Below are 72089 nucleotides of genomic sequence, written 5' to 3'. Positions count from 1 at the left end.
ACTTCGAAAAATGCTCATTTTTCAGTATCATTAGGCTATTTCTGAGTGCAAATAAGAGAAGGGCTTCGGTTTAGGTCACACGAATGAAACCAAACTTGTTTAGAAATAAGATATTCATAAATCTGGGCAATTCTCTGGGATAATCTGGGAAAACCCTAATGGAAAACTGGTTTGAATACCTGTTTGGGGTGTAGAAACTGAAAGGGTTTTAGGTTTAATCCTAGGTAGCTTAGGGGTTACAATTCCTTAGGAAGTTTTTCATTAAAATGCTTTCAAAAGGAAATCAATGGGTCTGACGGCTCTGACACAATGATCCCAAAGTATCTGGGGATTTTAAGAAATCAAGGCATGTGGCCTAGGATACCACTTGGGACCACGCGTTGAAGCTAGGGAAAAATTTAGCTCGTATGAGCTTTCAAATTTTGAAAGTAGTCCAATTAGGCCTTTTCGTTTCCCGTACCTCCATGATCATAGCTATAGACCATCTTAGGTCGCCTACTAATTAGGCCGCTTTGTCATCAGGAGATCTGAATCATGGCTCCTTTCAAGAAGAATGTCCCGAGCTCATCTACCCAAAACAAAGGCAAAGGCAAATAGGTCGCCTCTAATTCTCCCATCCCACACTTTGGCCCTGTGGTGGAGAGAGGTTGTCGTCGACCCCAACGCATTCTTCAAGGCTGAGCATATGGTTATGAGGATAACAACTCAAGGGAAGGTGAACAAGATCCTGTTGAGTCACAATATCGAGATGGGAGCTGATGGTCTCATCGCTTGACCTGCACTTGAGGGGGAACGGGGTTTCCCCATTTCTAAGACGACTACGGTGCTTGGAGTGATGAACACTTGATGGTCAATGCCTTCCTCCCATTGGACCAATATTTCGTAGATTTTCTTAACTGTGTTAAATTGGCTCCCTTTTAGCTCCCCCCAAATTCCTACAGGCTTTTGGTGGGATTAAAATATATGTTTCTGAGGCACGAGTGGACTTCAACCATCCTCGTAAGTCTTCTATCTTTGTGAATTTAGCACGTGAACTTTTATCACCAACATGAAATTTTATTTTTATATATGTTTTGATTAAGTTTGCTCCTTGTGCAGCTATATTTGCGAGGACGGGATGATCTGAGACCCTCGAGGGTTAGTACGAGACTTTGTCTAGCCTTCCTCCCTAGGAAAAAGACTATCACCATATCGTGAACGAAGCCACCATGGTGGCATGCAAATTAGTCAGCAAGGGTCAGACATTAGCTCTAAGGACCCGAGCTCCCCTTCCCGTCATCCCCAAGCTCCCCTCTTCTCAAGGGGCCTTGCCAGCCACCGAGGACACCGAGGAGGAAGATGGCACCGTTGGTGTGAAAAAGGCAAACTCTTGAATATAATTAGGGGCCCGATCCTAAACGAGCTGTGTCTAGGGTAGCACCCGGCCCTTCCAGCCAAGGTAACCCATACATTTTCAAAGAATTAGATCGAGCTGCTGCCAGCTATAGGCTGATCCATTTTAACCCTAACCAGCTCATTAACCGTCACCCTACCGATCCAAAACGTAACCCTTCTCTAATGTGTGGATCATTTGGTAGTACGCTATGATCATAGCTATCCCAAAGGCACCGTCGTAGTAGACAAAACATTAAACTTTAGATCCACCATCTTTGAAGAGTATGGGACCAATCGTAGGACCTGACCTTCCCTGCTTCAGGGGGCATTTGCTCTGGGTTTTAGGCAGTACATAGATGAGTCCAGCCCTGAGGAAGGACCTGAACCCCCTAGGATCTAGGAGACCATAGCTATAGACTCCCCATCCCCTCCGTTATTCCCAGAATTGGAGGTTGTACCTAGCCAAATACACCCAAGTTGATCGTAATAAATTCCTCCCCTACTCCGGAGGGTAGGATTTTTGTTCTCTTTTTTTTTTGTACTTATAATATTTTTGAATCATTAATCTTGTAAACTGAATCTTTTGTTTGCTCTTTTTCTAGGTGAAGAAATGGATTTGTTGGGAGCTCCAGATCTAAGGAGTGCCTTTAGGGCTGGAGGGTCCGGAGCTAGTCCCGTAATCAAAAGGCCCATGGTGGCAAAGAGGACCACCCCTAAGACGGGGGTACCACAAAATCCCCTCCTAAGGGTAAAGGTGCAAGCAGTGCCCGGGAGCAGCCACCAAGAGAAATCCCCCCAGCTCCAGTAACATATCTCACTGTCCAGCAAGCTCCTCCTCCCCCTCCTCGACATATGCCTCCCTCACATCCTCAAGTGATTCAAACCGAGGCCCCCGTCCGAGGTGAGATTCCTCTCGTTCAGATACCGGTCGAGCCACACGATCTGGACAAGATCCCTGAGGCTTTTCCAGGTATCGTGTACGAGGCAACGAGTCACATGGTGGGCCATGCAGACAAAGCTAGTGCCAGGGATCTGAGGGCCATAGAAGAATGCAGCCCAGAAGATGTCCTCGAATCTGCTATGGGGATGAACCTCACCATGAGTCATTTTCCCACTTCTAACATTTCCTCTTCTTTTTCTTTATTATGTGCTTTTTCTTTTTTTGACTTGCTTCATTATTCTACAGTCTCTCTTGGCTCAATACCAAAGTATAGCTCATGTTAAATCCAGGAATGAGGAACTACGAGCTACTTTAACAGCTATTCAAGAGAATGAGCAAGCAGCTCGGGCTGCCCTGAGTGTTGCCCAAGAGAGTGAGCATGCTGCCAAAACTTCTCTCATTTCTTCTCAAGAGGGCGAGCACTCTACGAAAGCCGCACTGTCCACCTCTCAGGCTCAGGTCATGGAGGCGAGTCGTCGTGCTGATCAAATTCAGGCTGAGAATGATGAACTCAAAGCGAAGCTGATCAAGGCCGAGGCTCAGGCCAAAGAGGAAGCTGCAATGTCCTCATCGACAATGGAGGATATGCTTTACCATTGTTGGGATTTCAACTAGGACATGAACTTCTCCTTCATGCAGCCTGAGCTGTGTAACCCGTACCTTGCTAGATTCAAGATTCAGTTTTTGCAGGAACCCTTGGAGATTGGCGAGGCTTCTAGAGCGGTAGAGGGAGGCAGTGAAGAGGTCACCTTAGTGAAGCGTGCTGGCGAAGATTAATGACATTTTTTCAAGATTTCTATTGTAACTATTATTATTTTTTAAAAAAAGTTTTTGTAACAATCCCTTGGGATTAAAACGATTGCCTTCGAGCTTAGCTCGAGGTTTTTTCTTCTCGATGTGACAATATTTTTTTTATTTCAATATACATCTAACTTTAGATCTATTTGTCTTTCCTTTATTATGTTCTCATGTTTATGAATCCTTATACTCTTGTACATTTAGAATCTTAGGGATCGACTTTTAGATCGAGATAGATTTTATCAATCTTGGTTGTATCCAAGATTTCGCTCGCTTATTTGTGTCATACCTATTAAGAATTAGGTCTCGGACCTGGTTATATCTAGGGTTTTTAATAACTTAATAGCATTATACCTGTTAGGACTTAGGCCTCGAACCTGGTTATATCCAAGGTTTTCATTAAAAAAAATTGGCTTAGTTCGCGCTACGTTTATTGAAAACCCGAGCTTTAAAAATCTGTTGAATAATCAATTTCTCCAAGCTTCTAAGCTTCGTACCTAGTTATATTCAGGGTTTTATATTATTTTTCAAACTTAGTTCGTCTAGGTTTATTGAAAACTTGAGCTTTAAAAAGTCGTTGAATAATCAATTTTTCCAAGCTTCTAAGTTTTTAATCTTATCCAAGTAAGATCAATTTTCTAAAAAACTCAGCTTAGTTATGTGCCCCTAAGTAACTAGAACATATAAACTTTCCTGGTTGCTTTTACAATGTGAGAGCACGAGCTTGCAATAATAAAACTAAGTGGTTATTCAATAATATATGTCATTTATTTGAAATGTATTTTATAAATAAGCCTTACATTGATAATAATTCTATTTGTACGCCCTGGTTTTCCCACGGGCTGGTTAGCAAGCCGAGCTGCTGAATAATCGTAGTTATCTCATGAACTCCCCTAAGACCGGAGCTTCTGTCGTTAGCTCGAGGAAGCCCAAAGGGCTCCCCTCCATAGTCCAAGACTGGAGCAGGCCCCCTGAAGGCCGAAGGTCGAGTCCAGTATGAAGCTCGCGGTACGAGCTGGATATGGGGCTGTGACCCCTTGAGAAGTAAACACACGCAAGGTAAACGTGCATATATCAGGCATCACGTGTCTGATATCCCTCTGACTTCTCGGACACGCAGCAGGAACATGCGTGTTCAGACACCCACGGTGGGGTTGGGCCGTGCGGCCCATTACTTCCTTACCTATTGATTCGACCATACTTATGTGTCAGGTTTAGGAATTAATCATGAATGTCACAGAATTGATACGAAAAGTAAGAAGTTCACGGGATGACCTCCCTACCAACTTCCAGGTGCCTTCTCCTATAAATATGGAGACCCTGGGAATTGATAGGGGTTGGAAAAATAATCTCTTGTAAGAAATACTTTGTAACCAAATACTCAGTACAGATCAATAATATTGACTAGTGGAGTAGAAGGATTTTAACCTTCGAACCACTTAAAAACCGTGTCTTGAGTCACCCCTTTCGTCCTTTAAGATCATATATCTATTTCGGTTCACATTTAGCACTAATCCTTTTCTCTCATTCTCTTAATTACCTGTTGGCGAAGAACCGCATCAACATTTTGGTGCTTTCATTGAGATCTTTTTCGATTAGTGCTGCTGCAAACATCCAACTATGGTGACTACTCGGTCCAGGCATGGTAACGAGACAGAACAACATGATGGGCAGGAGGCTCATCATATCACCATCCCTGATGAACAAGTTCCTGAAGTCCAGCAGCGGCCAGGAAAACAGCCGGCGGGCCAAGATGATACTGGTAGTTCGGCGCCTCGGCCGCCTAATCCGAACCCGTGTTATTATACTGCGGTGGAGATGGAGAACGCTCAACTGAGGAGCCAGTTAGCAACGACCAGCCAGCAAATCAAGGATATCCTGGCCCGATTACCCCCTCTCACAACCGGCGTTAACATCGGAGAGAGGCAAGGCGAGGCTCCTAAGTCTCGCCGGGATAACTGGTCCAGGCGTAGCCGTTCGGATAGGTTTCCGGCAGCCAACTCCACCCCTTCATCACACCATCGAGAGGCAAACTTTGAGGAAGTGCCTAGGACCGGACGACCGCAGTACAGCCGTTCGGTCAGGACGTCGACTCCTAGCTCTCAGCCATCCTCGAGAACGCCCAGGGGAACTCGAGGAAGTTCTCGAAGGAGATCCGGGGGGGGCTCGCGGCGTCAGCCCGTCCCCGACAACCGTCCTGCGCCTCGTCCAGATCGCTCAGCACAGGACCAGCAGGTTGGCAAGGCCGAAAGGCCCCCACCAAACTTGATCCGTCCAAACGAAACTAGGATCGCCTCTCCAGTCAGGCATCCTCCATCTCCGATCAGATATCCGTCTCCTCCTCGGCTCGTCCGGGACGTCCCAGCCTATGGGAGTAGTAGGAGAAACCCACCGTCTACTGGACCTTCCCAGCGTAGCAGGGCGCCAGGGGAAAACTTAGGTCGTCACCACCAAAGGCGGACTCCAAGCCTATCCAGCAGGAGCCACTGGACCGGCAGTCGCCGGAGTGATCTCTCTGGGGGAGACCTGCGTTAGCGGTTAAGTTCGGCGCAAAGTCACCAGAGCACCCAGGGAGGTGACCTGCGAGATCGCCTCAACTCTCACAGAGAAGACCGAGCTGGAAGTGGAGGCCAGGCTCGTTCAGGGGGGGTCCTGTCCGAAATACGCAACGGGGGGAATGTCCCAAATAACCTATCTCAAGATAGGAGGGGCAATAACCCACCAAATGTGTATAATGGATCCGGAGCTTTTGAACAGCCCCGGAATAACCAAGGACATCAGGACCAAACCCTCGATCGCCTGACCCAAATGGAGGAGCTGATGAGGAAACTTCTATCAGAAAAAGAAAAAGACAAATATGATTCAGGGGACGAGATAGAACTCTTCGCCCCCAACATAGCAGCGACGGCATACCCGTCTGGTTTCCGTATGCCTCACCTGTCAAAGTTCAACGGGGACGGAGACCCCTTGGACCATTTAGGGATGTTCAACACCCTAATGATGGCCCATAACATTGGCCCGGAGCTAAGATGCTTGATCTTCCCCTCCACGCTTACTGGACCCGCCAGACAGTGGTTCAAGCAAAGTAAAAGACAGTCAATCAGCTCCTGGAAAGCCTTCTCAGCCGACTTCAAAAGGGCATTCCGAGCCTCTCAGGCCGCCCGTGTTCAGGCCGACTCCCTGGCCAACGTGAGACAGCAGCCCGGTGAGACTCTGAAGGCCTACCTGAGTAGATTCGCAAACGTCGCTGCTCGAGCTAGAGATGCGGATGATAGCTCTAAGCTGAAATCCTTGTCGGAGGAGACCTATGGAAGGATATACAGAGGAAGGGAGTCAGCTCGGTCAACGAATTCCTTAACAGGGCCCAAGAGTGGATAAACTTGGAAGAAGCCGAGGCCTCAGCTGTGGGAACCAGCCAGGTTCCCGATCAGCCTGCGGGAATAGGGGCGGAGGTTGTGGCGACAACCCCGAACGTCGCGCAGAGCAACCAGCCCGGTGGAAGCAAAAGAAAGGGCAATGGCGAAAACAGTCAGCACGGCCAAAAGAAAAATAAGTCCGTAGATAAGTTTAAGCCCGTTTTCACGACATATACCGAGCTCACCCAGTCCAGAGAGAGTATCTTCTTGGCCAACTTTACTCGGGTCCCCTGGAAGAGGCCGGAGCCATTGAAGCACCACAAAGGAAAGAGAGACACTTCCAAGTTTTGTCGTTTTCATAATGATGTGGGCCACAATACCGACGATTGCATGCACCTAAAAGATGAGATCGAGACTCTCATCCGAGCCGGTCCCTTGGCTCAATACTCGCGGAACAAGGTCCCAGCGAGTCGACCTACTCCAGAGGTCCCAGCCAGTCAGCCCAGGTCCCGGGTAGATCAGGACGTCCCTCCTCCCGTGGTCGGAGGAGAGATATCCACCATCTCGGGAGGTCCACACATGGCTGGCACAAGCAGAGGCGCCCAGAAGAGATACGTGAATGAACTAAAGGCTCATAACGGAGTGGAGTTCGTCCCGGAGCAGCGTCAGTCAAAACAGCAGCGATTGGAGAAGCAACCAATCACCTTTACGGAGGAAGATGCAGGCCATGTCCAGTTCCCTCATAACGATCCTCTGGTTGTAGCAGTCCAGCTCGCCAACCGGAGGGTGAGAAGGGTACTAATAGACAACGGGAGTTCGGTAAACCTTCTATTCCGATCCACCTTAGAGAAGATGGGTCTGATTGTCGCCGATCTAAAGGCAACCTCCATGATGTTGTATGGTTTTTCGGGAGAAGGATCAGCAGCGATAGGGACGATCGAGCTGGTGATCACCCTAGGAGAAGAATCTCGAACGGTATCCAAACTACTCGAGTTCGTGGTCATAGACTGCTCCGCTGCTTACAACGCCATTTTGGGCCGACCTACGCTCATAGCTTTCGAGGCTGTCACCTCCATCCGACACCTCGCCATGAAGTTCCCCACCTCGACGGGAATCTGCACGATCCAGGGCGATCAGCTCGCTGCTAGGGAATGCTACAGCATTTCCATGAAGGGAAAATCTAAACCCGGGCAGCTGGCCATGGCCATTCTGAGTGAAGAGGAATCCTAGGGACCCTTGGCAGCTCTTGAGATTGAAAAACCTCAAAACGCCAAAGGGGAAAATGTCGCCTTGAGTGAGGACATTGACCCCCGAGTATGCGAAGACAGATCCGAGCTCCAGGCTATTAAGGAGCTCGAGGAGGTGAACCTTGATCCACAAAATCCATCACGGATGGTCAAGCTCGGGCAAAACCTCTCTAGCAAGAGGAAGACGGAGCTGATTACGTTTCTGCAGGCTAACTAAGATGGATTTGCCTGGTCCCACGAGGACATGGTGGGAATTAGCCCGAGTGTCATCATGCACACGCTCCATCTGGACAAAAGCGTTCCTGCCAAGTCTCAGAAGCAAAGACGTTTAGGAACAACCCGAGCTGAAGCCCTAGAAGAAGAAGTAGCCCGGCTCAAAAAATGTGGCTTTATCCGTGAAGCCAAATTTCCAATTTGGGTCGCCAACCCCATGCTAGTTCCAAAGCCCAACGGAAAGTGGCGAACCTGCATTGACTTCTCCGACCTGAATAAAGCCTGCCCCAAGGATTGTTTTCCATTACCAAGGATCGATCAGCTGGTGGATGCCACGACGGGGCACGAGCTCATGTCCTTTATGGACGCGTACTCGGGCTACAATCAGATCGCGATGAATTCGGCGGACCAGGAACACACCAGCTTCATGACCCCGACTAATGTCTATTGCTACATGGTCATGCCTTTCGGTCTGAAGAACGCCGGAGCTACCTACCAAAGATTGGTAAACAGAATGTTCGCAGACCAGATCGGAAGAAACATGGAAGTGTACGTTGATGACATGCTAGTCAAGTCAAAGACTGCCGACAACCATGTTTCCGACCTGGAAGAATGTTTTAAAATATTACGAGAATACGGCATGAGGCTCAATCCCTAGAAATGCACTTTTGGAGTCGCTTCAGGAAAATTCCTGGGGTTCATAGTCAATACCCGAGGAATCGAGGCAAACCCCGAAAAGATCAGGTCACTACTCAAGCTTCCTTCGCCCAGGTCGCGGAAAGATGTCCAAGGCCTAACAGGGAGAGTGGCCGCACTGAACCGGTTTATTTCCAAGTCAACCGATAAGTGTTTGCCCTTCTACAACCTGCTCCGAGGAAACAAGAAGTTTGAATGGACAGTAGAGTGCGAAAGCGCATTCCTCGACCTGAAGGCGCATCTGGCTGAACCACCCGTATTATCCAAGCCCAAGGCAGGCAAGCCTCTTTTTCTCTACCTAGCTGTCACTGAGGATGCGGCTAGTGCCGTACTGGTACGAGAAGAGGACCAAGTTCAGAAGCCAGTCTATTACATCAGCAAGAGACTTCTCGGGGCAGAGTCACGATACCCACTGATGGAAAAATTGGCGTTATGCCTAATCACGGCCTCGCGAAAGCTCAGGCCATACTTCCAATCCCACTCAGTACATGTCATGACCGATCAGCCTCTAAGGCAGGTTTTGCAAAAACCTGAAGCATCGGGACGTTTGTTAAAATGGGCGGTCGAACTCAGCCAGTTCGAGATTTTCTACACTCCACAAACTGCTATAAAAAGTCAAGCCCTCGCCGATTTTGTGGCAAAATGTACGGGATTCCAGGAGAATCCAGCAGAGGGCTCATCTCAGCTCACCTCGCCCCAATCATTGTGCAAGATCTTTGTAGACGGTTCATCCAACGAGAACGGCTCCAGGGCCGGAATCATTCTGATATCCCCCGAGGGACATAGATTCCACTCGGCGCTAAGGTTCGGGTTCAAGGCTTCCAACAACGAGGCGGAGTACGAAGCTTTGCTGGCCGGCCTGAGGATAGCCAGGGATTTAAAGGTAAGCTCCGTCCAGTGCTTCAGTGACTCCCAGCTCGTGGTAAACCAGGTCCTGGGCGAATATCAGGCACGGGAACCCAAGATGGCCGCCTATCTGGCGAAGGTAAAAGTTGAGCTGTCCGCATTTGAGCGAGGATCGATCGAACAGATACCTCGGGAGCAGAACACTAATGCAGATGCTCTTGCCAAGCTCTCCACCTCGGGAGAGATGGAGACCTTGGGGTTGGTGCCGATAGAATTCTCGGAACAACCAAGTATAGAAGAAGGACGAGCCGAGGTCAAAATGATTGACGCTAGGCCGACCTGGATGACCCCCATTCTTGAGAATCTCGTCGAGGGCAAGCTGCCTGAAGGACGTAACGACGCACGAAGAATCTTGTATCAAGCTCCGAGATATACGCTGGTCGATGGGGTGTTGTACCGACGTGGGCATTCCCTACCTCTCCTCCGGTGCGTTCATCCAAGTGAGGCAAAGGCCATCCTGCAGAAAGTTCACGAAGGATTCTGCAGAGACCACACTGGGGGGCAGAGCCTGGCCTTAAAGGTTCTCAGGCAAGGATATTACTGGCCGACTCTGTCCAAAGACTCGATATCATACGTGAAGAAGTGCGACAAGTGCCAGCGATTCTCTACAGTTGCCCGAGCTCCTCCAGTCAAGCTGAAAATGATCTCGGCCCCTTGGCCGTTTGCCATTTGGGGAATAGACTTAGTAGGCGCCCTGCCCACTGGAAAGGGCGGGGTCCGTTACGCCGTTGTAGCCATCGACTACTTTACCAAGTGGGCTGAGGCAGAGCCGTTGGCAACAATCCCGTCTAAAAAGGTGCTTGACTTCGTGGTTAAAAGCATCATCTGTCGCTTCGGCCTGCCCAAGAAGATCGTCTCCGATAACGGCACTCAGTTCGACAGCGACCTGTTCACCGAGTTCTGTGACAGACATGGGATTGTGAAAAGTTTCTCCTCCGTGGCCTATCCTCAGGCTAATGGCCAGGTCGAAGCTGTCAACAAGACTTTAAAGACGAGCCTCAAGAAAAGATTAGATGAAGCGAAGGGGGTCTGGCCAGAACAGCTCCCCCAGGTCCTATGGGCATACCGGACCTCGCATCGGACTCCTACAGGTCATACTCCCTTTTCTTTAACTTTTGGGAGTGAGGCAGTCCTCCCCGTGGAGATAAAGGTTCTTTCGCATAGAGTCTAATTTTACGACCAAGATCGAAACCACGAGCTCCTGTGCCATTCCCTCGATCTAGTTGAGGAAAGGCGAGAGGATTCGTAACTCCAGCTCGCCCATTATCAGCAGAGAATCGCCCGCTACTTCAACACCAAGGTTAAAAAATGCACCTTTAGCGTAGGCGACTTGGTTCTGAGAAGAGTTTTCCTCGCCGGAAAAGATCCCAAAGACGGAGTTTTGGGACTGAACTGGGAAGGACCATACCAAGTCATCGAAGTCATCAAGGAGGGAACTTATAAGCTAGCTCGACTTGATGGAGGGGCTGTCCCGCGAACTTGGAACGCCGTCCACTTAAAGAGATATTACCAATGATTTACTTGTAAGGCCTGGAAAGCCACTTCTTATGTATTAATTAAAATCAACTTTTTATGCATATTTGCAAGTGTAATCTTAAAGTAACCACGAAAGACCCTTTCCCAGTTACTTGGGGGGCATATGGTACCTGGATATAACCAGGTCTCCTTAACGACTTAGATGTTGATTCTTATCGATTGACCGTTGTTTTCTTAAAAACGCGAGATATTGATAAGGGTTAACACTAACTAAGTCCTATCATGGTTTTAACCGGGTCGTAAAACTTAGAAGTTAATTTAAATCTGTTGATCGTTGTTCTTCTTAAAGAGCTCGAGATATGGATAAGAGTTAACACGAACTAAGTTTTCAAATTAAGTTCCTGGTTTTAACCAGGTCATTAAACTTAGAAGTTGATTTAAATCTATTGATCGTTGTTCTTCGTAAAGAGCTCGAGATATGGATAAGAGTTAACACGAACTAAGTTTTCAAATTAAGTTCCTGGTTTTAACCAGGTCATAAAACTTCGAAGTTGATTTAAATCTATTGATCGTTGTTCTTCTTAAAGAGCTCGAGATATGGATAAGAGTTAACACGAACTAAGTTTTCAAATTAAGTTCCTGGTTTTAACCAGGTCATAAAACTTAGAAGTTGATTTAAATCTATTGATCGTTGTTCTTCTTAAAGAGCTCGAGATATGGATAAGAGTTAACACGAACTAAGTTTTCAAATTAAGTTCCTGGTTTTAACCAGGTCATAAAACTTAGAAGTTGATTTAAATCTATTGATCGTTGTTCTACTTCAAGAGCTCGAAATATGGGTTAAAGTTAACGTGAACTAGGTTTTTCAATAAATTATAGCTAAAATGCTTAAAAGCATGAAAGAGCGTAAATTAAAGACGTTAAAGCAAATTGTCTCGAGGTGAAAACACCTCATGCAAAGGTTACAAAAAAAAATATACTTAAAAATGTTCAAAGGCAACAGGGAAAGAACGCCCTAAGCTCCGTCAGATGGCCCCTTGGAGGTCGCTGTCTCACCCTGCTCTGTCGCGCCCGAGGCTTCTCCAGTCTCCGAAGGCGGTGCCTCTTTCTCAAGGCGAGCTTGGAACTTCACCAGCAAGCGCGCCCAAAGGCTCGGTGACATGAAGGAGAAGTCAGCCTCCAGATTGTAAGCCCAACAGTGATAGAACAAATCCTGCATGGACTGCTCCGAAGTGGCCCGTTCGGCCTCTAGGGCGACCTGGGCGGCTTGGATCTCAGTCTTCGCAGCCTCGAGGTCCGTCCGCGAGGTGGCAAGGGAGGCTTCGAGCTCCTGGACCTTCGAGAGGGCTTTCTCCAACTCGGCCTTCGCGGTCGCCAAGGCATCTTCAGTCGCCTTAGCCTCCAGAAGGGAAGCCTGATGCTCGGCTCTCATATCCTCGAGCTGAGACTTGGCCCTGATGATGCTCCGGTGGAGAGCGACGACGCCCTGCGAGAAATGAAAGATAAAATTGCCTTAGAAGAAAAACAGGGCAAAATGTAAGGGTAAGAGCTTTACAGAGAAAACAGGGCAGCTTACCGTTAGGGTCATGCTCATTGAAGACTCCATCACCCCAACCGGGCTCAGTGTCTCAATGGCCCGAAGTTCTTTCTCGGTGAACTTATAGATATGGTTGACGGCGTAGTTCGCCGACTCGTACACTGTCCCCCGGAAGGCCTCTGGGATCTTCTCCAAGTCTTGAGGGTTGACTGGGATGCACACATCGGAGACCACCACGGCCGGAGTCCCGAGCTCCGTTCCTCCGTCCTGAGTGGTGGCTGGAGCTCGCGGAGGTGGTGGAGGCATTTGGCCTGCTCCTGTTGCAGGAAGAATTGCTCCCGTGTCCTGGGCAGCCGGGGTTTTCTCCTTCTCCTTTGCCGCAGACTTGGGGGAGGTCCCAGCGGCGCTCTTGGACCCCCGGAGCCTTTTTAGTCTTGGTCCGGCCAAGGGGTTTCCCCCGAAGACTGCGCCTCGCAAGCTATCCTCGGGCTGAGACATCTCTTCTATCGAAACAAAAACATTGTTAGTACAAGTTAGCAACCATACAGACAAGGACAAAGGGTTAAATATAAAAAGTGTGCGAATACTAAGGGAGCCCTACCCCCCGAGCTGGAAGAACCTAAGACGATTATTTCTGGAACTGGCGCAAGTCCTGGGTCCGGTTCTGACTCAGGGCTAGATTCTTCTACATACTGCCTAAGCCCCGGAGCATAGATACCCCTCTGGAGTGATGGCCATGTGCGTAAGTTGGTCCCATACTCCTCGAATAGGATCGACCTAAAGGCTAGGGTGTTATCTACTACTACGGTACCCCTAGGCCGGCTCTCTTGGTGATCCAGCACGAGCCGGTCGACACAATGGAGCAGGAGTGTGTTCAGGTCCGGATCACTTCGGTGACGATGGACGAGCTGCCTAGGATTGAACCTAGCCAGCCGGGGATCTGCGGTGGCCCTATCTAGACTCCTAAGCAAGTAAGGGTTACTTTGGCCAGAAGGACCCGCGGCTGCTCCAGATTGGATCCTCTCCTCGCCCATCCTCTGGGCGACCTCCAAGGTCCTCTTCCTGCTCCTCACGAGCGGAACTTCGTCGCCCTCGTCCTCCTCGTCTTCATCTCCCGCGACCTCCTCCACGATGATGGGTCTGGTGTCCCGAGCTGGGGGCGGCCCCCGGGGCCTCTTTAGGTTCAGGGTCTGATTTGGAAAAATCAGCTTGCAGAACACCATCGTCTCGTCCGTCACGAGCACGCGATAATCCTTCTCACTGGGGGGAAAGCCCGCCAGCGTTTCATATTGGCCCCCGAGGGTCACAGACTTCTCTGTCCTCGTGAAGATGGCTGCAAGGTTAGTTTGAGTCAGAATGGGGTACGGGAGGAGCTAAAATAACACTTAAAAGGCAAGCTAAGGACGAGAGAAACTTACGAGGACGATTGAAATAGTGATGCTCGCAGTTCCGGAAACCAGTTGACATGAAGAACTGGTCCTTAAAGTCATTGGGGTGGCTGGGCAGCTCGATGACCGCCGCCGTATTGGGAAACCGGGTTAAATAGTAAAACCCGTCACCTCGCCCCCGCTGGTCCGGGCTGGCTTTGAGGCAGAAGAAATATAAAATGTCTGCAGGAGTGGGGACCTCCCACTGGTGCTTCTGGAACAAATACCTCAACCCTGCCAGCAGACGGTAGGAATTAGGGGGGAGCTGAAATGGGGCCAACCCCACATAGTTAAGGAAATCAGGAAAGTACTGATCCAGTGGAAGGAAGGCCCCTGCCTTAAAATGTTCACCACTCCAGGCCGCAAACGACTCGTCGAGCGGCGCACAGCTCCGCTCGCCCTCTAAAGCAGGTCGAGCCACTACGGACGCTTTCCCCAAGGCGATGTTGTGGGAAAGGAAGATTTTGTTAATCTTTGCCTGGTCGGTTATCTTCGAGACGATCCTTTCTGCCTCAAAGAAGGCATCAGGAGCCACCTCGACCTCCTTCTCCACTGTCGGCCCGAAGCGGGGGATCGGGGAGCTAGGCATCGCCGCCTTCCCTTTGTCCTGCTGGGAGGCCGAGCTGCTGACGTTCTTCTATGGGAGATTTCTCTTTGGAGCCATTTGGTCGCCTAACGAACAAAAGAAAAAATTTCAGAAAAGGCGACCCAAGCATGAGGAAAAAGCAATTATTATTTACACGGGCTGAGGTAAGCCCAGCCCGTGGAGAGTGGGACCACGCGGTTCGATGAACACGAGCCTATGCTCCCAACCGATCCCCGATTACTCGGGATTCATGTGTCAGGAGGGTCAGGATAGAATTTTCCTTGGGGGGAAAGGTTCAGTAGGCAGGAAATTGCAAAACCGCTTGTGAGGCGTGTTCCCTAAGCTACCCGGTTTTGCACCCAAAACTCCTACCCAGAAATTTTCCCCAGAAAAAACATCCTGAAACCCATACTCTAAAGCGATTTCCTACAACAAATATGCCCTAACCTAAAAGGGCTGTCACCCTCCATATCCACAAAACCCAGCAAACCCTTGCATGCGGCTACAGTAAAAAAAAATTACCTAAGCTACAGTAGCATATTTTCAAAACACACAGGGTCAGGAAACTTACAGTGTGTGGCTAGGAGGTAGACGAAGGTGTTGCTTTGGTAAGAGCTTCGTCGGTGTAATGGCTTCCAAAGCTTCGGAGAAGTCCGTGCACCTAAGCTTCTTGAACGCTGAAAGTAGCAGTAGCGGGATCGAGGGTTTTGTTCTTCTGGAGATATAGAGAAAAGAAGAAGAGGAGCTTGAAGCTTGAAAATTTTCGAATGAAAGGGTGGCCCATGCGTAGGGTGGCCACCTCTTTTTATATGCGTAAAGGATCATGTATAGAGGGTCGTTGGATGGCCTTGATGGGGGATCCGAGGCCCTCCACTCGAAATACGAAATGACGGCTGGGCATGGGCTAGGCCATTAAATGCAGTTCTCGTAAGACGTACCGTCACCACCCACGATGTTCTACGTATCAGACGCCTGCATAAAAGGTGGAATGCGAAGAGTTCATGGGGAAGTCCAAAAGCCCCTACTGTGGTCTTATATACGACGTGGTATACCATGAGCAGGAGCTTGGGGGGCAGATGTACGCCCTGGTTTTCCCACGGGCTGGTTAGCAAGCCGAGCTGCTGAATAATCGTAGTTATCTCATGAATTCCCCTAAGACCGGAGCTTCTGTTGTTAGCTCGAGGAAGCCCAAAGGGCTCCCCTCCATAGTCCAAGACTGGAGTAGGCCCCCTGAAGGCCGAAGGTCGAGTCCAGTATGAAGCTCGCGGTACGAGCTGGATATGGGGCTGTGACCCCTTGAGAAGTAAACACACGCAAGGTAAACGTGCATATATCAGGCATCACGTGTCTGATATCCCTCTGACTTCTCGGACACGCAGCAGGAACATGCGTGTTCAGACACCCACGGTGGGGTTGGGCCGTGCGGCCCATTACTTCCTTACCTATTGATTTGACCACACTTATGTGTCAGGTTTAGGAATTAATCATGAATGTCACAGAATTGATACGACAAGTAAGAAGTTCACGGGATGACCTCCCTACCAACTTCCAGGTGCCTTCTCCTATAAATATGGAGACCTTGGGAGTTGATAGGGGTTGGAAAAATAATCTCTTGTAAGAAATACTTTGTAACCAAATACTCAGTACAGATCAATAATATTGACTAGTGGAGTAGAAGGATTTTAACCTTCGAACCACTTAAAAACCGTGTCTTGAGTCACCCCTTTCGTCCTCTAAGATCATATATCTATTTCGGTTCACATTTAGCACTAATCCTTTTCTCTCATTCTCTTAATTACCTGTTAACGAAGAACCGCGTCAACACTATTGATAATACTTTTTTAAATGAATAGCATTCTAGGTTCATTGGACTATTTCTCCATTTCATCGGGCTAGATTAAAAGTTCCTTCGCGTAAGACCTCTACGATCTGGTATGGTCCTTCCCAGTTCGAGCCCAACATTCCATCTTTGGGGTCTTTGTTCGCCAAAAAGACCCTTCGAAGAACCAGATCACCTAATCCGAGTCTGCATCCCTTGACTTTTGAATTGAAATAACTAGTGATCTTTTGTTGGTAATGTGCGAGATGTAATTGCGATTCCTCTCATTTTTCTTCGATCAGATCGAGCGATGCGCTACGTAGCTCATTATTCTGTTCTTGATCAAATGTCCTCTGCCTTTGAGTAGCCACCGTTGCTTCAATCAGAAGCATGGCCTCACTTCCAAAGGTTAGGGAAAAAGGAGTACGCCCCGTGGAGGTGATGTGAGATGTTCGGTAGGCCCAAAGTACTTGCGAGAGTTATTCGGGCCATAATCCTTTGGCCTTGTCCAACCTTTTCTTCAGGCTTGCGTTGATGGTCTTATTTATGACCTCAACCTGCCCATTGGCTTGTGGGTATGCTACTGATGAGAAACTCTTCGTTATGTCGTATCTTTCACAAAAGTCTGTGAAAAGATCACTATCGAACTGTGTCCCGTTGCTGATACAATCTTTCTAGGGAGTCCAAATCGACAGATGATATTCTTTACCAAAAAATCCAGGACTCTCTTTGAGGTGATGGTTGCCAGAGGTTCGGCTTCTACCCACTTCGTGAAGTAATCAATTGCCACCACCGCATATCAAACTCCTTATTTCCCCATAGGTAGGGAACCTATCAGGTCAATCCCCCATGTTGCAAATGGCCATGGGGATGAAATAATTGTTAGCTCGACTGGAGCAGCTCGGGCAACTATGGCGAGACGCTGGCATTTTTCACATTTATGAACATACGAGATCGAATCTTTCATTATAGTGGGTTAGAAATAGTCCTGTCTCAGTACCTTCAGTGCTATGTTTTGCCCCCAGCGTGATCTCTACAAAAACCTTCGTGTATTTCTTGCAAAATGATTCTGGCTTCCTTGGGCAGAACACACCGTAGGAGGTGCAATGAATGACCTCACCAATATAGGATTCCATCAACTATTACATACCGTGGAGCTTGATAAAGTAGTTTTTTCGTGTCTTTCTGTCATCAGGTAACTTTCCAGTCGTGAGATATTCCTCATCCAGGTCGGTCTTATGTCAATCATTTCGACCTCCACCATTTCTCCCATTACACTTGGGCTTTCAAAGAACTCCATTGGTACTACATTAAATGTTTCAGCCTCTTTGGTGGAAGTAAGTCGTGCCAAAGCGTCAGCGTTAGAGTTCCGCTCGCGGGGTATCTATTCAACAGAGCTAAACTCAAAGTCAGACAGTTCCCCCTTTAATTTAGCAGGTAGGCCTCCATCTATATGCCTCGTGCTTGATATTCTCCCAATATCTAATTTACCATGAGTTGCGAATCACTATAGCATTGGATGGCTTTCGCCTTCAGCTCCCTTGCGACCCTCATCCCTGCTAATAAAGCCTCATATTTTGCTTCATTATTGGATGCTTCAAATCTGAATCTAAGAGTTGTATGGAACCGATGTCCTTCAGGTGAGATTAAGATTATCCCAGCTCCCAATTCATTTTCGTTTGATGATCCATCAACGAAGATTTTCCATAATTCCTGCACTGGCTCCTTTATGAGCTCGTCCTGAAAACCAGTGCACTCAACCATGAAATCAGCAAGGGTTTGACTCTTGATTGCAATTCGTGGAATATATAATATCTTGAACTAGCTAAGTTTGATGACCCATTTTAAAAGACGTCCCAACATTTCAGGTTTTTGCAATACCTGCCTTAAAGGTTGGTCAGTTAAGACGCTGATAGACTGGGACTGTAAATATGGTCGTTGCTTTCTGGAAGCCAAAATTAGGCAGAATGCCAGCTTCTCTATCAGTGGGTATCGTGATTTAGCCCTGAGAAGCCTCTTGCTTACATAATACACTAGTTTCTGAATACGATCTTTTTCTCGAACTAACACGGCACTAACTGCACTCTCTGTCACAACCAGATAAAGAAACAAAGACTCTCAAGATGTCGGTTTGGATAATACAGGGGGTTCAGCTAGATGCATTTTTAGATTGTGGAATGCCTGTTCACATTCTTCAGTCCACTCAAATTTCATGTTTCCTCTGAGCAAGTTGTAGAATGGCAGACACTTGTCAGTGGATTTCAAAATGAAGCGATTTAAAGCTGCCACCCTTCAAATTAGGCTTTGAACTTCCTTACGCGACCTGTGTGAAGGCATGTCTAACAATGATCTGATATTTTTAGGGTTTCCCTCTATTCCCCTTGTGTTGACTATGAACCCTAGAAATTTTCTAGATGCCACCCCGAAAGTGCATTTCTGGGGATTCAGCTTCATGTCATATCTCCTTAAGATTCCAAAACATTCTTCCAAGTCACATACATGGTTATTGCCAGTCTTTGACTTGACAAGCACGTCATCGACATATACCTCCTTGTTTCTCTTGATCTGGTTAGCAAACATTTTGTTGACCAACCGTTGGTATGTAGCACCGGCATTTTTCAATCCGAACGACATAACTTTATAACAATATATGTTATGCTCGGTCATGGAACTGGTATGCTCTTGGTCCGCAGGGTTCATCGCGAACTGTTTATATCCAAAGTAGCATCCATGAAGGACATTAGCTCGTGACCTGCCATGCCGTCTACCAACTGATCAATCCTTTGTCAGTGGGAAACAGTCCTTGGGACAAGCCTTGTTTAAGTCGGAGAAGTCGATACAGGTTCTCCACTTCTCGTTCGACTTCGGGACCAGCACAGGATTGGCCACCCAGATCGAGTATTTTCCTCTCAAATAAACCCACATTTTAGTAACTGAGCTACTTCTTCCTCTAATTCTTTAGCTCAGACTGTTCCCAAAAGCCTTCGTTTTTGGGATTTTGTAGGCACATTTTTTTCCAAATTTAATGTATGCATTATTGTATTTGGACTGATTCCCACCATATCCTCATGCTACCAGGCGAAAACATCCAAGTTCTTCCGTAAGAAATCGAACAGTTTCTTCTTTCTTTTGTCTTCAAGATTCTTTACAACTTTTATGACTCTTGAAGCTTCTTTGGGGTCGATGTTCACTTCCTCGAGCTCTTCTATGGCTTTGAGATCTGACCTGTCTTCGTCTATCCACGGATCAATGTCGTCACGTTGGACGACCTCACTATCCTCTTCTTGTTGAGGTTCTTCTGTCCCATTGCCATGAGCTTGGAGCTTTCATCAGCGTCCCTAGCTCGTGCAGCAACATTGGAAAATCTGCTTAGATACACTTTCAGTGTCTCGCCTGGTTGTTGCTTTACGTTGGCCAATAAATCATCCTTAACCCAAGCTACCTGTGAAGCTCGAAATGCTTTTTTGAAATCGAAGGAAAATTTCTTCCACGAGCTTATGGAATGCCTCTTGTATTGTTTAAAGCACTGCTTGGCAGGCCCGACTAGAGTTGCGGGGAACAAGATAAATCTTAGGTTGAGTTCGAAATTGTGGGCCATCATCATGGTGTTAAACATTCTGAGGTGATCAGACGGATCTCCATCTCTATCGAACTTCAATATGTGTAGCATACTAAAACCTACAGGATATGTTGCCGCTGCAATGTTTGGAGCAAAAGGTTTGAGTTCCTCATTTGAGTTGCAATTGTCATTTTCCTTCCCAGACAAGAGTCTTTTCATTTGCTCTTCAATTAGAGCCAGTATCTCAAGGGTTTGGTCCCTAGTCCCTAAGTTAGTTGGGGCTGTTCAACATCTCCAAATCCCATTATACGAGTTTGACGGGTTATTGTCCCTCCAAGATTAAGCTTGGTTATGTGGGACATTCCCGTTGTCACGTACTATGGATGGACCTTCCTCGTGTCGAGTATAGCTAATATCCCCATCCCGAGCTGGATACCTTTATGAGTTCAGATGATCGCGCAGGTCAGGTTGCGGATCATATCAAGGACTTTGTGTTGAACTCAAATGATTTCTCATGTCGCTCTCGGACTTGTCTCCATGACGGCTCTCTGTCCAATAACTTCCATTTGTGAAACTTATAGCTTGCGGTTGAGATCGAGGACCTTGATTCTCAACACGCGTTCGTGGGACGGAAGTATTAGCGGATGGAGGAGGATTTCTCCTAATGTCCCCATGAGCTAGAATATCTTGTTGGGGAGGAGGTGGTGTTGGATGTCTTACAGGTGACGGAGGATGCCTTATTGGCAAGGCTATCCCCGTTCCATTAGGACGGACTAAATTAGCTTGCCTTGGTTCTACTCCAACATCCCTAGTTCTCTGTGTCTGGTGCTCTGATCGTGGTACAGAGGGATTTGCTGGAGCGTTATGCCTTTGTGAGCTGGTCCTAGCCCCTCCTCGCGGATTGTTATGGGCATTCCTGGGAATCTGTGAAGAAGGCACCGAGCTTGGGGTCACAATCCTAACTGACCGACTGACATGATGATGACCCCTGTGATGATCAACGGGTTGAGCATTCTGGTGATTTTTCCCTGAAGGCACAGAACTCGGAGTGGTCGTTCTGACAGATCAACTCGATTTAGGCCGATTATTCATGTGGGACTTATGAGACCCACTTTGTCTCTTTTCGACATTAACGCCAGTTGCAAGAGGGGGTAACCGAGCCAAGACCTCCTCAATCTGTTTGTTTGCCCTACCGAGATGGCTCCTCAATCGGTTATTTTCCATCTCGACGGCAGTCAATTACCCTGGGTTAGGATTTGGCAGTAGCGACACTGAACTCCCAGTATCGTCTTGACCAGCCGGTTGTTTTCCCGGACGTTGTTGAACATCCATGCCCCTTTCATTGGGAATAGCGGTATGATGGGCCTCCTACCCACCAGGCTGTTCTGTCTCATTATCGTGCATTTTGAGCGAGTGACCATCATAATGAAAGTTGACTGGAACTTGTGAAGCACCAAACTATTGACGTGGTTTTTCGCCAATGGTTTATTAAGAAATAAAATAGGTAGATTAGTGCTAGATTATAAACCGCAATGAAATGATAAGCATTCACTCAAAAGCACGAAATTTTTACGTGGTTCAGTGGTTAAAATCCACCTAGTCCACGAGTCAACAATTTGATATGATTTGATAACAGAATAAATACGCTCCTGCTATCTCAGATAATAAATGACAAATATATGATATCGCCTGGCTATTAATGAGGGCACAAATAATTCCTGAATCTCCTGGGATCCTTCAGTATGTGTTATATCTAGGTCCTCATGAGCTGAATATCTCACCTAAACTCGTACTTGACAACTCTCTGACTCCGAGATCAGAGTAGGTTCAGAACGCCTAAAGTTGGGTCTGACCATTATGAGTCTCGAGCACGATTATTACCTTAAGTGTTGGTCCGATAATGACTTGTATACCGTGTACGAACTGGATTGAATCTCAAGCTGCTCACATGGTTAATAACCAGATATTCTACTTGGTTATTTTTTCACGTATTTACCTGTCATCTGTACCCGAGCTGAGTAATTGAACTCATGCTAAATTCATGGTACAACAATTACAAACATATTACTAACATCAAATTTTAAATAAAATTAAAATCAAACTTTATCATAAAATATAAAACTTATAAATTGAATATAAAACTTTCAATATCAATAATTCAAGCAGAATATTATTTTTATTATTACTAAGTTAAAGATTTTTTTTATACAAATATTAACTTAAAAACAATTATATATATACATATAATTACCTCTCAGTTCAATTGTATAGGCAGCGGTCCAAACTCTGGCACTGCTCCAGCGTCGTCGTCGTGGTGGCACAAAAATTAAATGTGTTAGGATAATAATATTAAAAATATATATCTTAAAAAAATTGAAAGAAAGGTCGAGATATACCTGCGACGATGGGTGGTGGAGGTTTGTTTCCTTGCCGATGGTGAGGTCGGATGCGGTGGTGGTGGAGGTTTTGGGAATTTTAAGAAAATGGGCTTTTCGGAATTTTTGAGAGAAAGGCTAAGAGAAAGGGGCCATGGAGGGGTCGGATGGGGTCGGCTAGGGTCGGGTTAGGGTCGGAGGATGGGTCAGATGAGGGGTTGCAGAGAACCCAAGAAGAAAGAGAAAAAGAGGCACAACAATGAGGAAGAAGAAGGCTGGGGCTGATATATCGTGGCTATTATTTGCGGCGAAAATTTTCGCCACAAATACTCTATATTTTTTACACAAATAGAGGTTGTTGATAATAAATTAGAAAAACGACGTCGTCCCACTTAAACCCTAAAACCATAAGCATTATTTGCGGCAAAATGTTTTGCAACAAATAATACCTTTTTCGCCGCAAATATGAAGTGAAAAAATACATGCGAAAAAATTCCCACCAAACTTTTCACTCACGTTTTTATGACTGTTCAACTGTTTTGCGACGAAAATAATCGCCGCAAATAAGTTTTTATTTACTCGAGTCAAATAGTGCACGCCCTATGTTTTTCGCGCATTTTAATACCATTATTTACGGCGAAAAATTTACTACAAATAATTTTTTTCGCAGTTAAAATCCCACAATTCCCTAGCAATCTTTTAGACAATTATTTGCGGCGAATATCAATTCGCCGCAAAAAATACTTTCTCTTGTTGTGCTATTTCATGTAGAAGCAGGTGCCATCTATTGATAACGAGTTCAATAATCTTTGGGAGAAAATTTTGCTAAGACTTTCTTTAGGAGGAAGAAAGCATTCATCAACCTTGTAAAGGAAGTTCAAGAGTGTTGGTGTCTCATCAAGAAATTTGATTTGTTGAAGGGTGTACAAAAGCTTGCAGCATAAATATAGAATGATTCTATCTATGTATAAGTTCATTGTAATGTTGTACTTTGGGATTCCTTTGTAATTAGTTTCATCTCTGGATGTAGACCCGTGTACTAGGTTTTCCGAACCACATAAAAAAATCTTTGGTGTTCATTTTTTATACTCGTTTTTCATTTCTATAATAATCTGTTGAGACAACTTGCTTAGTTGTTAGATTAGATTCTGATTCTGTCAAAACAACTTAATCACGTTGTTTAATTTAATAATTTGGTAATCATTAAAATCGGAATTTCATCATCTTTCTAATATATTGTAGTAGTTCTTATTAAAAAAATATAAAATATTATTAATTATTTTCTAATTAATTATGTAATTGCAACGCCGCCAAAGCTATAATTATTTTAATTTATGCACACTTTACTAATAGAGTAATGATATGTGCACCCAAAATATACACATAAACATTACACACAGTGATATGACAGTTTAGCCTAACCAATCACATTTATTAAAATTGGAGTCCACTGTTTTAAAAAACAGTGACACGTCACTGTGTGTAATGTTTGAGTGTATATTTTAGGTGCACAAATCATTACTCTTACTAATATTTAATTATGTGTGAATGAATCACTTCAGGATTATTGCATCAATATTTATAATGTTGCATGAGAAAAAGAAGCGAAAATTGATCGGGCACACATCTCTAGACTATTATTTTACAATACAACACTAGTTAAAAAAACACACACACAAAAAAAAAAAAAGAGATACTGGCCTACAAACTAAAGACATAAATATATTATGGTCGTAGTGGATCTCCTTTCCAAGACAATTGACTGATAATTTTTCACAAATAGCAGATAACACTACTTTTGGTATGTTGAGAATAATGTTGCAATAATAATGGGTTATCTACTCATCCTCACTAGACTAGTCATACATTTACTTTACTTGAAAAAGAAAAATATTATTATTTTTTGAAATGAACAAATTTTTTTTTGGAGATTCTTCCTCACCCACTTACATCATATATATGCAACCAAAGTGTATTAATATATATGTGTGTGCATTTGTAACGAACACCCTATACGAACTGGGTGAGTGGGCAACAAAATTAGAGTCATGTTGGTGAATCGCGAAGAATCAGAGCAAGAGAGAATGGAAAGCCAAAACCAGCTCCCACAGATATTGGAACCAGCCAAAGGCACTACCATTCTTAGAACTTGTTTCAATGGAATTAATGCCTTATCAGGTGGGGTTTATCTATCTCATACATTTACGGCTGATTAGTAAATTTTTAATTACTATAGTACAGTAGGTAGTTTTGAACCTAAATATGTAGTACAAATATTGTCTCAAATTGATGTAGTTTCATACACACACACACGTATATATATGACATGATTCAGTTAACATGCATGAAATTTGCGAAGCTTACATTAAATATGGTTGATAAACAACATATTATATGGCGTTAATTTCCTCATCACAAGTTCACCACTCTCATGTAAAAATTTTATCTTATTTAAGCTTTGTAATATAGATGTGTAGTCAAACTAATAGACCATTTTTTGTTGTTTTGTTTTTAGGTGTTGGAATACTGTCAATTCCATATGCACTTTCCCAAGGGGGATGGCTAAGTCTAGTACTACTTTTCTCAGTGGCCATCCTCTGCTGGTACACAGGCCTACTTCTCCAGCGATGCATGGATGCGAACCCACTCATCAAAACCTATCCAGATATTGGTGAGGTAGCTTTTGGGTCAAAAGGAAGGGCCCTTATATCCCTCTTCATGTACCTTGAGTTGTACTTAGTGGCGGTTGAGTTTCTAATCTTAGGAGGTGACAGTTTGGACAAGTTGTTTCCCAACACATGTTTCAGAATTGGAAGCCTCAAACTTAGAGGCCAGGGAGGTTTTGTGCTGCTGACTGGGCTTGCAATACTTCCCACTACATGGCTTAAAAGCTTGGGAATCCTGGCCTATGTGTCGGCCGGAGGTGTTTTGGCGTCGGCACTCTTGGTAACTTGTGTGTTTTGGGGTGGTGCGGTTGATGGAGTTGGATTCCATGAAGAGGGTGAGCTTTTTAAAGTTGGAGGACTACCCACTACAATAAGCTTGTTTGTGTTTTGTTATTGTGGCCATGCTGTTTTTCCCACTTTGTGCAATTCCATGAAAGATAGAAGCCAATTTTCCAAGGTACGTAATTAGCCAGATAACCACAAACACACACACACACATATATATATATATTATATGTATATATGTGTGTATGCATGCAAATTTCACCACACAACATGTCAACTACTTTTTGGATATATATATTTATATATATATATGGAAAGTTATTGGGTATTCACTATAGATATTATTTTTAGTATTTTTATATCAGTTGTAATTCTATTTTTTTTAAATGACGGTGTATAATGTAGTTGTACGAGACCTTTCATAAATTTTTAGGAAATAAGATTATTTAAAATGTCAAAATCATGATTTAAATAACCTATACATGTGCGTATAAATATTGTGCGTATAAATATTGAAACAAACATTCATGCAATAAGCTGTTTGAATCTTAATTTCAACATCTTAAATTATTTACAATTTCTTGAAAATTTGTGGTATGTCCTCTGTAACTATATTATACACCGTTATATAAAAAAATTAAAGTCGTAGATTATTTATGTACAAAAATACTAAAAATACCAATAAGCACTTATTTTTTTTTAATCACTACGATACTTCTATAGTGGTATTATATATATAGTTGTGACACACATTATTAATATATCACTTTGTAATATTTTAAAGTTGTCAAGACTATTCTCTAGTCTATCGTTTGTACTAGGTTTTTAAACATAATAACAACAGTATAATTAAAAGTCTTGTACTATATTGTAAAAGTTTCATATTGCAAAGTGGCTAATCAGTACATGATTTTGCTAGCTTTTCAAGGAGCTAACAACCGAAAAAAGCAGATTCTTTTATTTAAAAAATTGCAAATAATGAATATGTTGTTTTATATGACTATAATGACAATAATTAGAGTCACTAATTCATTACATATATTTTAATGCTATAATAATTATGGCAGGTACTGCTTGTATGCTTTATCACAAGCACAATCAACTATGGAACAATGGCCATCCTAGGCTACTTGATGTTTGGAAACTACTTGAAGTCTCAAGTAACACTAAACCTTCCCATAAGAAAAATTAGTTCACAAATAGCAATTTACACCGCACTAATTAACCCACTGACCAAGTATGCAGTCATAGTTACACCTATTGCCACTGCTATTGAGGAGAAGTACTCTCTTCAAAGAAACCGACCGATTAGCATCCTTATTAGAACTCTCATTGTGCTTACCACTATGCTTGTGGCTCTACTTGTTCCGTTTTTTGGCTATGTTATGGCATTCATCGGTGCGTTTCTGAGTGTCACTGTGTCTATGATGTTGCCGTGTCTGTTCTACCTAAAGATTAACAAAGTTGCTAGGAGGTTTGGGTTCGAATTGGTGATGATTGGAGGAATTGTGGTAACGGGTTCCTTTGTTGGTGTAATGGGTACTTATATGTCTTTGAAACAAATTGTAACCCATGTTTAAAATTAAATTAATGCTAGCTTTAAGGCAATATACGGTGACTAACACCACTTGTTGAGAAATTGGTGTTAGGCGCCATATGGTGCATGCTCACAAAATTATGATAACGATGAATTAAGAAATAGTATCTTGTAAGTATATATATATAACTATAGTAATAAAACTTTGCAAGAAAGTATATTTTACTTTTTGTTTTCCATCCTCGTAACTTATTTCATTTTTTTTTAAAAGAAAGTAATGTAAAAAGAAAAAGAAAGGAACAATTCAATATTCAAAGTCCTTTATATATGCTTAAAAACTGAGGAAAAAAAATATTCTCTTTAAAGCAAGGAAGGAGCCAAAAATTGTTTGAGTAGGAGCATTAACTAGTTGACGATTTTTTTTATTTGTTATATTTAATGTGTTTATCCAACAGGGTTTAGCTTTTGTTTTCTACTTAGGAAAAAGCGATTTGAACTTGGAATATCTTCTTTTTGTGATGAAAGGTGTATTTATTATTAGGTTAGGTAATATGCTTTTTACGGTAAGTGCAAAAATATAACAAAGTAAAACTAGTGTAGATTAGCATTAGTCAAATGTAAAATTGAGAAAACAAAATATAATTTTCATAATTTACAAATGTACATCTCTCGTTGAATTAGTAAATTGATACAACTTCTCCGCCATCTAATATTGAATCAAATCAGCTGCCTTATATTTGGTAGAGGAGAAAAAAAAAGGAGAAAAGATATAAGAATGAAAATGGGGAGAAAAGAAAAAAAATATCTGTTTGATTGGAAAGAAAAGGAAGTCAAGAGAAAATAGTTAGAAAAAAAATTAGTAAACTCACTAATTTGTATTATTTTTAAATTGGAGAGAATTTTTTCACTTATTTATTCTTATTTTTAATTCAAAACAATTCTTAAAAATTATTAAATTATAATTTTTCTAGAAATATATTTTATTCTCTATTACTCTTTTTTTTTATCCCTTTAACTCTTTTTCTTATCATCTACCAAATATAAGGTTATACTCACTTAATAATTCTCTCTCTACCAAATATATATATATCACTACAACAAAAAGTACATTTAGGAGCTAGCGACATATGTCGCCCCTAATAACTCCAAAATTGCCTCTAATGACATCAAGGGTGACATGTCGCCCCTAAAAAATTGCCTCTAATAAGTCGACGTTAATATTCATTATTAGAGGCAACAGACATTGTCACTCCTAATACTTTTCCTTTCGCCCCAAAAAAATGTGGTACCAAAATCATCTTTCTTCCCTAATAATTAACAAGTAATCGCCCTTGATGATTTATTATTAAAGGCGACTTTTGTAAATAGTTTTTAAAAATATATTAAAAGAAAATATAAAAAATTTTAAATAATATTTTTTTAATTCATAAACACAATGACAATTACACCTTAATTAAATATTCAAATTAATTCGTTCAGATAACAAAACTTAAATCAATTAATATCCATGCATACAATAATATATTAATTAAAAGTAATTGTTTAATATAAACTTCCAATCTCTCAAATCTGCAGTGTCGTCCATATCGTCCCCTTCTAGTGTCTGTAGTGCCTACCAAGTCTGCTGTGGCTGTGGTGTCTGTGGAGGCATCAACCACGAATATTGTAGAGGTAACGATGATCTTCTTGCTCCATACATGTATGGATAGAGATATGGCGGAGGTTGAGACGACGATCCACTCATATGAAGAGGCGAAGGTTGCGACGAAGGTCCACTCATATGAGGAGGATAAGGCTGAGGGTATGAAGGCATCAGCCATTGGTACATGTATGGGTGGGCTGGAGGTAGAGACGGCCACAATGGTGCAAGCATGTCGGGATGACCTGGTGAAGGCTAAGAAGCTAAACCTTGAGACATGTGAGGTGTTTGAGGTTAAGAAGATGAATCTACATACTTCTGGTAAAGTCGTTCACACGTATTTTGCATCTCCACGTTTGATGTCGAACGTTTTTCAGGTGGAAGCTGCAGATACATGTACTAAAGTTGCTCATTCATGGTCTTCACCATATCAATCAATTCACATATATCATCCACTACTACAAAAAAATATTTTTATGGCTCGCTTTGCGAGCCCTAAAAAAGTTTTTAGAACTTGCGGGGCGCGAGCCCTCTATTTGAGAACCTTAAAAAGTGAGGTATTTTAGGGCTCGCAATGCAAGTCCTAAAAGATCTTGTTGGGTGTCTTTAAGTAAAGTTTGTAGGGCTCTCTTCGCGTGCCCTAAAAGAATATTTTTATGACTCGCAATGCATGTCCTAAAAGACTCTGTTGAGTGTCTTTAAATCAAATTTTTAGGGCTCTCTTTGCATATCCTTAAAAGTTAATTTTTTTTTTTTTAAATGCAGCTACATTTTGCATTTTGATTGAAAAAATATATGGCATTGAGTGTCCAAAATGTATTAGATATATTAGATTTCTAAAATTTCAAAAGAAAATTCTTAAAAAACACCCAAAAATTTTTAAAAGAAATTTAAATTTCTCAACATGTATTGTAAGCTAGCTTATAACATATTTCCTTTTGCTCTAACCAAGTGTAAAAATGACATCGCCCATTCTTCTCGAAATTCTTCAATTTCTTGAATAGTATATTATTTGTCAAAGGTGAACTGAAAAAACAAATAAACAAAACATTAATTAGAATTATATTAGTAGTAATATACAATACACGTTTAACCACAAAATAATGCAATAATATTAATCCATATCCATCTATGTTTTCTTCTCCAATAAAACCAGTAAGGCTAACCAAACAGGTGCATTGTTCTGAGTACTTTTTAGCAGTTTTAACACTCACGTCAATCATATAAACATAATCAAAGGTTACAAAAAAACAATCAGTTTCAACCAATTTTTTGAAATATATATATATATTATATGTATAGTTTCAACCAATTTTTTGAAATATATATAAATATATATTATATGTATATATAGCCAGACTTAGTGTCTATTGCCTACCCTATTTCAATTTTATATAAACATAGATAAATATAGATAGTGTATGCCATATACAGAACAATTGATACAAAAAAATAGTGGTACAAAGCAATACTTGATGACAAAAAATATACTAATCAATAAATTATGCAAGCCAAGCATATTACACTGATAGAACAATAAATACAATGTATTAAGGTTAACCAAACAGGTTCATTGTTCTGAGTACTTTTTAGCAGTTTTACCACTGAAGCCGATCATATAAACATAATCAAAGGTTAAAAAAAAAAAGCAATCAGAGCAACAACCATTTTTCAACCAATTTTTTGAAATATATATATGTCTTATATGTATATATAGCCAGACTTAGTGTCTATTTCCTACCCTATTTAAATGTTATATAAACATATATGAATATAGATAGTGCATGCCATATACAGAACAATTGATACAAAAAATGCACTAATCAATAAATTATGCAAACCAAGCATATTACATTGACCAAACAACAAATACAATGTATTCAGGCTAACCAAACAGGTGCATTGTTCTTACACTACTACAATATTGGGCTATCCCGACACACTACCTTAGAGGCTGCCTTAGAGGCTGATCGGTCATGACGTGTACCGAGTGGGACTGGAAGTACGGTCTGAGCTTTCGCGAGGCCGTGATTAGGCAGAACGCCAATTTTTCCATCAGTGGGTACCGTGATTCTGCTCCGAGGAGTCTCTTGCTGATGTAATAAACTGGCTTCTGAACTTGGTCTTCCTCTCGTACTAGTACGGCGCTGGCCGCGTCCTTAGTGACGGCCAGGTAGAGGAAGAGAGACTCTCCTGCCTTGGGCTTGGATAGCACAGGTGGTTCGGCCAGATGTGCCTTCAGGTCGAGGAATGCGCTTTCGCATTCTACTGTCCATTCAAACTTCTTGTTTCCCCGGAGCAGGTTGTAGAAGGGGAAACACTTATCGGTTGACTTGGAAATGAACCGGTTGAGTGCTGCTACTCTTCCTGTGAGGCCTTGGACATCTTTCCGCGACCTGGGGGAAGGAAGCTCGAGCAGTGACCTGATCTTGTCTGGGTTTGCCTCGATTCCTCGGGTTTTAACTATGAACCCCAGGAATTTCCCGGATGCGACACCAAAAGTGCATTTCTGGGGATTGAGCCTCATGCCGTATTTCTGTAGTATTTTAAAACATTCTTCCAGGTCGGAAACATGGTTGTCGGCAGTCTTTGACTTGACGAGCATGTCATCAACATATACTTCCATGTTTTTTCCGATCTGGTCCGCGAACATTCTGTTTACTAGCCTTTGGTAGGTAGCTCCGGCGTTCTTCAGACCGAACGGGATGACCTTGTAGCAATAGACATTAGTCGGGGTCATGAAGCTAGTGTGTTCCTGGTCCGCCGGATTCATCGCGATCTGATTGTAGCCTGAGTATGCGTCCATAAAGGACATGAGCTCGTGCCCCGCCGTGGCGTCCACCAACTGATCGATCCTTGGCAATGGAAAACAATCCTTGGGGCAGGCCTTATTCAGGTCGGAGAAGTCAATGCAGGTTCGCCATTTCCCGTTGGGCTTTGGAACTAGCACGGGATTGGCGACCCAAATTGGAAATTTGGCTTCCCGGATAAAGCCACATTTTCTAAGTCGGGCTACCTCTTCTTCTAGGGCTTCAGCTCGGGTTGTTCCTAAACGCCTTTGCTTCTGAGACTTGGCAGGAATGCTTTTATCCAGATGTAGCGTGTGCATGATGACACTCGGGCTAATTCCTACCATGTTCTCATGGGACCAGGCAAATACATCTAAATTAGCCCGGAGAAACGTAACCAGCTCCGTCTGCCTCTTACTACAGAGGTTTTTCCCAAGCTTGACCATCCGTGATGGATTTTGCGGATCAAGGTTCACCTCCTCGAGCTCCTCAATGGCCTGGAGCCCGGATCTGTCTTCGCCTACTCGGGGGTCAATGTCCTCACTCAAGGTGACCTTTTCCTCTTCGGTGCTCTGAGGTTTTTCAATCTCAGGATCCACCAAGGGTCCCTGAGATTCCTCTTCGCCCTGAATGGCCATCGCCAGCTGCCCGAGTTTAGACTTTCCCTTCATGGAAATGCTGTAGCATTCCCTGGCAGCGAGCTGATCGCCCTTGATAGTACAGATTCCGGTTGAAGTAGGGAACTTCATGGTGAGGTGTCGAATGGAAGTGATAGCCTCGAAAGCTATGAGGGTAGCCCGGCCTAAAATGGCGTTGTAGGCAGCGGAGCAGTCAATGACCACGAACTCAAGTAGCTTGGAGACTGTTTGAGACTCTTCTCCTAGGGTGATCACCAGCTCGATCGTCCCTATCGCTGTCGACCCTTCTCCCGAAAAGCCATACTGCATCATGGAGGTCGCCTTTAGCTCGGCGACAGTCAATCCCATCTTTTCTAAGGTGGATCGGAATAGGAGGTTTACCGAGCTTCCGTTGTCCACCAACACTCTCCTTACTTTCCGGTTGGCGAGCTAGACTGCTACGACCAAGGGATCATTATGAGGGAATTGGACATGGCCTGCGTCTTCCTCCGTAAAAGTGATCGGTTGCTTTTCTAACCGCTGCTGCTTTGACCGACGCTGCTCCGGGACGAACTCCGCTCCGTTGTGGGCCTTTAATTCATTCACATATCTCTTCTGGGCGCCTCTGCTCGTTCCAGCCATGTGCGGTCCTCCAGAGATGGTGGATATCTCTCCTTCGACCACGGGAGGAGGGACGTCCTGATCTACCCGAGGCCCGGGCTGACTGGCTGGGACTTCTGGAGCGGGTCGACTCGCTGGGACCCTGTTTCGTGAGTATTGCGCCAAGTGGCCTACTCAGATGAGAGTCTCGATCTCATCTTTTAGATGCCTGCAATCGTCGGTATTGTGGCCGACGTCGTTGTGAAAACGACAGAATTTGGAAGTGTCTCTCTTTCCCTTGTGGTGTTTCAATGGTTCCGGCCTCTTCCAGGGGACCCGAGTAGAGTTGGCCAGGAAGATACTTTCCCTGGACTGGGTGAGCTCGGTATATGTTGTGAACACGGGCTTGAACTTATCCACGGACTTATTCTTCTTTCGACCGTGCTGACTGTTTTCACCATTCCCCTTTCTTTTGCCACCACCGGGCTGGTTGTTCTGCGCGACGTCGGGGGTCGCCATCACGATCTCCGTCCCCGTTCCAGCGGGCTTCTCGGGAACCTGGCTGGTCCCGGCGGTTGAAGCTTCAGCTTCTTCCAAGTTTATCCACTCTTGGGCTCTGTTAAGGAATTCGTTAACCGAGCTGACTCCCTTCCTCTGAATGTCTTTCCACAGGTCTCCCCCGACCAGGATTCCGGTTCTCATGGCCATGAGCTTGGAGCTATCATCTGCGTCCCTAGCTTGAGCAGCGACATTCACGAATCTGCTCAAGTAGGCTTTCAGCGTCTCACCGGGCTGCTGCCTTACGTTGGCTAGGGAGTTGGCCTGAACACAGGCGGCCTGAGAGGCACGGAACGCCCTTTTGAAATCAGCTGAGAAGGTCTTCCAGGAGCTGATTAACTGTCTTTTACTCTGCTTGAACCATTTCCTGACAGGTCCAGTCAGTGTGGAAGGGAAGATCAAGCAACGCAGCTCCGGGCCAATGTTATGGGCCATCATTAGGGTGTTGAACATCCCTAAATGGTCCAACGGGTCTCCGTCCTCGTTGAACTTTGACAAGTGAGGCATACGGAAACCAGATGGGTATGCCGTCGCTGCTATGTTGGGGGCGAAGAGTTCCATCTCGTCTCCCGAATCATATTCGTCTTTTTCCTTTTCTGACAGGAGCTTCCTCATCAGTTCCTCCATCTGAGTTAGGCGCTCGAGGGTTTGGTCCTGGGATCCTTGGTTATTCCGGGGCTGTTCAACAGCTCCGAATCCATTGTACATATTAGGTGGGTTATTGCCCCTCCTATCTTGAGATAGGTTGTTTGGGGCATTCCCTCCATTACGTACCTCAGATCGGGCTCCCCTCGAGCGAGCCTGACTACCATCTCTAGCTCGATCCTCTCTGTGAGAGTTGAGGTGATCTCAAAAGTCGTCTCCCTGGGCGGTCCGGTGGCTTTGTGCCGAACTTAGCCGCTGGCATAGGTCTCCTCCAGAGAGATCACTCCGGCGACTACCAGTCCAATGACTCCTGCTGGACAGGCTTGGAGTCCTTTTTGGTGGTGAGGACCTGAGCTTTCTTCAGGCGCCCTGCTACGCCGGGAAGGTCCCGCTGATGGTGGGTTTCTCCTACTACTCCCGTAAGCTGGGATGTCTCGGACAGGCCGAGGAGGAGACGGGTATCTGATCGGAGATGGAGGATGCCTGACTGGAGAAGCGATCCTGATCCCGTCTGGACGGATCAAACTTGGTGGGGGCCTTTCGGCCCTGCCAATTTGCTGGTCCCGCGCTGGGCGATCTGGACGGGGCGCAGGATGGTCTTCGGGGACGGGCTGACGTTGTGGGCCCTCCCCGGATCTCCTTCGGGAATTCCCTCGAACTCTCCTGGGCGTTCTTGAGGAAGGTTGAGAGCTAGGAGTTGACGTCCTGACCGAACGGCTGTATTGCTGTTGTCCGGCCCCAGGCATTTCCCTGAAGTTGGCCTCTCGATGGTGTGATGAAGGGGTGGAGTTGGCTGCCGGAAGTCTATCCGAACGGCTATGCCTGGACCGATTACCCCGGCGAGACTTTGGAGCCTCACCTTGCCTCTTTCCAACGTTAACGTTGGTTGTGAGAGGGGGTAGTCGGGCCAGAATATCCTGGATTTGCTGACCGGCTGATGCTAACTGGCTCCTCAGTTGAGCATTCTCCATCTCCACCGCAGTATAATAACACGGGTTCGGATTAGGTGGCCGGGGCGCCGAACTACCAGTATCGTCTTGGCCCGCCGGCTGCTTTCCTGGCCGCTGCTGGACTTCAGGAATTTGTTCATCAGGGATGGCAATATGATGAGCCTCCTGCCCATCATGCTGCTCTGTTTCGTTGCCATGCCTGGACCGAGTGGTCACCATAGTTGGATGTTTGCGGCAGCACTAATCGAACTTGCTCTCAATGAAAGCACCAAACTGTTGACGCGGTTCTTCGCCAACAGGTAATTAAGAGAAGAAGAGAAAGGGATTAGTGCTGAATGTAGAACCGTCCCAGATATAAAATCTTAGAGAATGAACTAGGTGACTCAAGACACGTTTTTAAGTGGTTCGAAGGTTAAAATCCTTCTACTCCACTAGTCAATATTATTGATATACTCTGGGTATTTGATTACAAAGCATATATCTATTCAGAGACTATTTTTCCCAACCCTTATCAACTCCCAGGTTCTCCATATTTATAGGAGAAGGCACCTGGAAGTTGGTAAGGAGGTCATCCCGTGACCTTACTATTTGTCATATCAACTCTGTGACATTCATGATTAATTCCTAAACCTGACACATAAGTATGGTCGAATCGATAGGTAAGGAGATAATGGGCCGCACGGCCCAACCCAGCCGTGGGTTTCTGAACACGCACGTTCCTGCTGCGTGTCCGAGAAGTCAGGGAGATATCGGACACGTGATGTCAGATATATGCACGTTTATCTTGCGTGTGTTGACTTTACAGAGGGTCAGAGTTCCATATATAGCTCGTGCCACGAGCTGCTCCCCTGACCCGACCTTCGGCCTTCAGATTCTTTGCTCCAGTCCTGGGCAACCTTGGCGAGTCCTTAGGGATTGCTCGAGCTAAGAAGGTACGACCTCGAGATGGGAGCTCCGGTCTTGGGGATGTTCATGGACTAATTGTGATTAGTCCGTAGCTCGGCCTGCTAATCAGCCCGTGGGAAAATCAGGGCGTACAAAGAATATTCCGTTAAAGTTAACATTAAAAAATAAAAAAAAACCCCTAAAATAAAGAATTTCCGTTATGTACATACTTATTATATAAAAGAGATATTATTCTTTAACATATTTATAAAATTTGTATATTATAATTTTAAAAATAAACTAAATTATGTATATATATATATTTATAAAAAATTATGTATTTATTAAAAACTTTTAAAAGTAGATATTTTTTTTAAAATTTTTCATATTAACTTTTGTATTTATAATAATTTTTATATCAAAATTTAAATTTATTATTCTTTAACATATTTATAAAATTAACTATATTATTCTTAACACATTTATAAAATTTGTATTAATTAAAAAAGAATTGTTTTATTAATCGAAAAAATATTGTAAAAAAATTTAATATATAAATTTATTAGTTATGATTTTTTTATTAATATATATATTTAAATAATATTTTATAAAAACGTATTGCAACAAATATATAGCTCTTAGAGCACTCACATTGGGTGAGTTATATTACCAAAATATGTAAAAAATAGCTAAAACTAACAAAAATGGGTATACATTGGATGATGTATTTTACAAATATTTTTAGATAAAACTACAGTACCAAGCTATATTTAATGTACACTATTCATCCTTTAACCTAATATTATAATATTAAAATATATTAGGATATTATTGATAGTTATAAAAAATATTTGAAATAAATAAAAAATGTTTGAAAATATAATATTTAAATGATATAGAGAAAAAAATAGAGAATCTGGTGTATGGTAAAATGTAAAACTTAAAGGTAAAATAGAAAAATGTGTGTTTTTTTAGAGGTATTTTAAAGATTGAAGTAGAGCACCGGATGAGAGTGCTCTTAGGTAATTATATAGTCTGCATTTTTTGAACGAGGCAATGCCGACAGCTATAACATGCAGTTACTGGAGGCATTGCCTCTTTAACAAAAATGTAGTCTCCTAACATTTCCCACCACATTCTTTCTTTTTCCCTCTTCTCTTTTCCTATCCGTGTCCTCCTCTCTCCCTCTCTCCCTCTCTCTCTCTCTCTCTGCCATTCACTCCCTCTCCTCTCTCCCCTCTCCCCTCTCCCCTCTCCCCTCTCCCCTCTCCCCTCTCCCTCCAAACGACGCCGCCACCTCTACGATGCCGACGCTAACGCCGGGGAAGACGGAGACACCGAACTCTCTACCTCACGCTGACGGCAAGGGGCTCGGGTTCTCTGTTTGCCCAATTCCTTTGCACAACGCTTGAAATTCTGGAAACTGGTTGAACACAAGCATTTTGAGCATCCATGGCTCGAGAAGGAGCAGACCCATCTCGGTTCAAGCCATGTCTTCCTCCTTCAGGTCTCGGCTTGAAGAGACCGTGAAGAAGACTTTGGAGGAAAACCCAGTTGTTGTTTACTCCAAAACATGGTGTTCGTAAGTTCAAACCCCTTGAGACCTCTTCTTCCCATGCTTAAAAGAAATGTTTGTTTTGAAATGATTTATTCGAATCGTGTTGTTTTGAAGGTATTCGACCGAGGTGAAAACGCTGTTCAACAGACTTGGTGTAGAGCCGCTGTCATTGAATTGGACTAGATGGGTGTGTATTCTTTTCACTCTTGTCTATATCTCTAACTCCAATCAATTAATAGGGATATGTGAGATGGGTGTTGTTGAATTATGAAGTTGATTAGTGCGTTTATTGAAAATTTGGTCCTACATAAGAAAAATCAACAAGAACGTTGTATTATTTATGGAAGTGTGAATAAGCACAATTGTCAAAAGCAGTCATTGTCAAAACAGAATGTCCAAGAACACCAACCTGGTTTTGGTTACCAGGTCACACACACCCTCCACTGCTGGATATAGTTTTCTTGGTGAACAACATTGTAACCACTAACCAATCTGAGATTTTTAATGCAACAAAACACGAGGGATTACACGCCAAGAATTAGTCTTTTGGGATTGAGTTCTTGTATTCTCTTTATTTTCTTACATAATAAGGAACTAATAAAATTAAGTTATGTTAATATACTATAAGTCACATCTATCTGGGCAAATTTGCCTTTTTAACTGATGTATAGTTAGATATTCCAAAGTATCTACACCTTGCTTATTCAGATGTGAATTGAATTCTTTTTACTTTTCTTCTCTTTGGTACTTCATTGTGATTAATATTTAGAGACAGTACTTTCTCTTCTGATGTTTCATCGTTTTTTATTTTAAACTTGTATTCTACTCCCTCAGGTGCCCAGGGGCCACAGTTACAGAAACTTTTAGAGAGGCTTACAGGACAACATACTGTACCCAATGTTTTTATTGGTAAGTAGGGCCTTTTAATGCTTGATAACTACTCGAGAACATCTTGAAATTTTATTTGTACATAAGATGAGAAATGCATTTTTCTTTTCCCTTATTCATTGCAACATGGTAGACTGTTCTCCATTATAAATTTTATCGTTATCATTTTTTGTACTTTTAGCATTGACTGATGTTCACATGTAGAAAAGGCAGAAAGAATTCCCTTTTTCAAATGCATAGTATTAGCAAACATATGATATGTGTATAGGCATGCAAAATACATCTGGACTGTTAGACCACTGGCAGTATGCTTGATTTCGTCTGGCTGTTATTGTTAAAGTTGGCTTCCTTTTTAAGGTCATTTTCTATCATGAAGTTCACTTTTACAACAGAAATCAGTGCATTTTTGTTGTAAAACAACAACAAAAGAACTAACACAGAAACAGAGAATAACAAAACAGAAATTGAGCCAAAAACAACACCAGAATTTTACTTGGTTCGGATTACAAGTAATCCTACATCCAAGGGGTAGAACAGCCTTAAATGGCTGAGAACTTTATTCAAATATCTTGAGAACAGTACAAGAGATTACACCATAAGACTTGCTTCAAAAATTACACAGAGAGCTCACTCCAATGAGAGATCAAGATCAGAAACACTTGAACTCTTTACAACCCTCTAAAATCTCTTTTCTTTTTCACTCGATATATCTCCCATAAACCAATGTTATCAAGTATATATATATAGCTAATTCTACTTAACAGAATTAACTATCTAAACTTAACAAAATAAAGTCTCAGCCAATAACAGAAAGCCACATCAGCATAACAGATTAAGTGGCTGAACTAACACCACAATTTTAAACTTGCGGCACAATGATCTTGCTTTCCTTTAGTTGCAATACAATGTTTTATTTGAATTGATGTCTAGTGAGACTAAAATCTCAAGTTTTTCTTTTTTCCAATTCATGAGGAGGGGGCAAACACATTGGTGGCTGTTCAGGTACAACTTCCTATACTAGTTTTTTTCCTTTTAATTTGCAAACACTAATATACTAGCCAAAACCCTCACCCTATTTTTTTAGGAAAACTTTATTTTCTTTAGAAAACCTTTGGCCTTGTATGATAACAATTTTTTACTTTTATGTTTTGCCTTTTTAAAAAAATAGAAAAAAAAAAAAACGAAAGAAATATTTTTAATTCATAAAAAAATATCCAAGCATGCCCATGAATGAGATCTCTCTACATTTTGGCAATATGCACTTTGCTTAGGGAAAAAAAAGACTTATCTTTTTTGTGGCTGCTTATTTCCTATGCATAAACTGTGAAGCTACACGGGAAAGAAGAACTTGAACCTTTGCTGACAGAAATAAAAAATAAAAAGTTATAAAGCTAGCTTGCTGAGAAAATTTTTGTTTAAAGATTTCAATGGCCTTGCAATATGACTCCGAACTTGCACATTTGTAGCTTTATGTTTCATATAAGAACGCAGTAAGAACCTTATTGACTTGATTTGTTCATGATTAATTGATAATCCAATTTGATTTGAGAAAATGTGTATTAGTATGCCTTTCCTCTTGCTGATGTTAGTTTATGATTATGTGAATCTAACAGAAAGAGAAAGATGAAGCAGGTGAAATTTGTTATTAGATAAGATTTTAATGGTGAGCTTAATTTGTTATCATCATTATAAGTATTACTTTGTTACAGTCAAAGGGAACAAAAATACGCATCATTGCTAGTTTGCTGTTAATTTTCCTAAGCTTACTAGGATCTCAGTAGATAGAATGGTATCCCATGAATTTATCTTATTATCTTATAATACTTGTTTGAACTGATTCTGTTATAATTGGTTATAAAATTCTTGTTTTTGCAGCTGGGTAAATTGCTTCCATGGCCGCTACTTCAAGCCTTTTCACTTCCACTGCTTTCTGTTGTTATTGTGCTGTTGCAAACTTATGGTAAATTTTGTTATTTTTCAATAAATTTTGTTATTTCCTTGAACAGTTTTTGTTTTTCATTTATTGAAATTTATTCCAATGACATAAATCACTACAAGAATTTGGTATTGAACATTAGAAGATCTCCTTTGCCTTTCTGCTATTGAAGGTTCTATATGTCCTATAAGTCCTATATTGGTGAATGCTTACTTATTTATTGAGAATGAACAAGAAATTTTGGGTTCTTGTATTCAAATATTGATTCTCTGTTTTTTTCCCCTTAATCGTCATGATTGATAGTATTGTTGAGCTATTATAGTTTGGGCTACAAATATATGAGCTTTTGCTCACAGATCAACTAGTAGATTGACCCAATGATAAAAGCTCACTTGCAAAAGAAACTTTTCTTTATTTTGGATGCCTCTTTATATATATAAGATCCATTGTATTATTGAAAAGACTTGTGTTCATAACTAAATCAGTGTATGAAAATCTTTTTATTCCATTGAGAGATAGAAGTATTGTAATGTAATGAAGCTGCTAGTATTCTCAATGTTTAGTGTGCCATTCATCTGTGCATGAGTTAAATAATTAGTGTTCCACCAGTATTCTCAAATGACAAGTGTGCCATTCAACCATGGTAAATACATTAGAAACTTATGTAGAATAAAGTTTCCCATGCCTTAAACTTATAATTAACCATGGTTAATATATTATAAACTTCTTAGTCATCTACTAGAACTTTCTTTCCTTTAGCATTTTGAAATTCTAGCTACAAACCTTTTCTCATCTTTTTGTTGGCTGTTGGCACTTGAGCTAATGTAATTCATCAGGCAATTATAGAGTGCTTTTTGACGAGTTCTTGTTTGTTGGGAACGAAACAGGAAAAATATATTTGCTGGTTGTTGGCACTTGACTTGTGTGTCATTGTTGAGAAGGAACAATCATTTTTACATACATATACACATGCATATACAATTTTATAAAGAAAAATGAGGCTGATGTTGAGAAATATTAGATTAATCAAAATCACTAATTAGTTCTGATTTTTATTTTTTGCTTTTCTTGAACTCAAAAAGTATTACAATTAATTTTCCATTATTGCCTTTTCATTTTAAGTGTATTATGACAGAAGTAACTTTTGGAAACAATGACTAATGTGCTCACTTTATATTGTTTCATTTTAGAAACATGAAGTTAGTGTTTCTTTCTTGGAAACAATAGGGGTCTGCTAGCTTTTTAGATATAGGTGCAATAAATTCTAGATTTGTTTGAAGATATGGTTTTCCGAATGCATTTTCCCTATATATATTGAAAATCTCCATCTCCATGTACTTAATAATTGTCACAAGAGTTTTTGATTTATTGGGTTCTCTACACAAAACTTGTTTTTTAAATTTCTTTAGGACTCATGCAGAAATTTAAGAAAGAAGACAAGCAGCTTTAGGAAATTGAGGCGTTTATGCGGGGATCAACTTTCTTAAAAATAGTGTTCGACTGGAATTAATGCCTCTCCCTGTAAGTTTTTTTTCCTTTTTGTGGGTGGCTTTGATTATAGAAGCCTAGCCCAAGTGTACGCTTGGTTTATTTATTTTTTTATAATTTATATCGATCTTTTTTTGTTGCTCTGGTTTGTTATGTTTAGTTCTTTATTGTTTCAGATTTGTATCTGAGCTAATTTATGTTGTGTTGCTTATCCGAGCTAATTGTTGAATGTATTTTTGTTACTGCTTTGGTTTGATCTTTTGGGGAGTTTTTTTTATGCGTGGAAAAATGTTAAAGATGTTAAATGGGATCTTGTTTGCAGGTCTTCTTTTTTATATTCTGATTCTTTCAGTATTTTATATATGTTATTTCAAATCATTTTATATATGCTCTATTTCTATAAATAATTTAGGGAACATTGACTACTCTTTCCCAAAGCAATGGCAAGTACATGTATGACTATGCAACTATTTCATTACTTGCTGAAGTGTTCAAAGGTACTTCTCTTAATTTAGCAAGTAAAACCATTTTCACTTTTACTTTTGGTTCGTGGTTGAAAAGTAGTTTTGGTTTTCTAGCTATCTAGTGATATTTATTTTTTCCTTTCCACCCATACACCACATATACTGATTTTCTTTTAAGATTTTGTCTTTTAAACTGTAGCTATGAGTCTCTAGTTTGCTACTATAGAGAGAATGCCGAGCATCACCTTAGTTTAAAGAACGAAGACTTTTAAATTGAGACTGACAGATATGTATTCCTTAGTTTAAAGAACTAAGACAAACTACTTAATTCGTGAGGCTATCCAGTTTGATAAGAAAAATACAATTTTTATATAAATCATTTTTGTGATTGAAAACCACATTCATCATTTTTATTTTTTCTGCAACCTCAAGTTCTTTGTTTATTTTAGTTTTGGTTTGACTTTAATGGTGTTTATTTTATATTGTAGGCTAAAACTCTACTTGGATATTTAAGAGAACCAAGACAATTATATAAGAGAACCAAGGCAACAAGAAATTCTTCTTTAAGTTGTTGGGTATTATTTTTTTTCTTGCTTGTAAGAATTATGTACATTGAGGATTTGATGTATTATTTATATTGAAAATAATGAATTTTTATTGAGAATTATAATGAATTTTTATTGAGAATTATTTAATCTCATAGGGATTTGATGTATTATTTATATTTTAATTGAATGAATTTTATTATTTAAATTTATATCAAACTTCAATTGTTAAAAATATAATTAAAAGTTAAAAAAAATATATTTTGAAAAATTATTATATATATATAAATTTAATGTTACAGCGACATGTATTAACTGTCGGCGTTGCCAGCAATGGCGACACGTATTAATTGTCAACATTGCCAGTCACAGCGACACGTATTAACTGTCGCGTTGCCAGCAACGGTGACACGTATAAACTGTCGGCGTTGCCAGCAACGGCGACACGTATAAACTGTCGGCGTTGCCAGCAACGGCGACACGTATAAACTGTCGGCGTTGCCAGCAATGGCGACACGTAATAACTGTCGGCGTTGCCAGCAACGGCGACACCTATTAACTGTCGGTGTAGCTAGCAATGACGACACTTATTAACTGTCGGCGTAGCTACCCCTACGCTGACATAGGCAAATACGACAGTTAGTCGACTGTCATCATTGCTCAATAGCGACAGTTAAAAACTGTCGAAAAAGCCCGTTTTTGTAGTAGTGTTAGTACTTTTTAGCAGTTTTACTACTGAAGCCGATCATATAAACATAATCAAATGTTACAAAAAAAAAAACAATCAGAACAACTACTTTTCAACCAATTTTTTGAAATATATATATCTTATATGTATATATAGCCAGACTTAGTGTCTATTGCCTACCCTATTTCAATTTTATATAAACATATATAAATATAGATGGTCCATGCCATATACAAAACAACTGATACAAAAAATAAAAGTGCTACAAAGCAATACTTGGTGACAAAAAATGCACTAATCAATAAATTATGCAGACCAAGCATATTACACTAACAGAATAACAAATACAATGTATTAAATGAGTACAACTTTTTTGAGCAAAACAAAAACTACAACTGCAGCTATACCAAAACACTCACACAACAACCAAAGCAATACTTCACCCTGTATATTATACCTAAGTGTCCACTTTGCCAGGTTATGAGTTGTGAAATTGATTTATCCTATTTAAAAGTCAATATAAGCTTTATCAAGTATTTCTGTTTCTTAAGTTTTGTCAAAGTCTTCGAATAAGATACTCAATTCTTATTTTACTATATCAATCATTTTTTCCATTATGGAGACTTTTTTCAGAGCCTTTAAACTTTGTAATGGATTTGTTGCTTTTGGCGAATGAATTGGTAGCCTTTCCTAATAAAGTATTATACTTTTCCCACCCTGGATTATGGTCATCAGTTTGTCCCTAGTTGGGATTAAGTTCAACACATACTACATATATATAATATCATAATCAAACAATTTACAAACTAAAACTCTGTCCTAGTATCAGAATACTCAATTTCAAACAATTCATATGTCCCACATATCACTTTATCAATAAGATTTCAAAATTTGAATCAGAATAACTTAAATAACATTGCAAATCAGTTTTCAAAATCTAAATAAAAAATAAAAAAAATACCTCAGGTGAGTCACTTAATCACATATTCAAGGAGAGGACGCCATAGACAAATATAGGAGCTGTAACTGATTCGTACGTGAATGAACTTGAGAAGCTCTAAGACTAGGTCGGAGCTTCAGTGGGTAAAGGCAAGCTCCTCTCCTTCGATTGGACTGGACTTGGCTTCAATGGATTAAAGAAACAAAGCAACAAAAAAAAAACCTACTGCCACCTCTGCTACAGTACCGTTGCCAGAGCCAAGAAGCCCAAGTGTCGTCGCCGGAGAAGAAAAGCCCAGTGGTGCCGAGAACCCTCCAACTGTCGAGAACCCAGCTTGAAGCTGTCGCCTCCCTCAAACCCCAACCGCTGATGTCACCTTCACCACCATCAAACCCGTCGCCCGTCGCCTTCACCAGCCCCATGCCGTCGTTGAAACCCTAAGCCCCAATTCGAAATGGTTCTTTTTTTTCTGCTGAGAAAATGGTATAAGCAGCTTCCAATTCGACCCAATAATAGTTTTTTCACCCAATTTTACTTAATATTTTTTAGGTCACACTTTGGGAGCCCTAAATACTCTTTTAGGACACCGAAAGTGAGCCCTTAAAAGTCACCACTCTTAAATTTTATATTCAAGTTTTTTAGGACTCACATATGTTTTTAGGACACTCATTGTCAGTCCTAAAATATATTTTTTAAGGACTCTCAATGAGAGTCCTAAAAACTCCAGAGATATTTTTTAGGACATACATTTGGGTGCGTGTCCTAAGAAAGTGACTGGTAAAGGGTATTTTGTAGTAGTGATCAACCAACTGTTGAGGTGGCACCTAAGACTGAGTGTATTGGGAGGGATGGGTTGATGCTTTACCGTTTAATTTGTGGCCAACTCCTTGCTCGTGGGCCCGCCTTTCACCAAGAACTTGATGTAGTATCTTCATTTGATCGACTAAGGAGGAATCATCGGTGCCAGATTCAACTGTCAGCTGAGTTTCAGCTTCAAGAGTTAACTTCAACTTTTCCTGTTGTAAGAAAACATTAGAAACAAAACAAAAACATAATTATTTGAATTGACATATAATAAAGATAAACTTACATAATCTTGTTCAACATCATCGTTGACAAACTTCTTGTTCTTTTTTACGAGTGGCTGCTAATGATTTCATGCTTTGTGTTGTAGAGTAATTCATTTGGTCTCAATTTATTTTGGTCTTCTCTGAGCGTGTAATAAACTCTGAAGTCGTGAAAACTCAAAAATTTCTTTCCATTGATCGTTTTTGACATCTTTGGGTGGATTCTGTAGGACCTGGTCCCAATCATCTGGTCCTTTGTATAACTTTTTGAAGTGGGCGTGCCGCTTAGTTTTCCTATCTCGGTATCTCTCTGCCATCTCAACATTGATACCATCCATAAAGGTGTCATAATCATCCCATCTTTTTATTTGATAGTAGTATTACAATCAAAAGAAGACATGTTAATAATATTGGAATTATAATAAAATTATTTTTAAAGTAAATTCTATAATTTTTACCTTCACTTTTTTAATGACACTGTCCTTAAACCGTTTTGGGACATGTGCCCAATCCTTGTAATTTCCTAGACATAAAGACGTGACTTGGGTGCCCAAAAGGCGGACAAAAACATGTTCAGTTCCCACCACCTTGTACGTGATGGGGTCAACCGCTATGGGGAGTGGATATCCAACTTCTCGCCTTATGTCCTCTAATTTTTTCCCAGAGGCAGCCCCACGACTTTTTCTCTTTGGTGGGGCTGCTGTATTGTTTTAAATACACACAAAAAAAAAAACTTTAGCATGTTGTATAATAGGGTCTCGTTAGAATACATAAATGATAAAAATTAAAATACCTGACTCGCAACTTGTTGGGATCATCGTAGGATTCGACAGTTCTTGACCACCGCCATCTCCACTATGGTATGAAGCTACATCTGCTGACATCTTTAAATTAAATAGGACCACATTTGTTTGTTAGTATGAATATGAGATATATATTATTTATGAATATATAGTTGTAATTACCAAACAAAATTCCAAACATCCACAACATAACAAATTCATAAGTCGCTCGATATTTCCAATATATAATTTTTTTGAAATATATAGTTTTTCTTACACAGATACAAAAACTAAGCAGAATAGTCACTGTCATCACTAATCAAATTAACATTTATCGGTGAGACATGATTGATGTTATCATCACTAAGGTCAACAAACAATACATCCTCACCATCTGCTTCCACTACATCTTTGTCTTCTTCTTCATCATCATTAATAAAATCATTATCTTCCTTAACAGTCGAATAAGGTCAAGCGATAGTGTCTATCAATGTTTCTAATTGATTAGATTGTTGAACATCCAATTATCCGAGCTCAACAAACAATACAAAATTGGATGAGTTTGTGTCATGTACAACATCAATATCACCAATCTGATCAGAACTGGACAACATCAATATCAACATTTTGATCAGATTTGTCCGTAATATCCCAAACTTGCCTATGATTCACATCTTCAACAACTTTCCAAGCTTGACCTCTAAGAAAATCAGCCCTACTGGCAAAACCCTAGTGGTATCCACCACACTAGTTAGAAAGCCTATACATCCTCCCTGTAATAAATCGCTGGCTCTTAGCGCTGATATCATAGGTACGCAGGGTTCATAAACCGCTCCCACAAAGACAAAGGGATCCTCGCCCTCCAGCTCAAAGGTCACCATCTTGTTCCTATAGTCAATAGTAGCTCCGTACCTAACTAGTCAATCCATCCCCAAAATCATGTCAAAGTCTTCCATACCCAACTCAATCAAGTCTACTGACAATTCCCTACCATCAACCATCACTGGCAACACTCTAATCCACCTCCTATAAACTACCAGTTCTCTTTTAGGCAATATAGTCCCGAACCCCGCAGTACAATACTCACTAGGTCTACACAGTCTATCAATCACCTTACTAAAAACAAATGAATGTGTAGCACCAGAGTCAATCAATACAGTAAAAGGAGAGCCAGCGCTAGAAAGCTGACCTGTCACTACCGAGGGGCTAGCCTCGGCCTCCGCCTGTGTCAGGGTGAACACTCGAGCTGGAGTCAAGCTATCCACCTTCCCTGCATCTCCTTTCTTCATTGTTGGGCAGTCTTTCTTGAGGTATCCTACCCCGCACACATAATAGGCCTTAGCCCGACATTCACCCGGATGGCATCTTCTGCACCTCGTGCACTCAGGATAGCTCCTCCACGAATCACCGCCTCCTTGACGGCCACCCTGAGTACCTCGACCTCTCATATCAGGACCAGGAACGGTCGAAGCAGGGGTCTTCCCCTTCAAATCACTGGGGCCTCCGCCCCTACCAAACCCAAAATAGGGAAGCACCGCCTTGCGACTCTCCTGCCTTACCGCGCTCTCCTTCTGGATCTTATTCTCCGCTTCCTCAGCGGTAAGAGCCTTCTCAACAGCCTGGGCATAAGTTTGTTAGGAACGAGTTTCCTAATATGTAGCGGAAAGGTGGTGTGGTTGGCCCAGTGTACAACAAAATTTTTGTAACATATTTAAACTACCTTTAAATATGCGGATCCATTAATATACATACATTAATCATAAACAAGATACTAATAGAAATCATACCTCTTGAAGTCTATCAAGTGTCCTTGCTATCTTTTCGTATTTAGAACGATCTTCCTATCCAAGCCGCTCCCACGTACTCACACCAAGATCTTCCAAAGCGTTCTCTACACCTCAAGAAATGTGTGGGCACTTAGAGAATGAAGGATAGTTTATTTGTGATTCTTCTTGATGTACTCAACTCATGAGATCAAGAGAATAGGCCTGAGAATTGGTTCTTTATTTTCAGGGAGAGAGAAAACTATCGTTCTATTTTTCACAGAGCGAATGTTCTGAGTTGTCTCACACTCATTTTTCTTATTTTGAATAATAATATGATCAGTCTTACTTAACAGAAAATATTCAAAATTTAAAAATTAAATCTGTAACCATTTTACAATTTAATTTTTAATTAATTAATTATTCCATTAATGAAAAAAATCCAAAATCCAATTTTTGAATTATCCATTAATTAATTAATTAAATAAATAAAATTGAAAATCCCATCCCTGAAAAATATCATGCCTTACACGCCACACACAGTCTATGGACTGTGTGTGAACGTGTAGCTTCCTAATTACTAGGAATATTAGTTTTTCAAATTTTATTTAATTATTTATTCAAATTTCATTGTCAGATAAGATCTAACAACCTGATAGCTAATTCAAATTTGAATTCAAATTAACTATCTATTTAATTAATTATCAAATATAATTAATAATTTGAATAAATATTAATCTTTTAAATTCAAATCCAATTTGAACTTATCAGATTATTTTCTCCCACTCAAATAAAGATATTTAATTAATTCTACTAATAAATTAAACCCAAAATTTTCGAAAATAAATATTTAATTAATCATAATTTCGAAAATTACAATTAATTAATTATTTAATTAAATTTCGAAAATTAATTTAATTATTTAATATAATTTCGAAAATTATATAATAATTAAATATTAATTAATTTGGTTAACTACAACTAATTTGTAATTAATTAATTAATCACTATTATCATATAATTGCATATTTGGCCTGAAGAACAAATTTCTTCCTAAATATGTCTTTAAATTATTTTCCCTTCATATCAACTCTTACCTTGAACAATGTTGATAGAGCCGCTATGGGGACCTATGGACCTATAATTCCAAGCTCCAATAAATTTGAGATTATTAATTAAACTCTTTAATTAAATAATCTTAATTTATTAATCTCATGATTATTCCACTATAAATATGAGATTGAACTCTTGTAATTATAGACATTTCATTTACTGAGTACTTTATAATCATAAAGCGTCCATTGATTTAATCATTGCATACAACTTGACCCTCTAATAATGGTTCATAATTAATCGGGAATAAAATTACCGTTTTACCCTTTTAATTATGTCTTGTTTCCTTAAGTACCATTGACTCTACTAGTGAAGGTTAATTCATAACTAAATTATGAATTTGAGCTCAATAACCTTTCAGTCCCAAAAGTCAACCCTTAAGAGAACCATCATTCAATCTCTTGCGAGAAGGTATAGATTCTATATCTGTATACTATGTCCCCAGCCATCTATATTAATGAGTTCCCAAAACAAAAGTTTCTAGCCTGATCATTCTGACAGACCCTAACAAGTGAATCAAAGAACTCATATAATATAAACAGGAGTTCATAGTAACTTCAGGATTAAGATCAATTTGTATATGATCATCAGTTGATACATTTAATTAATACTTCGAAATGGTATTTAACTAAGTATTAATAAACATATCTGGTCCAGTTCTATATATTCTCAATATATAAAGCACCTCCACTAAAGTGTCCTACCACACTAGTGATCCGGATCTAGATCACATGTATTCATAATACTAGTGGATCGTACTTGCAGTAATTAATCTAAAGATTCCATAACTTTATTTTACTGCGAACTATTCAAGTTCATTTATCTCAAACACAATCCTCTCGTACTAATACGTGTTTGAGATTACATTCATGAACTTAGGAATTTTCCTGATATTTACATAATATTATCATAGAATAATATAGTCCATAAAATATATGCATAACAAATTCAATTTATTTATTTATTTCATAAAAACAATGTCTACTACATATGCTTTCAGGGCACATTTCCAACAAAGTTGTCCCCCCAGGTACTGTTGCAATCCTCACATCTCGGGCTATCATAGCATTAAACCCTCTAATAAATTTGTCTTGCCTAGCTACATCTGTAGGCACAAGATCCAGTGCGAACTTCGCAAGTCTGTTGAACTTCAGGGCATATTCTGTAACTATCATGTTGCCCTAAACCAACCCCACAAATTCATTAACCTTTTCTACCCTGATGGCAACATTGTAATACTTCTGACTGAACAAGTCCTTGAATCCTTCCCAACTCAGAGTCGTGACGTCTCTAGTCTGTGATGCCACTTCCCACCAAATACGGGCATCCTCTCTCAGCATATATGTTGTAACGTCTCGGATTTTCAAGACTCGATAATGCGGAAATATAAATGTTTTCATTTAACAAAATGTCTCAAAAACCCGTATAAAAAAAAACTTTTTAAAAAGTCGTATGGCCATACTTAACATTTAGTTACAAACATGTTTTATAAGGAGTAGAGTGAGCCTAGTTTAGGAAAATTACACAACATTTCCAAAAATAAAACGGCTTCCCAAAAGGTCGGTCCACATGTACATTTGCAAGGAAGACTCCAGCGCTCACTGCTCTCCCTTGCCCTTGCACTTACCAACAACATGAAACAACTAGGTAAGCGAAAACGCTTAGTAAGATCAACTTTCAAACAAAGCAGATAGAGAAATAGGGATCCGGACCCATCCGGACCCTACACAATCAATTTCAAGAACGCCAAAGCGTCCTGTCAAACTTATGGTCATGCCTGATAACAAGGGATAAATTAATTCATATCTAGATAAAAATCATGCACTCAGAAAAATCCCAGAACAAGCAGATATATTATATCACAACTATATCTTACCAACAATTATATCCCTGCACTCAGATAAATCCTAGAACAAGCAGATATATTATATCACAACTATATCTTACCAACAATTATATCCCTGCACTCAGAAAATCCCAGAGCAAGCAGATATAATATATCACAATATAATTCGAGACCAACGCTCGACAATTTCCAACAATTCATGCGTAATGCGCCCTCCAACATAATTGCTAATCTGTAAAAGAGAACCGAGTCCCCACACTAAGATCTAGCCAATAAATATTCTCATCAAGGGTAACTATCGTGTTACCTAGGGCATCGCTACTTATTCAAGAGTGTAATCAAATTTACACGGTTTTACGGAGACTTCTATGTTAATCAGTGGTGCTGGTGAGCAGCTGCCCCTAGGGTGTTCAGCCTCACTCAATCTTGGCAACCCCTAGTATCTCTAGGCACTCTCACGGAATGGCCAATATTCATGGCTGCTATCCGGGAATAACTTATCAGAGCACTTGCTCGGATTCTAACCGTCCAATGATTAAGTAAGCATGAGGGCCCCTAGGTCCCATTTATCTTGGCGCCCCTAGGTTTAACCAGCTTATCCTCATCTCATGGCCACTCGTCGCGGTAATGAACCGGACATAAATAAAATCAAGCAGTGTGACGGGGATCAACTGTCTAGGATATGACGGACTTCTACCGTTCATATTTTCTAAATCAGCACTCACTAGACTAACGTCTCTAAGCAACTTTCTATGACAGCCTATGTATATGCATGTATCCCTATACTAACATACAAGACAATAATCATTTCATGTTGCAGCCATACAATATAAGTTGACTTACTTGGAGTCCTTAGCGCTCAGCAGGTTTTCACCCTCCAACGTTCAGTCCAGTTACGCTTAGCCAATACTGTAGTTATCCATACAGTATACTCGGATTAATTATGGCACTCATAATTCATTATTATTATTTTGGGCAGTTGGGTCATTTTAATAAAAGTCATTTGTAAGGATTTATAATCCTTATTTGGTTTTAAACCTATTAAGGAAAGTTATACAAAATATTCGAGACTAAACCCTAAGTCTCGGGGAGACCTATCCTAAGGTCTCGATACCTAGGCTCGGGTATCACAATGGTATTTCCCCACAACCCGCTAAAAATCTTACTCTTTCAAGGTATCACTATTAACCCGCACTTTCGACTAGTCGGTTAAAATATGTAAGATTTTAGCCGGTATTATATCCAGAAAATACAAATAAATTCCTTAATTATTTTTAAAGAAAATAAACTCTTAAAATTTTTCTTTTATTTTTCTTAAGGTTTTAATATCTAAAAACCGTTTTAAGAAAATTTCCTAATTTGTCTTAATTAGGAAAACCGTTATAAATTTCTCATCTTGACTAATTAATTTTCCCAAAAGCAATTAATCAATTTTACTTACTAGAAAAATAATTCATTTAAACTCAAAGGGGTAATTTTAGTGAAAATATGATTTCAAGACTTACCAATTTATATCTTGAAATAAACAAAATTTTACTTTTTACCTTATGTTTCAAAATCTCATTTTTACACTAAGTGTGAAAAACCTATTTTTCACATTTTTAACTACATACTTCGTTAGCTCATAACGTGAAATTTACTTACCCAATTGTTACCAAAATTTCCCAATTCCATTTTTGTTATGCCATTTAGGCCGTTGTAAAATCTTAGGTCAAAATGAGCATTTTTGATTGGTGAAATCATTTTCCAACAATGAGGTAAAAATGACCTTATTTTCAAGTCCTTATTTTTTCCAAACTTTGACAGTTAATAACTTTCAAACCGTTCAATATTTTCTTACCAAATTTTACAGTGGAATAATAGGTTATGCCAGTAATATGTCCACAAAATTTTAGAAAAAACTGGGTTCATTTGCCCTATACAGTGGCTGTCCAAACTTGGTTCCGAAAATAAGAATACGAAAAAACAGTTTTTTACCTAAACTTTGAAATAGCATAACTTACTCATTTCTAAACATTTTTTTGTGTTTCAAAAGCTCAATTTTATGTACTCAATCTCAACAACATCACAGTACAATTAAATTTTACAAAACCAATATACAGTGGCTGCTTGACCCCTTGGAAGTCACAGCTCAAAATATGTTTTGTTTTAGGGTATCCTACAAAACCCTTGGGGGTTTTGGTTCCCATTTTAAAAAATCAATACACATGCATCATAAAAATTATTAAACAACTACCATAACCTTATTACATCACCAACAAGAAACTTTAAGCATTAGATATACAAAATAATGCGTAAAACTAAAAACCCTACAACAAAATCATCAAAAGTAAACTTTTTACCTCTTTGGTGTTCTTGCTTAAGGTTTGGACCTTCCTATTAGCTTTGGCTCCTCCAAAACCTTTCAAAAACCCTAACCAACTTCCCCCAACAACATAGGTAATTAGCTATTTGAAACTCTATGATTAAAACTTGACAAAAGTCTAGATTAATGAGACTTTACCTTAGGGAAAACCCTTCCTAGACCAAGACTTAGCTTCCAAGTTTCTTTGGTGTTCTTGGGGTTGAAAATGGAGAGAACACTTGAGAGAGTCTCCAAAAATCAGATGAGAGTGAATGAGAGAGGGAGAGTGGTCGGATTTGGGGGTTAGAATGGCTCACACAACTCTTCAAAATATCACAAAACACTTGAGTGCTTTTCTACCCACTTGCCCACTTGACTTCTTAATTAAATGGGATTTGAATTTTATAAAATTGGGTTCACACCACTCTAAAATAGCACATGGCCAGCCACCATTTTCCATATATGTGACCATTAATTTTTTTTTTTTTTTTTTTTTTTTTTTTTTATAAAGGTTAATAAAGGTTTATAAGAAGAAAAGTCCAAATTGACTTTTGACACATTTTTTCACTCTTATTAAGTTTTAATCACCAAACTTAACATTAATTAATTAAATTAAATGTCTCACATTTAATTTAATTAATCACATAATAAAATTTAACCTAAGGTCCATTCATGGAATAAAATTCCCCATTTCGGCAAAATTAGGCATTTAACACAAAATGCCCTAAAATTTCCATTTTCTTTTAGGTTTATTATTTTTGACCAAACTTTAACTTTTATGAATGTATTTTATGCCCAAAATATAATTGCCATGATTTTTCGTTTTATTTTCCGAGATTTTTACCCGATCAGGGTTTTTGTGTCGGTCCAGGACCGAAAGTCTTATCTTGACTTTTAAAATCACAAAATTCATATTTTGGCTAGCAATAACTCATGGAATACTTACAAACAAAATATAATATTATTTAAAATAATATTCTTAACCCGAGGGAAAAATCCCGACCCGAGTCGTTTAAAGGTACCCGAAATGCAGGACGTTACATATGTGGCACAGGCCACTCTGTCATGACCCTCTATCCTCATAAAATCCAAAATAGTAGTGACCATACTCATCCACTATTCAGCCTTTAGTGGATATGGTCCTCCCTCAAAAGTTGGAGGATGCTGTTTCCTGAACCGCTCATACAACAGCTCCCATCTATTCCCAACCTCTACTAATTGTACAACTGGTACCACTACAGGTGGCACAATAGGGGCATCACTCCCTGACGGAGCCTATTGTCGCAGAAGTTGGATCTGCTCATCCTGGCTCTGTAGCCGTGCTTGCATGTCTGCCATAAGTTGCTGCCAGTTCTCAGGGATAGGCGGAGGGGTCTGACCCTGGTCATCATCTCTTGCCTCAGACCTAGTGCCGGCTAGTCGCGTAGATTTTCTTGGACTCATAGTTATCCAAGTTAATCTGCAATCAATGACTCGGCAATCAAACTATGATGACAGGGTAATAGCCTTTCCAAAATCCACCAATGGAACACAATCATTCACAAGAAATCAAGATATAACAATTTACTCAAATATTCATTCACATACAATAGCAATGCTAATAAGCACGCCTCAATATCATCACACAACAGTCAAGGGCCAGGCCCTATCAGTATCTCATACTTCATATTAATCACATAGATATCTGCATTCATATTCCATTCTAATCATTTAAGCATATAAACAGGTATACACAATTACCAAACCCTGAGTCGAGCTTGTCTTTAGCGGTGAATGTACATGTCCAGTTAGTCTTCAAGAACCCTTAAACCTAGGACACTCTGATACCAAGTTGTAATGCCTTGGATAGCCAAGACCGTTATTCTATGTGTTTATAAAGGTGCAATACTTGCTAATCAAGTCATTTAGTTGGAAACGTGTTACTGAAACTATAATTGAACTAGGGTTAAAAGATTTTGGTTACAAAAGTTACATTTCACATAATTTAACATTTTGAACATGGGATCCAAAAAGAAATAGAGTTTAAAAGACAGTTTACAAAAATTCCAGGCTATAAACATATACTGGCCACTCTAAGGGCAAAACAGACGTTTAAGTTTCTCCTGTCCTGTATCACTCCTCGGTCGTGGTGACCGATCAGCTGACTATGTACATTCAGCCTCTGGAGCTCTCCTACTCAGGACTGGTCCGCCTTGCTCTTACCTTTACCTGCACCACGTAGCACCTGTGAGCAGAGGCCCAGCAAGAAATCCAGATAACAGAGCATAATCATTAATCAATCAATCAGATAACTCATAAAGCATAGTCATATACTCATCAATCTACAGTATTCACATAATCAAGCATTCAACATACCAAGTTCATCAAATTAACATTAACAACCAATTCATATATTAACCAGGGTCGACGCCCTTAGGTCGCATCCCCTATTTATCCCACTGACTCCGACCTGCTTAAACCGAGCTCAGTGAATATTAAGTTGTCCTCAACTACCAGTGGCCGAGCCGCGCCCTATGTGCAAATATTGAATCCAGCACACTTAGGTCGTTTATCACATGTCCCATGGCATAATACCATCTCATGACATCACATATGAATATAGGGAGCTCTTAGTCCCAACACAAATGCATAACCGGGTGCAGTTTCTTACCTTCGATTCCGATAGCTTTGATTAGTGAAATCGACCTTCAAGCACAATCCCGTCCGAGCCCTAGCGTACACCTAGTCACAGCCATAAATTAGAAACATCACTAAACTTCAATTCTATAACCTAACCTCGGGACCAATCCCGAGCCCTTGGGAAGCCCTAATTCCACCAAACGGGGTGGTGGAATCAAACCCCGAGCCCCCGGGCAAAAACCCTAAGAAATAACCCAAAAATCCACTTCTGAAGGCAGGTTTGCGCTACAGCGCTACAAGCAGAGCCAAAAGCCCCAGAAAAATCCAAGCCTAGTGTTGTAGCGCCCGAAGGCTAGCGCTACAGCGCTAGTCAGAGAACCTTCAACACTCTATTTTTCTTCCTTCGATTTTCCTCGAACCAAAACCCCTTAGAACCCTTCCAAACCTCAGCCATATTTTAAAACAAGCCTACCAATCACTACATCTCACCCCACAAGGCCCAACAACCTAAAATTCAACCACATGCACCATCAAACAATGAAAAACAAGAATTGAACCCAAAACTCAAGAACTCAACCAGAAAACTAGAACAACCCACAAACTCAAGTGTTCAAGCGCATAATTTCATACCTTAAGTGGGGAATTCGACCTAAGTTTCCTTTCCAGCCTTATGCTCCTCAATTCCTCAAGCCTAATACCTTGAATTCCCATCCAAAGTTCAAGATCATAATCAACCTTATCAAGGTTAGAAAATTCAGACCAAACTCACCAAAACTCAGCAATCTCAACATAGCTTTAAACCTTACCTTAATTGAGTAATTAACTCCCGCTAAATCTCTTAGCTTCACCAAGGATCCTAGCCCCAAGCTCCAGCCCAAGCTTTCATGAGTTAAAGCTTCAAAATTCCTCAAGTGATGGTGAAGAAAAAGGGAACCGAGTGAGAGAAAATAAGGTAAACTTAGGTGTTCTGTTTTTCTTTCTTTCTTTCTTCCTTCAGCTTCTCACACTTTCTAACAATTCCACTATCTCCATAAAATCAGCATATCATTTATCCCTTTATTAAACCAAATGACCATTTTTCCCTCCCACTAAAATCTAAACCTTAAAACATTCTAAGGGCATTTTGGTCATTGCTCCCACCCTCGAGTGTCCCTAATAATTACTGCTTGCATCTCAACACCTAACTAATCACAAATTGTTTTCCTCAATGTCAAATAGTCTCCAATATATTTCCCAGATTCCCAGAAATACCCCCAGGCTCCCCCGAGCTGGGTATAAATCCCCGCTGTGACCTTTCCGCTAAACCGCTCACTAGGATTTCCTCGAGTCATAAGCTACAAATATATCCACAAAATATTGTGGTCTCAACAATTTATCACAAATATTTACATTTATGCCCTCAACGGGCCAAAATTATGAATATGCACTTATAACCTAATCAGGGCCTACATGCATACTAATACTCATAATCATGCATCTCATTTATCCAAATAATCATATAGGCATGCTTATCACATAATCATGCAGTTAATCATTTAAATCACACATAATCTAGTTATGCCCTCCCGACACACTAACCAAGGCCCTTAAGCCTTATTAGTAATTTTGGATCATTACAGGGTCATTGTGTGGAGAATGCACACCCCGCACGTCTTCTTTGGTGAAGGTTATTGAGTCATTTCCCCCGTTAAAGTTTTTTTAGGGTCGTTGTTCTAAACTTAGCGTGCATGGGGGTGGACTTCGTTTGGCTTCCTTGGCGTATCTATCTTGCCCCTTTCTCGATTCTCCTCCGAATCCTGGTCCTCTGAAGATCGTCCTCACCTCCCCTTACACCTCTGGGGCTACATCTCGTGTTTGTGGCGAGGGTGGTCTATCGTCTGGTCTTTGATTTTCTCTTCGGATGTATCTACCCAAGTGCCCCCTGCGTATGAGTGCATTCCATTGTGGTGTGGCCAATGTCTTTATGATACTGACAGTACTTTCTAGGGTATCTCTTTGACCGATCTCTCTTCATTGGTGGGGGTCGCCTGAAGGGGACCTGATTATCATTCGCTACGGAGATATGCTCCCTAGTATGTGTTAGGTCAGTGTAGAAGGTGTGGGATGTTTGCCTAGGATTACCTCCGTGTTTGTGCTTCCTCTAGTGGTCATCTCTTGGGCCCTCATACACCCTTTTCTTTTTTATGTCATTTAAACCTTCAGGTGCTGAGGGCTTGACAAGTGATGCCTTTAGGTTCTCGTGGCCTTCTTCGACATGAATGTAATTTTGTGTCCATTCGTAGAAATTGTCTAAGTTAGTTACCTCCCTTTTGAGCATATTATCCCAAAGTTTGCTGCCTGGTCACACTCCAGCCATGATTGCCATCTTATGTTCTCCCCTGGTTAGGCTTCCTACTTTAGCCGCCTCCATGTTGAACTTATGGAAGTAGCTCTTCAAGCTTTCTCCTTCTCCTTCCTTTATATTAGCGAGGCTAGTGCCTGGCAAGGTATAATCACATACGACATGATGTTGTTGGAGAAACTCGTCAGAAAATTGTTGCCATGACCTAATGGTCCCCGGCCTCAGCCTCTTGAACCACTTGTATGCAGGCCCCTTTAGCGTGACCGTGAAACAGTGACACCTTGCTCTACTATTGATCCTTCTCAGCTTCATTAAATCATTAAAGGCATCCAAATGGTATTTGGGGTCTGAGGTGCCCTCATATGGGGTCATATGAGGTTCTTTAAAGTTAGTCGGGAGCTGTTCCAACTCGATTTCTCGCATGAAGGGTGACTAACTCTTCATCAGTAATGTGCCCCCCAGACGCCATGACAATCTTTCTCCAGAGGTTCCTCATCTCGTTGTTTAGCTCCTGTCGCCTCCTATTCAAGGACTCCCTCAGCTCAGTAGGGTTGGCCTTTCTCTTCTCTCTACCCTTCGGATGGGCCATAGGAGGTGTCCTCCTTACTTCTGACCTTCTTCCATTGAACTTTTCTCTTAGGTCAAGTGGCGCCTCCTTGGAGGTGACTTCGGCTTCGCTCTTATGACCAGCGTCGTCCCTCCGTCTTTGCTCCTGGGGGTATTTCGCCGGCCCAGGTCCCTCATGGTACTTTGTCTGGGGAGTGTTGCTCGTGGAAATTCGGATTCTCCCATCGTCTACGGGGACAGTGGTTTCCCCTCTTTCGCGCTCTTTCTCGTTTTGCTTCAGAAGGGGTATGCTCGAATTTCCTTGTAGAAGGTCGTTTAAAACCTCCTGTATGTTCTCTAGCATGGCTTCCAGCCTTCGATTATTTTTATGTAACTCGCAAATCTCATCCTCATAAAAGCGGGTCCTTGAGCTGGAACTCACTAAGTGTACTTGGGGACTCTTGCCTGGCCTGCGTGTTGAGGGACCTGGGTCCCGATGGCCAGAGGTGGTGCCACCGAGGGCCTAGGATATGGGTGCGCTGGAAGCTCTGGACTACCTCCATCGGGCTGGACAGTCGGGGATGATGCTTCCCTCTCCTCCCTTGGGGGAGGATGTTCTTCTGGCATATCTCCATGCTCAAGCGGAGGAGGGTCTTTCCTGGAGTCCCTCAGTTGTTCTCTGTCCAGGTGAACCTCTACATCTTGTAGTTGTCGTAAGCGTTTTGAACGCCTTGGAATTTTTTGTTGTTGGAAGTGATGGAAGAACGTTGGCTTGATGCTTTTTCTTCCCACAGACGGTGCCAAACTATTGATGGTAGAAACTCGTAAATGATATATGGATGGAAAACTCAAAGCTTGTTACCACAAGATGCGTAGATTGAACTTAGGAAAAACTTGAGAAAGAAACATGCAGAAAAACCATGAAGGAAAATCTCATTTATTGCTTTACTATCTCTCTCTACAATGAATTTTTCCAACCCCATTGGTTGAGGGGTGATGAACTATTTATAGTGGAGCTTTAATGGCTCCTAATACATAGTGGTCTAGGGGACAAGATAGTACATAAGTACAATGTCAGGGTAGTGACATATATTGTAGTGGTGCTGAAGGGTGTGGTGTCGGCCCTGGTACATGGTCAGAGGTATGTAGGTAGTTCCACCACTCTGTGTACTATTTTGTACCACCGCTACATGTGTTATACGGATGTTAGGGCCACGCCTCTGACCTCTTCAGTCTAGTACGTTCCGTACTCGTACTTATGCCTCGCACATGATGGTTGTTCTTGTTCTTCCAAGATATGCCTTTGCTCCAAGCTTCTTTGTATTCTACTAAGTGTTGGAAAGCTTGCAGATTTTGTCCCAAGGTAGTGTAGGTCTCCTTAAAGCCAAAGGTTGATGTAGGAAATGGGCCCTTGTATACTTAAGATGTTCCCAACTTCATGTCTTGTAAGAGGCGACCTTGGTTGAAACATACTAGAGACGTGCTCTGCTGGTGACACCTACCTTAAAGAGTAAGGTAGGGCCTCATCAGCAAAGCATGTGTTCTATAAAGGGGTTTAGGAGACAATGGCATCGCGAAGTGGTCTTCAAGGCAGAATCGTGAAGGGTCTCGCATGGTCTCATCTACAAGGGCGTGATGCGAGGGGGTCTCGCATAGGGATGACCCCTCATAGTGAGTCCCATAAGTTTGCCGAGGCCTTTGCATAAGGACGACCTTGGATAGATAGGTCCTTAGGTCCCTCAATTGTTCTTATGCGCACGGCCTTTGCCGAGGATGTTTTAAATGCACCCGGTCCTCGCATAATGAGGACCTTAGGTGGGGGTGCCTTATGCGTCTATTCGAGGTTGTTGATGTCGCCGTGACACCAAGGAGGCCCTTACATGCATCGGGCCTCGCTATGCGAGGCTGCCCCCTTGGCCATGCGCGGTCCTCCGCAGGCTGAGACATCAAGGGAGCCCCTTTGTGGATTGAGCCTTGCTATGCGAGGCTATTCCCTTGGCCATGCACAACTTTCCATCGGCGCAACATTAAGGGAGCCCCTCCATGCATCGGGCCTTGCTATGCAAGGCTATTCCCTTGGCCATGTGTAGCCCTCCGTTGTCGCAACACCAAGGAGGCCTCTCCATGCATTGGGCCTCGCTATGCAAGGCTATCCCCTTGGCCATGCGCGGCCTTCCACATGCCGCGACATCAAGGGGGCCTATCCATGCACCTAGCCTTGCTATGTGAGGCCCCATACGTATGTGAGGCCATCTTCTTGAGTGCCTTGCTTCTTCATCGAATTTCCCACATTCACAAGGTTGATTTTAACCACTGAACCACGTAAGTTGTGTGTGTTCAAGAGAGTTTTTATTATTTCATTACGATTTATAATTTATCACTAATCTACCTATTTGATTTCTTAATCTATTGTTGGCGAAAAATCGCGTCAACAAATTGTTTGTATTAATTAGTTTTTATTTTTACTAGTTTTTGAACAAGGGCTGTTCAGTTATTTGGCTGGTCGCTTATAAGTGTAAGATTGTTTGATCACTCGTATAGACACAAATTTGTCCATTTATTTACGAGAAATAAAAGGCATTGTGTGCAGCCAGTTATTATTGCCAATTATTGTATTTTTACAAGTATTTGCTCATTACGTGCGTTGTTTTGCTATATTTTCATAATTACTTATAAGTGCGCGAGTCATAAGGTTCGAACGGGTATTGGTCAATGGAAAGTGACCAAGCACCTTAAGCTACTCAATCACTTGGGGGCCATGTGAGAAGATATTATAGTGACAATTATAATATATAAAAAAAGATGTTTTTATAGTGCGAGCAGTACTGCTCGAATGTAATTGAAAAACTAGCATAAAAGTAACATTGCTTTGAGCAGAAAATTGTTTCAACAACACAAACAGGTTGATCGGGTGTTATAATTACAAAATAGATGGAAAGAAATAAATTAGCTGAGTGGGAAGGTCTTGATGGGGTTGCTGGTCGACAGTTGCTCCAGCCTCCTCTTCTCCATCGATCCCCGTGGCCAAAGAAATCTCAGGAGATGCAGGGGCATTTTTCTCCTCCTCTAGTCAAGCAGTGCATCAAGCAAGCTTAGACTGCATTATCTATTTGGGAAGATAATCAAAGTTTGCACATTGATTGTTCTTCCAGAACATATACAAGTAGGTAAAGGTTGCACCTTGAAACCTCTTCAAGTTGGTCGCATTATTCTCCTCGAGCTATTTCACCTTTTTCTCCAGCTCACTGGCCTTCTTCTGACTCACGAACATGTCATCCTGATGCTTGACAACCTCTTCATGGTTAGCCTTGGGCACAGCCTTGTATTTTTCTTTTAAAGTTGTGGCCTTGTATAAGTCCTCCTTGGTTTTTCTTATCTCCTCGTTGAGGGCCGTGATCTGGTCCTATGTTGCTTTTTGTTCGTCAGCAAATTTGGAGCCATGTTCTTCAACACAGCACCACCAATTATTTATGGCTAGGATGGCCTGTGAGCAATAGAACAATGATATTAGTAAAAGAAAAAATATTAACCAGAAATACAACAGTTAGGAAATACTTACGACGAGCATTTCATTAAAACCACGACCAATGAAATGGTTGGTTTTCAACAAAGGAAGAGAGGCAAAGGCCTCTTTTCTTAATCGATGTTTGGCCATTTTTTGCAGCTTATCTATTGTGGAGTTGGAGGCGTTGGTCAGCATCTCATTCACAGAAGGATCTCCCACCTACTCGGTGGAAGATTCAGGTTAAGAAGAGGGGAGGAGGAAATAGTGGACTTTATAGGAAGAGGAGTCTCCGTTGATCGAGACTTCTTACTCGGAGGTGCCCCGGTGGTGCCTCTGGCCTCTCTCTTGCTCAATTTCTTTGAGCTAGTTGTTCTGCCTCTCGAGTCGTAGATGTCAAAATCGTTGTTCGCCTACATGACTGAAAAAAAGGTGAGAACAAATTAATTAAAGTGTCCACAAGTATTTCTAAAGATCGACAAGGAAAAATTCCAAGTATTATACCCGAACTAAAGTTATTGGTCGCTAAGTTAACTAAGTTATTACTGCTTTAAACATTATCCTCCTCGAAGAAATCCGAATTAAAGCTTCTTGATGGAAAAATAAAGTTGCCATTCTTGTCGAACATACTACTGGACAATGTATTTAAAAGAGTTGAAAAATCCATACCATTTTTTGTCCTCAGACGATTCATATACCCAACCAGGATGATCGGGTAGTTTTGTTTTTCCTTCCTGTGGGAAGGAGGAATAGGTTCTGGTCGAGGATTGAAGATTGGTCCTCTGATGGTTACCCCTGTTGAACGATGCCTGTGGGGTTGGGAGACGTCGTTAGTACCTTCTCCTGTGGCACTCCCAGCAGTTGTTTCTTTCACATCTTGGCGAGGCTCCAAAAGTCGACCAACCTTAAATTGTTTTTGGTTACCAGTTCCTTGACACTCTTCTCTATGGAGGTCATGCTGGCCAGGACAACGACCCTTGGGTAGGCTCTAGTTGGAGCCATGGGCCTACATTTAACAAAATAAACTAACAAAAAGAAGAAAGATACAGCCAGAATTTTGAGCAGATTCAGGAAGAAAAATTACCTCCCTAAGTGAAGGACAAGTTGTCCGCTACGAGATCGGTGGTGAGGAAATACTCTTGGAAGCATTTACCCACATTGGACTTATAGGTTATATCGGTCAAGAATGTACAGGACGATTCTTGATGGTAGAAATGGAAAATCCCTATATTATTTGGTTGAGGTTGGATTTAAGGTCGAACAAGTAGTTAATTTCTTGGGTTGTGGGTACAGGCTATTTCTTGTGATGGCAAAGAATATAGAGCCCTGATAGCACTCTATATCCGTTCGGTGTAATTTGGAATGGAGAAATGTCGAAATAGTTTGTCATCCTAAAAAAAAATCGTGCAGAGGCAGGGTTGACATTGCCTTGATGTGATACCTCGACCAGGCATTGTACGCGCCACTAGGCACATTTTCTCTCTGGTCAGGGGTTGGCTTGAATAAAGTAATCCCAGGGAGGCCATATTTCTTAGGATACTTGGCCACCATCCTGCTCGATATAATGCTAGGAGGGGCAATGTACCAGGGTACCTCCTTTTTATGACTTCTCTTACAAAAGCATGGGAAAGGAAAACTTGGGAGGGTGCTCAGTGTTACAGGTTAGTTGGTGGTCAAATGACCCTGAACATTGGCTGCATGTTGACCAATATGAGGATTGGTGATCTTTTTCTTTCTTTGAGTAACATGCTTTACTCGGGCCATAGAAGGATTTGAACTGGGATAGTTAGTTGATGGTATTGGTTGTGTTGGATTTTGTGGAATAGGAAAAGTAGGCTGCTCGGAGTCTACGAACAAAAAATTTAAAAGATCTTCGTCTATTGGCCTCTCACCTCCCCATAGTGCATGAATATCTGAGAAGAAGAAGGTGAAGTGAGAATCTAAGACCAATAAGGGGAGAACTATGAAAATAACTATTGTTTGTGGAAATTAATTAAGCTTTTAGCCAACCAACAAGTATTTAGCAACAAACAAACTCTAATATACGAGCAGGTGAATGTAACGAATCAAAAAGCAAAAATAAAAAGATTTTTCAAGAAAACTTTTCGATTTCGTCACAGGCGGGAAAAAACCCATTTTTTTTTGAAACCTAAAGATCGAAGTTTTACTTAATTTTTGGACACAAAATCAGTAGTTATACCCAGATAAAGCCTTCCTAAACATCTTTACATTTCTAAATATTACACAAAAACTATTTAAGCCCAGAATCATAAACATTCCTACCTATAACCGACTACTCTCAAGAACACATCAAAAACTTCATAGTAACAGTTACGAAAAGAGGCAAATCCTCACAAAAGCATAGAAAAATTAATGAAAAATGGGAGGAGGTTGTTCGAAAACTTACTTGAAGAAAAGATTGCCGAAGAAATTGATTGAAAATCTTCTAGGAACGCCTGAGAAGTGTCTCGAATTGCTTGAAGAAAGTTTGAGGAAGTTTTGAATGTTCTTGAAGAAAGAGAGTGCAAAGGTAAAAAGTGAAAAACAAGGAAGAGTTTATTTATATTGCCCAGGGTAGCTGAAAGGTCGTGAGTGAAAATAGGGTTTTGGAACATTGGAAAATGTAAAGCCGTCAAATCTTTCCTTGGAAACCATAAAATCATGATTATTTACCATTTTGAGAAAGTAAAGTACAGTTGGACGTGACAGGTCGGTGAATGCTGGTTGAGTAAGTTTATTTAATGACAATCGCATCATAATAAACTTAGGGGGCAAATGCTTCCCAAAAATTTAGTGAGGACATGACACAAACATAAGGCACGTGAACGACACATGACGAGACATTTATAAAGGACTGATCGACTCACGACCAGACATGAGAAGAAAACATGCTATAGGTTAATTAATAATTTATGCAGAGTACCTAGAAAAGAAGTTGACAAAAGACATGTGATCACAGTTGCTCGATGAAATGCAATTAAAGCTCAAAGTTAGTTTAATAGACAAATATTTATGAGATATCTGTTATTTCAAATATAAAGTGTATTATTGGCATATTATTTTATATTTACTTGTTGCACAAGTTACGCAAGGCCCGTGGCCCATCTATGTACATTATTGAGTCTATAAATAGAGGAATCAAGAATTCATTATTTTTTATGCTCTAATTCTTTACTTTTAGATAATTCTAAGAATCTAGTGCTATTATACATGTTTTGTATCCTCTTTCTTAGCTTGTGAAACTTGGTTGACTCTAGTCATCTCAATGTAGGTTTTGAGAATTTACATTAATAAGATTATTAAGTGGATGTAGGTCATTACCAATTAGCGGAGTCGAACCACTTGTTATTTTTAAAGTTCATTTCTTATTTTATATAGTTATTTTGACTCAGTGTCGTTGACCAAATCTCAGGTCAACACCATGCCCGAACAAAACACATAGAGCTTGATGTACACTTTGACACGAATAAAGTGCAGAAAAAGGAATTAGAAGTTAGATATATTCCATCAACTGACCAAGTTGTGGACTGCCTTACAAAGAGTCTTTCTCATGAACGCTTTCGCTGCCTGACTTCCAAACTTGGTGTGCAACCTTCACCCCTGCATTTGAGGGGTGGTGTTAAGACATGAATGAATCAGCCATCTCATTCTCCATCTCACCAAATTCAGCACTAGCTCAGCATACCAGAATTGGCACTTCAGCAAGGATGTCCTCACCATGTAATCATGTGGTCCTGCCCTTGATTTTCTAATCATTGTACGAATTGGTTATAGGTTGTTAGGAGTTTATGTTGGATATTTTGAATGAAAAGGCATTTGGGTTTTGTCCCACATTTTTTGTGAGTGGTTATGCCTCTCAATTTTGGCCTATATATAGAGATCATAGGTCTTAGTTTAAATTACACCAAAACCATATACATATATATATATATATTTGTCTTCCTTTGAAAATTAAGATATATATATTTTCAATATTGTTTTTCCCCTTGAGTTACTTGTCGTTCACCGTTGTATCCTGGGAGATAGACGTCGAAACCTCGTAGAGGCGGCGAATCTGTTTTAAGGAAACTGTGTGTTACACAGGCCTCAACTTTTATTTTGTTCTTTATAATTATTGTCTAACTTAATTATAATTGTTATTTATATTATAATTATTTATGTTGTGTTATATATAATTATAATATTGCTATTTATATTATAGTTATTTATATATTGTTATTTATAATTATAATATTGTTATATATATTATAGTTATTTATTGTATTATTTATAACTATAATATTTATGTATTTTTAATTTAGTAGATATAGATATAATTATTGTATTTATCATATTGCGTTTATTCAAGTATTATATAAGATATGTTTTCCTACAATCTTAAAACAGATTCTTGTTTAAATATAATATTTGAATATTAGATATATTTTATATTATTATAATGTTTAATATATCTATCAAGTGATATTTCTATATCTATATATTGAAAGATATTGTTATTGATAAAAATTCGTTTGAACTTAAATCTCACTAGAGAAGTTCTGGGAACTGAATATTTTCAAAGAAACTAGACTGCCGAGGCAGGGGCTAGACCCTTCTTCTAGTATTCTTTGGAAATGATCTAGTAGAGATATTTGAGGCTGGATAAATACTCAAAGAAATATTCTACGAGAGGCTAGACCACGAATGTTTGGGTTTTTAACCCTTCCAGGCTAACCAAAGAATTTTCTTTAAGTTTGATCTAATAAATCTATTAGCCATGGTGTCTGAGATAAACGTAGTCAATTCCAACCCAATGGAGTGGTGGATTGATACTGGTGCCACTCGGCATGTATGCTCACAAGAGTCTGTTCAAATCTTTTGAACAGGTAGATAATGGCGAGAAGATTTTCATGGGAAATTCTGCCACATCTAAAATTGCGGGTCAAGGAAGTGTGATCCTAAAAATGACTCCTAGAAAGGAGCTGACTCTGAACAACGTACTGTACGTACCAGAGATCCGGAAAAACCTAGTGTCTGGTTCACTGTTGAACAAACACGGATTCCGAATTGTATTTGAGTCAGACAATGTTGTTCTGTCCAAAAGTGGAATGCATGTGGGAAGGGGTTATGTAATTGATGGGTTGTTTAAACTCAGCGTAATGGTTGTTAAACCAATTATCAATAAAGTTAATAACTCTTCTACTTACTTGCTTGAGTCTTCCAATGTTTGGCATGGTAGACTAGGACATGTTAATTATGATACTCTATGGAGATTAATTAACTTGAATCACATACCCAAATTCCACATTGATTTGAATCATAAGTGTGAAACCTGTGTTGAGGCAAAACTAACAAGGTCTTCCTTCAAAACGATTGAAAGGAATAATGAACCCCTAAATTTAATCCATAGCGATGTATGTGATTTAAAATTTGTTCAAACAAGGGGAGGCAATAAGTATTTTATTACTTTTGTCGATGATAGCACAAAATATTGCTATGTGTATTTGTTGAAAAGCAAAGATGAGACTATAGAGAAATTTGTTCTCTATAAGACCGAAGTTAAGAATCAACTTAACAAAAAGATTACGGTATTGAGAAGTGATCGAGGTGGTGAGTATGAATCACCATTTCATGAATTCTGTGTAAAAAATGGAATCATCCATGAAACCACTGCACCTTATTCACCTCAGCAAAATGGTGTTGTTGAACGGAAAAATCGTACATTGAAAGAGATGATGAATGCGATGTTGATTAGTTCTGGATTCCCTCAGAACATGTGGGGAGAAGCTATCTTATCAGCTAATTATCTTTTAAATAAGATACCCAAAAAGAAAGAAGATAAGACCCCTTACGAGTTATGGAAAGGAACGAAACCTTCCTTCAAATACTTAAGAGTGTGGGGGTGTCTTGTCAAAGTGGCTGTACCTTTACCAAAAATGGTAAAAATAGGTCCAAAAACTATTGATTGCATTTTCATTGGTTATGCACATAATAGTAGTGCGTATCGGTTTTTGGTGTATGAGTCTAAAATATCTGACATACACAAAAACACGATAATGGAATCCAGAAATGCGTCGTTCTTTGAACACGTATTTCCTCTTAGATCAAAAGAGGATTCAAGTTCGTTGAAACGAACACATGAGACTATTGCTGAAAATAGTCAGGGTCAAAGTCAAGAATGTGAGGATGAACCTAAACGTAGCAAAAGAATTAGAACAGAAAAATCTTTTGGTCCAGATTTTCTGACCTATTTGCTAGAAGGTGAATCTCAAAGCTTTGATGAAGCTGTGAACTCCACTGAAGGCTCTTTATGGAAAGATGCTATTAATAGTGAGATTGAATCCATATTTCAAAATCACACCTGGGAGTTAGTAGATCTTCCTCCAGGATGTAAGCTTTTAGGGGCCAAATGGATTTTCAAAAGGAAAATGAAATCTGATGGTTCAATTGATAAGTATAAGGCACAACTTGTAATTAAAGGTTATAAGCAGCGTGAAGGCCTTGATTACTTTGACACTTATTCTCCTGTGACGTGTATAAATTCCATTAGGATGATACTTGCTATTGCTGCGTTACGCAATCTTGAAGTACATCAAATGGATGTGAAAACTTCTTTTCTTAATGGGGATTTAAATGAATAAATTTATATGGAACAACCCGATGGGTTTTCCTCCCCAGGTCAAGAAAGAAAAGTATGCAAATTGGTGAAATCTTTATATGGTTTAAAGCAAGCACCAAAACAATGGCATGAGAAATTTGACCAAACTATGTTGGAAAATGGCTTCAAAATCAATGAATGCGATAAATGTATTTATGTTAAAGAAACAAATAATGACTATGTCATTTTGTGTCTTTACGTAGATGACATGCTCATTGTTGGAAGCAGTGATAAGATGATCAAATCTATCAAGAATATGTTGAACTCGAAATTTGACATGAAAGATATGGGTCTAGCAGATGTCATTTTGGGGATTCAAATCTCAAGGACATCTGATAAGATCATTCTAAGTCAGTCACATTATGTGGACAAAATTCTTGAGAAATTCAACAAAGAAGATTCTGGTGTATCCAGAACCCCTATAGATTCGAGTCTACATTTGTTCAAGAACAAAGGGGAGAGTGTCTCTCAGGTAGAGTACTCTAGAATTATTGGAAGTCTAATGTACTTAATGAGTTGTACAAGACCTGATATAGCCTACGCAGTTAGTAAACTGAGTAGATACACGAGTAATCCAGGGTCTGACCACTGGAAAGGAATAACAAGAGTACTTAGGTACTTACGATTTACTCGTAGCTATGGGCTGCACTATACTAAATATCCAGCAGTACTTGAAGGGTATTGTGATGCTAATTGGATATTTGATATGAAAGACTCAAAGTCTACGAGTGGATATGTGTTTACACTCGGTGGTGCAGCTGTATCATGGAAATCTTCTAAACAAACGGTAATAGCTAGATCCACGATGGAATCTGAGTTTATTGCCTTAGACAAGTGTGGCGAAGAAGCTGAATGGCTTCGTCAATTTTTAGAAGATATTCCAAAATGGCCTAAACCAGTGCCAGCTATTGGCATACATTGCGATAGTCAATCTGCAATTGGTAGGGCACATAATAATATGTATAATGGTAAGTCTAGACATATACGTCGTAGACACAATACCATTAGACAACTACTCTCAACTGGAGTTATCTCTATTGACTATGTGAAGTCAAAGGATAATATTGCGGATCCGCTAACCAAAGGGTTAAATAGAGAGTCGGTTGAAAAATCATCGAGGGGAATGGGTCTAAAGCCCATGAATGAATAAAGTCAATACAGTAGACACCCCACCTAGTTGACTGGAGATCCCAAGATCTAGGTTCAAAGGGACAACTAAAACTATAAAGACTATGTTAGATCACTGTGGGGGTTATCCTCATTGTTCATTCCTATGATGAAACAGTGATAAGCGTAAGGAAAAGGTTAAGCTATGCTTTTAATGATTTTTTATGCGTCGAAATGTCGAGCAGAGTAATACGGGTTACTCTTAATTAAGAAAATCACCTATGTGAGAGAGAAGATGGGTCGCTTCTATAGGGATTGAATAAGGGCTCAATTCCTAGAATATCTCTTGCAGAACCAGGGAAATGTTCAGGGCCAAAACGAACATAATCTTGAGAACCAATATATGTCAGGAAAGATTCCTGTGTGTGGTATATCATCGTTTACACGAACGGCAGAACAATTCAAAGACATCGCATCTACTGATCAGCCAGTAAAGTAAATATGCTTACACAAGGCACTACAAGAAAAAATGCTTTTAATAACCCCGAAAATGTGTTATCAAAATATACGATAACACTTTCTGATGTGTTAAGACCGACTATGTTATCGTAGGTCAGGGTACTTTACATAACACTTTATCAGTGTTATACAGATGTGTTATTGTACTGTCAACGATAACACAATTTATGTGTTATTTTAATATATAGATAAGTGTTGAATTATGTTATTTATAGTCGATTATATAACACTTTTTTTATGTTATACTACACTTTAGTGTAACACTTTTTTGTGTTATACTACACTTTAGTATAACACATTTTTTGTGTTATACTACACTTTAATATAACACATGTGTTATATTAGCTTAGAGAAACATAATCTTTTTTTACTTACACAAAACTAGGAAAACAAATATGAAAGTTGAAGCCAAATAAAGTAACATAAATAGATTTTTATTAATTACTCAAATGTAATTATAATATTTAGTTTACTAGTCTAGGCTTAAGAAATCATATTACAACATAATTTATGCCAAATTCAGATTCCTTTATCACTAAATACAAAACAAGAAATGTATACAAAAATTAGTGAAATACATTCTTCCATTCTAAAGGCCTCAACTACAAATGTTGTCAAGAATTGCTCCAAAGAAATCATCTCAATATACCTGCACATTGTAAAAAAAAAAGTTCTTTTATTATTAAGAACATAAGACTTAAGCTAGTTTCCACCTTTAAGAATAGTTTAAATTAAATTTGTAATAACTCCAAAACTTGACGAAACAGCAGGGTATAGCAAGATGTGTTCCTTATCACTGGTCTCTCCAAATAGCACCACATTCATCAAAGAGAGACAACAGCCATTATTGAACAAACAAGGAGAGACACAAACAAGCATGGTTTGCTTATATCCACATGAATATAGATCAACATATATAAAATATATAAATATATTAACTAAATAATTATAATAAAGGCCATTAACTTATTGAAAATTGTCTTGAAAGGAGGAAAGAGCAAAACAATTCTAATAAATTGGATAACCAGAACATGGCAATCTATATATTCCTTTATGTGTTATATTAGAAATATACACCATAGAAGAATTCTACTATCATTTCAACTGGTTCCTAAATAATCTGAATTAGAAATTTAGTACTATAGTTATGAGAGATGGAAATTAAGAGCTAGAGAGACTAAAACCAAAATTCATGAACATGTTAAAACTGGGGAATGCAATCTTCAACTTGTAAAATGCATGAAATTAGATAACAGATCAGAAGTCCTGAGGTATAAACTTAAGTTAGCATTCCATTTTTAGTGCCCATTTGTGGTTGGCTTGCCTGATTTTATAATATGTAACTATTGGGTTAAGAAATATTTCCATGGTTACTTTATGAAATTAAACAACTTACCTCAGTTTTAGAATTGTACATCTGTTTTAGTTGTCCTGAGGTAGACGAAAAGGTCAGCTTTAAATCTCTAGGCCCAACTTCAATGGTATCATTTTGTGGATTCTTTATCTTGGAGAGTAAATTCCTGTTTACTGCAATAGTTTGAAAAAGAAACCAGAGCAATTAAACAATTAATGCTTCTTTATGCATACTGTATGATATTGTATCTTAATGGTGAGCTTCATAAGAATCAACTATATGTTCAATATAATTTGACTAGCAAGTTTGAACTCAATTACCTGTACTATATGCCTTTGAGACAAAGTAAGTATTCCAACCAAGCGATAGTACATAAACTTGAAAATGAAGCCAATACTTTGGAGCTTGTTTTGGTGATTGTCCCAAGTAAGCTTGTGCATAGAACTTTCTCAAGTTCTTTGTAACATTGTCTAAACTTAAATACTGTGCCTTAATTCTAGTGTTCTTTTGACCTGAGTCAGTAAAAAATGCATCTAACTCGGTGTCAATAACAAAGGTTCAC

The 72089-nt window shown here is 40.4% G+C and overlaps 1 protein-coding gene, 2 long non-coding RNA genes and 1 pseudogene across 5 annotated transcripts in view; 2 read left to right on the top strand and 2 right to left on the bottom strand.

Moving 5' to 3' along the window:
- Nucleotides 1-24298: 24298 nt before the first annotated feature.
- Nucleotides 24299-27022, top strand: LOC133823046 (amino acid transporter AVT1J-like). The gene is made up of 3 exons (XM_062255622.1): nt 24299-24487; nt 24825-25432; nt 26328-27022. The coding sequence occupies exons 1-3, from the start codon at nt 24358-24360 to the stop codon at nt 26838-26840; spliced, it is 1251 nt and encodes a 416-aa protein (XP_062111606.1). The 5' UTR covers nt 24299-24357; the 3' UTR covers nt 26841-27022.
- A 9870-nt stretch (nt 27023-36892) lies between these two features.
- LOC133824905 (monothiol glutaredoxin-S10-like) lies at nt 36893-42514 on the top strand (annotated as a pseudogene).
- A 1371-nt stretch (nt 42515-43885) lies between these two features.
- LOC133823044 (uncharacterized) lies at nt 43886-53506 on the bottom strand. Its single transcript, XR_009888106.1, has 8 exons — nt 53062-53506; nt 52901-52979; nt 51402-51467; nt 45848-45938; nt 45513-45754; nt 45078-45414; nt 44853-45003; nt 43886-44456 (listed from the first exon to the last, which is right to left on the bottom strand). It is a non-coding gene; the product is annotated as an uncharacterized LOC133823044 (long non-coding RNA).
- Nucleotides 53507-70649: 17143 nt separating this feature from the next.
- Nucleotides 70650-72089, bottom strand: part of LOC133823042 (uncharacterized) — an 18157-nt gene continuing 16717 nt past the window's right edge. For all 3 annotated transcript variants that reach the window (XR_009888105.1, XR_009888103.1, XR_009888104.1), the window contains 2 exons: nt 71570-71700; nt 70650-70822 (listed from right to left, as the gene is read on the bottom strand). This is a non-coding gene — a long non-coding RNA (uncharacterized LOC133823042). The remainder of the gene's footprint in view (nt 70823-71569; nt 71701-72089) is intronic.

The sequence above is a fragment of the Humulus lupulus genome, chromosome 3, assembly GCF_963169125.1.
Source record: "Humulus lupulus chromosome 3, drHumLupu1.1, whole genome shotgun sequence".
NCBI classification, from domain to species: Eukaryota; Viridiplantae; Streptophyta; class Magnoliopsida; order Rosales; family Cannabaceae; genus Humulus; species Humulus lupulus.
This window is presented reverse-complemented; position numbering and strand designations above follow the sequence as displayed.

Coding starts and splice junctions, on each gene's coding strand:
- LOC133823046 (XM_062255622.1), top strand. CDS start 24,358: ATGTTGGTGAATCGCGAAGAATCAGAGCAAGAGAGAATGGAAAGCCAA. Junction 24,488..24,824: donor TGGAATTAATGCCTTATCAG/GTGGGGTTTATC, acceptor TTTTGTTTTTAG/GTGTTGGAATACTGTCAATT. Junction 25,433..26,327: donor ATAGAAGCCAATTTTCCAAG/GTACGTAATTAG, acceptor TAATTATGGCAG/GTACTGCTTGTATGCTTTAT.